Source organism: Myotis nattereri, assembly GCF_964212035.1.
Source record: "Myotis nattereri genome assembly, chromosome: 5".
NCBI classification, from domain to species: domain Eukaryota; kingdom Metazoa; phylum Chordata; class Mammalia; order Chiroptera; family Vespertilionidae; genus Myotis; species Myotis nattereri.
Window position 1 is genome coordinate 38,260,088 of NC_138080.1, and position 72,089 is coordinate 38,332,176.

At 37.9% G+C, this 72,089-nt stretch overlaps 1 protein-coding gene and 1 pseudogene across 2 annotated transcripts; both read left to right on the forward strand.

The window, feature by feature from the left end:
* The first annotated feature begins 1,740 nt into the window (after positions 1 to 1,740).
* On the forward strand, positions 1,741 to 32,285 carry HPGD (15-hydroxyprostaglandin dehydrogenase). The gene is made up of 7 exons (XM_081092834.1): positions 1,741 to 1,876; positions 2,205 to 2,328; positions 5,707 to 5,813; positions 13,569 to 13,665; positions 26,345 to 26,421; positions 29,303 to 29,466; positions 30,489 to 32,285. Exons 1-7 carry the CDS (start codon positions 1,784 to 1,786, stop codon positions 30,625 to 30,627), a joined length of 801 nt encoding a protein of 266 aa, XP_080948960.1. The 5' UTR covers positions 1,741 to 1,783; the 3' UTR covers positions 30,628 to 32,285.
* Positions 22,588 to 23,872, forward strand: LOC308519231 (keratin, type I cytoskeletal 18-like; annotated as a pseudogene). The gene has a single exon. The product of its transcript is annotated as a keratin, type I cytoskeletal 18-like (transcript).
* Positions 32,286 to 72,089: the final 39,804 nt, after the last annotated feature.

Genomic DNA, 72,089 nt, shown 5'->3' on the forward strand with positions numbered 1-72,089 from the left:
CTTTCATTAGTTCTTTCCTGACAAAGAAACTGTTCCTTTTCTTGTTCTGTGTTCTGTGCATGTGCTAGAGGTGTTGAGCTTTGTTTATTTCCTCTTATTTTTGTCTGCTGCTGTTCTCTTTCAATCTGATACCTCAACCTACTCTTCACATTACAATATATCATGATAGAATATAAATATCTCTCTCCTTGTCTTAATTTCTCAATATTTTTCAAGACCCATTTTCTTCTTTTTTTAAAAAAGAAATGTATTTTTATTGATTTCAAAAAGAAAGGAAAAGGAGGAGAGAGTTAGAAACATCAACAACAAGAGAGAATCGTCGATCAGATGCCTCCCTCAACAGGGTCACATGCCCTGACTGGGAAATTGAACCCATGATCTCTTGGTTCCTAAGCTCAACCACTGAGCCACACGGGGCTGGGCAAGACCCATTTTCAAAGCAACTTTGAGGACCTGCTTCAGTGGCTTGCTGACAGCATACATCTCTCTTATACAGCATCCCCAGGCAGCCTTCCCTACTGAGCCAATCCCCTTCCTCCGGTGGTCTGTAAGCAGCAAAAAAAGTACACAAAGGTCACCTCCCCAGCTGCTGAGATTTCCTTGTTCATGAAAATAAATGCCAACGGGTATTAAGCTTATGGAAAATAAAATTGAAGCCTGGGGGTGAAAACATGAAAAAAAAAAGGGGGGGGGAGACAAAGGAAAAAGTGACCGGATCATCAGTATAGCCCTGGCTGAGTGCATCTCAGCACACAGCTCCCACTCAAGTTCCTGGAGGACAGGGAACCTCTGTCCCGCACTGAACTCCGAGCTCTGAAGCAAGTATGAGTCAACGGGTAAGCATTCCATTGAACCCACAATTCACCAGGCTGACAGAGACCTGGAAGTCCCGTGCAAGTGAACTATGCACATTCTTGCAGGGCGCTCTCAGGATGACATGCAGCCTATCCTGATCTGTAACAAAAGTGCCAACAGGGTTCTTAAAGAACCAGCCGTGAAAAGGATAGATTCAAGTTTGTCAAAAACACAACGAAAGTGAAAAACAGTGGTGTTACTTAACTCGGCTCCCCCCATTCCCACTCCGAAGGCCATGAGCCCAGAATTCAGACAAAAAAGTAGACTGGGACAAAAGGGCAACATCCTTAAACTTTTGCTTTGTTTGCCCTTTTCTTTCTTTTTTCAGGGGAGGGGAGTAGAAGGGGAGGGGAGGCGGTAAGGGAGTGGACAACCCGGTCGCAGGAGGGGGGAACGAAGCTCCCAAGCCTCTTCTCCCCCGTCCTTTTAGGAAGGTGGTCTTTAGCGCCCTGAAAGGAACGATTTTTTAATTTTTATTTTATTTTTTCAATGACAGTTGACATCCAATATTATGTTGTATTCATTTCAGGCGTACAGCATAGCGGTTGACAATCATCTGCTTTACAAAGTGTCTCCCCCTCTCCCCCCATAGCTCCAGTCCCCACCTGGCACCATACATCGTTATCACAATGGGAGCGATGGAGGGCAATCCTTTTCAGAAATAACCTTTCTGCTTTCCCTGTCCGCTCGCGGCCAGCAGCGCAGCCAGAGGTGGAGGAAGGCTGTGACCTGGGTTCAGCAGAGAGTCAGGAAGGCAAAGATCGCGCGCAGCGCTCCAGGGCAAGGTGACACAGCCCTGGGTGCCCTGGCGTTGGCTTGACAGTTTCCTCCCCGCCCACTCGCAGGAGGGCGCCGGGCCTGGGTGCAGGCGCGCGCCCGGGAACATAAAAGCTGCGGAGGCGCGGAGACGCCTAGCAGCGGCCGCACCATGCACGTGAACGGCAAAGTGGCGCTGGTGACCGGCGCGGCGCAGGGCATCGGCAGGGCCATAGCCGAGGCGCTGCTGCACAAGGGCGCCAAGGTAAGAGCGGCGCCTGGCCGCGGAGACCTTCTCTGCGAGCCCGGAGACTCACCTCCCACCCCTCCACCATCCCGCCTGCCCAGCCCAGGGGGTCCCAGGGGTGGGGGGTCGGGACGTTGCGCCCCCACGTGCCCACCGCGCCACTTCCCAAAGCTGCCGAGGCTGACGCCCTGGAGTAGACCCCCAAAGCGGCTGGGAGAAAACCCTTCCTTGGGTCGCTGAGTGTCAGGTCCCCACGGGGAGCGTCCTGCTGTTTATTTACTGATCGTCTGCTGCGTGTCTAGTCCTCGAGCTGCGCGGGACCTGGGCTCCTCTTGTTTCCCCGCAGGTAGCGCTGGTGGATTGGAGTTATGAAGCAGGTATCGAGTGTAAAGCTGCTCTGGATGAGCAGTTTGAACCCCAGAAAACTCTGTTCATCCATTGCGATGTGTCCGACCAGGAAAAACTGAGAGGTAAGCGAGGACATCTGCTCAGCGACGGGGGACGCTCCTTGAACAAGCAATAACCTGAAGGCAGCAGCCGGTGCCAGAGAGTCCGCTTGGGGCAGGCAGCTGGAGAGCAGCTACCGCTAAGCCCGAGGAGGGAGCTTGGAGTGTTGTGCTTCCTACTGACATCCCAATAGCCGCAAAAAACGAAGAGGGAGGGAGGGAGCCCAACCCTGAGAAATGCTTTTATTTTAGTCCTTTGGCAGCAGCGTATCATGCAATCAAAATTCCTTGGTGTCTTCAAAGACAGTGCTGCTAACAGTCATTATTAAATGATTGAAACTGCAGATGGAACCTGGAAAGTTAAACAGAGGCTAAGGGACTGGGGCAAGCAACAACTTCTCCCAGAAAGCTGGAAGACACAGAGCCCGATGACAATGAAATTGGCAGTGTTTCTCTTTTAAAAAAGGACTAGAGTGCAGGGTCGAGGGTCATGAGCACAGACATGCTAGATGCTGTTAAGCACGTGCTCTCTTTGGCTTTTCCCCTCTGAGATAGTAGTTTAAAAATAATATAGCTGCGCTACAGTGTGAGGATGGCAGAAGAAAAGTTTCTATCAGACTTTCCTCAAAGCTTTCCTGTTTCCGTCTACTCACTTAAAATAGAACAATCCACTTGTGAAATATCAGGGATGATATTGGTGTATAAACGGATTTGGTCATATAGAGGTCCAACAGATATGCATGAAAAAAAAGTTTTTCAGGAGAAAAAAATAAAAAAATAAATATTTGTATCTCACAAAGTTTTATTGAAAGACTGGGTAAATTGTTGGGCACATCTTTTATCAAGGGAGAAAAAAAACTTTCATAAAAGTCACTCTGGCCCTAGCCGGTTTGGCTCAGTGGATAGAGTGTCAGCCTGTGGACTGAAGGGTCCCGGGTTCGATTCTGGGTTCAACTCTGGTCAAAGGCACATGCCTGGTTGACTCTATTCCCAGTGGGGGGCATGCAGGATTCTCTCACATCATTGATGTTTCTATCTCTCTCTCCTTCTCCCTTCCTCTCTGAAATCAATAAAAATATATTTTTTAAAAGTCACTGCTACTCCTGCTCTTAACGAAACACTGAAGTATGACTTTCTTTGAAAATGTTGGGATATTCTGTAAGAGATTAGAAATAAAATAGCATGTTAGAAAGGAGTGTTCCCCTACAGTTAAGGGAAGTTGTTTTAAAGGAAGATATGTAATTAAAATCTGAAAATGCTAATAAAGATCTATAATATGGATGACAAGCATGAGCAGAAGAGAGCTATAAACACAGTGCTGATGGAACATATTTTGCCAGAGGATAAAGGTTTGTTGATTGCACATGACATTTTGGATCAAGAATAGAGGCATGTCAAATCTCAAAATCCATGCAGGATGGAATAATCCATGGTATAGATCATCTGGAAGCTATTTCTGTCTGAATTTGTGTAGTTTCACATGTGACATTTAACCTTCATTGTTTTTGCTTTTCTGTATTTGAAATTAGTACCTTGGCTGTAAACACATTCCTTAAGGATAAGTGATTGTGGAGGAGGAAACTCAGACACATAATGAGTGACCAGGAGGAGGCATGTGGTCATGAGAAAGCCACATGTTGTCTGGACATCAGCACGTATTTGCACTTCAGGAAAACACGGCAATGGCTCTTCCGATTTCAGGATGTAGTGCTGCCTATAACTTTTCAAATGGTTTAGACATGTGGCCGAGGGAGACTTCATTGAAATCATAAAAATACAGAGGTGAAAATGTTCTTGGAGAAGAACAAAGAACTCATTTAATATATGAAGAAATGCAAGCTGGTGGTGGTGGTGATGGGGGGAGTAGGTAAATTACAAAGAGTACCACAGCATATAAACATCACCAAGAGCGAGACTGTAAGTTGCTTGGGCCCAACATTTAGGGGTATGTCAGGAAGAAGATGGTATATTATACATTGGTAAGGGCAGAATATAAGAAATGCAGTGGAGACCAAAATGAGAAAAAAATTAAAGAAGTAATTAGATATACATATTTTTTGTTTGTTTTATGATAACTCTATAGACAGTTGATTTATTTTGAAAAAATTCAGTACATTATTAAAGAGTCTCAATACATGTTAGGATTTTAATTTATTAATTCTCTTCATATAAAATATTGGACACTTTATACATTAGCTCAAGTGATGGCTAATAGACATACATATTTAACAACCTAATTTCCTATAAGATGGATGTGGAGTTCTGAAGAGAACATTCTTAGGGTGGAATGCAAAAATAAATAAATAAGAAGAAAAGTTCTTAATTTTTTTCTACTAGAGGATCTTTCCTAGAATCAATTTGAGATCTTAAGAATTATTGTAAAAATTCCATGAAAAAGGAAACAGTTTTTATTTTGTTGTTTTCCATTCCAGTATGGTAAAGGGTACTGGAAAGGGCACATATTAGAAAATGTTGCCACTATTTTTGACACTTAAGTTGCATAAGGAATTATCTTTTGGGGAACTCAATATGCCTGGTGGTTGTTAACAATTCTATGATTTTACTTGGATGTACTTTTTTTCAAGGAACTCATGAGTTGGCCCCAAGACCTGAGAACATATATTGTCATTTGGAAGAGCAACCACAATTGTTATGTATAGTCTCAAGTAATAGAACTAGAACCAGTGGTACAAGGCCCCAGGAAGCAGTTTAAATCAATAGCACTATGTAAAAGTCAACTCTGAGAAATGTGTTTCTCACACACGAGTAGGAAAACCTAGTATGAACTGGCTAAGGAGGTTTTGTAAGAACTGGATATGTAATTGGACCACGGCTTCAGAATCTATGCAAACTATACCTTGCTTAAACACAGTGAAGGTTTTGTGTGTGTGTGTGTGTGTGTGTGTGTGTGTGTGTGCGCGCGCATTTTAAAAAATATACATTTTATTGATTTCAGAAAGGAAGGGAGAAGGAGAGAAAGATAGAGATAGAAACATCAATGATAAGAGAGAATAATTAGTTGGCTGCCCCTCCTGCACGTCCTACACAGAGTATTGAGTCCACAACCCGGGCATGTGCTCTGACTGGGAATTGAACCTGGGACCTCGTGGTTCATAGATTGATGCTCAATCACTGAACTACACTAGCTGGGCAAAATTAAGGTTCTTGATTCAGTAGGTCTGTGGTGGTCATAGATTCTGCCTTTCTAATAAGCTCCCAGGTGATGCTGACTGTTGCAGCTGGCTCACAAGCCACACTGAGGAGCAAGGCATTGAGTCACTAAGAGTGTAATGTTTGCTATCAGGGTGGATACATAAAAATGCATGCCATGGTGTAGGATATGGCTTACATGTATATATGGAAAGAAAGAACATATCTGTAATGTCTCTTTTTTGATTTTAGATGCTTTCAGAAAAGTTGTAGACTACTTTGGAAAACTGGACATTCTGGTCAATAATGCTGGAGTGAATAATGAGAAAAACTGGGAAAAAATGCTGCAAATTAACTTGGTAAGCCACCTTAGCCATGCTAATTGCCTAAAAGTGTTTAATAATGTGATTTTTCAAGAAAAATTGTTCTTATATTCACAGAAACAATACAATGACTACAGAAAGTTAGAAAAAAAGCATTTCCTTTTATAAGTAGGAAGATATTTGAGATTTTTAATTATGAAAATATGTCTTAAAATTATAAAAGAAAATATGAAAAGGAACATAATTTATTGCATAACTTAGGAGTTGGCAGACTATGGCCCAAGGACTACTCTTGCCTGCCACCTGTTTTGTATGACCTGCAAGCTAAAAATAGCTTTTACATTTTTAAGTGGTTGAAAAAAGTGAACAGAAATGTAAAAAATAAAGACAGCTATAGACATTCATTTACACACTAGAGGCCCAAGATTCGTGCACTGGGGGGTGTAGGGGGGTTTCTCAGCCCAGCCTGCACCCTCTCACAGTCCGGGACCCCTCAAGGGATGTCTGACTACCGGCTTAGGGGGATCAGGCCTAAGTCGGCAGTCAGACATCCCTCTTGCAGTCCGGGGCTCTTGCAGTCCAGGACCCCTCGCTCCTTACTGCCTGACTGCAGTGGAGGCAGGAGAGGCTCCCGCCACTGCCGCTGTGCTCACCAGCCTTGACCCCAGCTTCTGGCTGAGCAGTGCTCCACCTGTGGGAGCATACTGACCACCAGGGGGCAGCTCCTACATTGAGCATCTGCCCCCTGGTGGTCAGTGTGCATCATAGCAACAGGTTGTTCCTCCATTCGGTCAATTTGCATATTATTATACAGGAGGATTCTCTCTGGCTACTTTCATGCTACAGTAGCAGAACTGAGTAGTTGTGACAAAGGCCTATGATATGTGATGTCTAAAAAATTTACTATCCTGCCCTTTATAGAAAAAAAAATTGCCAGCCATGACTTAACTTATTTATTTAAAAATAAATCTTAATTTAATTCCAGGAATATAACAGAAAACAAGGCCAGTGATTTTTGGACTTTGTAGTTACTAAGAATTTTATCCTGAACGCTGGTGTGTGTATGCATATGTGTGTTTATTTGTGCACGTAGTATATTGTGTAAGTTTTACAAAGTTTGATGATTCTTTCGCTTTTGCTTAAATTATAAGAATGTAAAATTAAGAAGTAAAATTTCTGTTGCATCCATTGTATCACACATTTGGTGGTTATCCCATTTATATACACACCTGACATAAGATATTGGGGTTTAGTAAAACCCAAACCTTAGGTAAGGAAAATATCCCAGCCGAGCTGTGCATGAGGCCACCCTGGCCTTGCTAAGGTCACTCTCACTTGCCAAGTGGGTATGGGTAAAGTGCAGGGAGCGGCCCCTACTTCATGATATCCAACTCGGAGATTATAAACTCCTTCAAAAAAGGAACTGTGTTATGTTCTTTATATTCCTCTCTCAGTCATCAGCCCAATATCTTGAAAATAGTGCTTGGTCAATAAATGCTTGACTTGAATCAACATTTCCATAAGTAATTACTTAATTGTATTAATAATTTGATGGGTGTGATGAGAATTGTACTAATTCACAAAAGAGCTGAATCTATAAGCATCGCTTTGATAAGGGTACAAAGTTGCTCCCCAATTTTAATAGATGCCTAAACTCCTTTAAGTGAAAACAAAAGCTTCCATTTAAAAGTACAAACACCTGCCTTGAAGTCCTTTTTAAAATTTGTCTCAAGTGTTCCTGGATATCATTATATTCAAAATAATTTTAAGACCTATGTGTCAAATTTCCTCCAAAGTCTTTCTGGGGTGTGTGTGTGTGTGTGTGTGTGTGTGTGTGTGTGTGTGTTTAGAGAAACCTAACAACTGCTTTTCCTGAATTAAGACAATTCTATGATTTTTCTTCTACTATAAACTAGTAATGTAAGTGAAATAAAATGAAATATTTTCTAATTGTGAAACATGCTTATATCTCTCAGCTAAATAATACTTTATCATGGCTTATCAATGTTTAATACACCATTGAGTTTGCTTAGTTATACCTAATTTGATTTTGTATTTATGTCTCTACTTCAACATGATTGTAGCTTATAATTTTATTTTCTTACAATATTTCTATTTTGTTTGAGTGGCAATTATTCCTTTGCTGACGTTTATCTCTTCAATCTGTCAGTTTTTGAACAGAATCAAATCATATCTCAAAGGACAGATGTTAATCTGCCTGCCTTTTTCAGTAATTCTGTTAGTTTGGGCTTCATATTATAAACCTGTAATATTTGGAGAATAAATTGCTAGTGATTATAATTTATTGATCTTTCATTTGATTTTTAAGTTGCATATCCCTTTGCAACCTATGATGTTTCGGTCCATTCCATATTTCCATATATGAAATCAGTCATTTACCTCGATATACTATTTTCTATTACATTACTTTAAAAATATAAGTAACATTTTATGTTAAATTTGGCTCTTGCTGACAGTATAATATGAGATCTTACTTTTTAAATCCCATCTGAGAACATCTGCTTTTTATATTTGTGAATTTAAGCCACTTACATTTATTTCTACTTTTTGTAAAATGTATTTTTATTGATTTCAGAGAAGAAGGGAGAGGGAGAGAGAGATAGAAACATCAATGATGAGAGAGAATCATTGATTGGCTGCCTCCTGCACACCCCACAATGGGGATCGAGCTTGCAACCCAGGCATGTGCCCTTGGCCAGAATCGAACCCGGGACCTTTCAGTCCACAGGCCGATGCTCTACCCACTGAGCCAAACTAGCTAGGGCTATTTTTACTTTTTTATTAAGATTTATTCTTCCATTTTACTTCATATTTTATATTTACTCACTTTCCTTTTTGTTTTTGTTCTTTTTCTATTTCCTTCTTAAATTCCATTGGATAGCTCTAATTTTCTCCTGCTGGTAAGAAAACTGTGTGTTTTATACTTAATCTTTAGTGGTTACCCTGACTTATTATGAAGTATATTTCATTATATTTTTTTGGTTGAAAAAAATATAATACAACCAATTGAGAGCTTCATAAATTTTTAAGAATATATTCTTATGAACTTATGCTACTCTCTAGAACCACATAGTGACAAGAATTTTTTGTGGGTTTTTTTTTGTTTTGTTTTGTTTTTTTGCTTTGAGCTAACCTAGTGAAAAGCACAAATCATGCTGCAGCAGTTTTCTCCCTTTAGCAAAACTGTTTGATATTTCTAACAGTTTCATCAGTAATACATAGCTACATATGTATAGATGAAGGTCACTAGGGTATAAAGTTTCTATAGTCAATATACTCATAATAGGCACCTACTGTGTCTTACCTCTGAGAAAACAAATGTCAGAAAAGTGTGCAATGATGTAAGAAACATGGAAATAGTAAAGAGATTGTCACAAAGGATTCGAATTCTGTTTCATCCAGCTGAGAGAGCATGTTTGCTTGAATATAGCCTAGGTGAATAAACATCTGCTCCAAGCTTGGAAGTTTCCGAAACTATCTGAAAATAGGAAATTCTGGAAGACCAAGGGCATGTTATTTGACTCCTTTAGTTACAATTCACTCTCCTGGATTCTTCTGCATTGGAATTTAGCTGGCCTTTGTTTTTCTTTGGACTCTCTGACATAAGTAACTCCTTAGCTTAACACCAGGGGCTGAAGACATTTGTTTAACCTTACATAGAACAAAATATAACCTTTGTTACCCATATGTAACTACAAACATGTTACTGCCCCGCCTACTTGAGACACCCATTGCAAGAGTAGATTAGAGTCTGACCAATCCTGGTCCTTCCAACTTGATTATCTCTGTTAGTATAATGCAAATATTTGCATGTGGTTTATATAATGATATTTCAGACATTTCTCTGAATGTCATTTGCCTCACACAATTCTGTGTGTTCTTCTGTACATTTTTCTATATTCTATCCTTATAAGAAAGTAACCACTTAGTTAAAGAACCTTACTACATACCTCCCTCTTCTGAAATCTCACACAACATATTTATATGATGTAAACTTTTTATTATTTTATTTTACTTTAAAAAAATCTTTATTGTTGAAAGTATTACATAGGTCCCCTTTTTCCCCTCATCAACTCCCTCCAAACCCCCCTCCCAGCTCCTCACCACCCCATTGTCTGTGTCTATGGGTTATGCATATATTCATACAAGGTCTTTGGTTGATTGCCTCCTACCCACCCACCCTCCCCCACCTTCCCTCCGAGATTCCACTCTGTCCCAAGCTTCCATGTCTCAGATCCATTTCATTCATCAGTTTATCTTGTTGATTAGATTCCATATAAAAGTGAGATCATGTGATACTTGCCTTTCTCTGACTGACTTATTTCACTTAGCATGATGCTCTCCAGGTCCCTCCATGTTGTCTCAAAGGGTAAGAGATTCTTCTTTTATACTGCTGCATAGTATTCCATGGTATAGTTGTACCACAGCTTTTTTATCCCCTCATCTGATGGGCATTTGGTCTGTTTCCAGATCTTAGCTATTGTAAATTGTGCTGCTATGAACACAGGGGTGCATACATTCTTTCTGATTGATGTTTTGGATTTCTTTGATGTACCAATTTTTAAATTTTATTAAAATTATTATTTTTAGAATGATTTTGATACATGTGTAATTTATGCTAATATGCTATAACGTCTTCAAGGTAGAAAATTATTGTTTTGTGTATGGAGTAGATATTCAATTAATATTTATTGGATAAACAAACTGTCCTCCTATGATACTTTACATCCATGGATATTTAATTTGATTTTTAATGCAATGTTTGGATGATTTCCTTATATCTCAGTAATCCCAAACAGTACTATCTGTCCTTTCACCTTGACTCCTTACCAAACTTAACCCTTCATTATCCTTTGATCTCACCACTCTTCCCACACAAGAGGTACCATAAACCTCTTCCCAGTCTTTTCTTTCCATTTGGTTATTCTGTACTTCCTCCTTAGTCTGAAGTCAACCGCAGCAGCCTTCTGTATAGCTGCTCAGAGCTTACTGGGAATGTTCAAAAAGAACTATTTGCATAATTATCAAAGGTTAGCTTGGCAATTCGGCAGAGATAGATTTAACTTGGAATATTGATAAGAATGTTCTATAATGTACTTATTGTACATTCTGAAGCTTTGGTAAATCTAAAAAATCAATCCCCACACAAGTGGGATTTGTAATCTAATTTGGACATGTAACGAGCATATATTGAATCCCTTGGTACGTTTAAATAAAAATGAAACAAAATAGATGGCTACTGCTGGTGATTTTCTTTTCAGAAATATAAGACTTGAACTTGGAAAGGGTATACATTTAGAATTAGTTGAAACTACATTTCAGTCCTGAATTTGGAATTTGTGAACTTTTATTTCTCTGATCTTGAATTTCCTGGTTTGTGAAAGAAGAAAGATAACCTCTAGCTTAAATAAGCCATGATTTGTATGACACATCCAGCACAGTGCCACTACAAAGTATTCAGTCGATAAATTGCCTTTCTTCTCCAAAGTATAAAAATCTACATTTTCTTCCTTTCTCACTGTCTCATGTCTATGTGAGTTGGGTTCCTCTCTCCTACTCTACCTCCAAATGAAGAGTTGAAGAAATGGATAGAAATATTGTTGTCAAATGTACTCCCCTTTTTTGGTTACCAAGATGTTGATTACCAATTAAATTAGTAACTACTTTCTATTATTACTACTCTATAATATTAAAGATCCAGTTGAACTATTATCATAGTTAAGTTGTAAGTATTTTCTGCAAGGGGGAAGACAATATTTACCACCTAAACAAGCAAAACTGGAACAATATTGACTATGAAAAAGGATTTCAGGGGTAAAAAAGAAAGATCATATATATTACTATATTTCTTGATAACTGGACTGGAGAAAAAACAAGAACCTGCAAGGCAAAGCATTAGACCTTGTCATGTAGATTTAGTCCAAGAGTGTTTCCATTTGAAAAGCTACTCAGTTCATATCCTGACAATGGATGGGGAAATTACCCTTTGGGCTCCTTCTCCACCAAGGACATGGGAAGCAATCTTGCTTAACAAAAAATTACAATAAAGCTTACACATTCCCAACTTTTCTAGCTGGTTGCATCTTGTAGATGTTGAAAACACAAATGTAGGATGTCAGCAGAGTGTAAATACCTGAGAAGAAGCATAGTGCCAATATGCATAAACAGAAATTCTGTTCGGACATGCTGAAGACTTGGGCAAAAGCGAGCAGCATCAGTTTTCCTTCTTATATAAACCATTCATGTTCTGTGTTTCCATTTTAAAGGGAATCATGTGGAGATTTTACTCATTATCCCTAAGCCTACTTAATATCAAACTGACACATGGCTTAAGTGAATAAAATCTTCAAGTTACTTTTTTGTTCTAAACTCCTGTTAGGTAGAGAGGCAACTCTGAACACTTTTCAAAGAACTCCCAAAGGACTTTTTTAAATTAAAAAAAGGTAAACAGTAATCTGTGCCCTCATTTCCAGACTCATTATTGCATCATTTTCTTTGCAGTATTATAAGGAATGAAAAAGGTTGGCATTAAGATGCCAAAAGAAAATTTCCACCTTTTAGAAATCTGAGTTGGAAGGGAGAGAAGTTCTTAAAAGGGAAAAAAAGGATTTCAAATATAAGTTTCACATCACAAGTTGCTTTGAGTAGTGGTAAACTCTTCAATATTAGAATAAAACAGAAAGGGTATCTACCGATGGCAAGGAGCAGTGAAGCAGAGTAAACCAGCAAAGCACACTTGTACGCTGTGATGAACACAATTAAGTGACAGACATTACTGAAGACCATGTGTCCCAAGTAACCAAATCTCCCATTCAAACTGGGTAACGGTTATGTGACCTCACACAACAGGGTTGTAGCATCAGGACTGTTGGATGTTGCATCTCAGGATCCAGTTTCTTATCTACTCTTCCAACTGTCATCCTTTATTCTAGTTTCATTATGAGGATGCTCGCCATCGCACCTATAGAAAGCAATGGAAAAGGAGTAATATAATCATTTCTTTCTGGTTTTCTTAAAAGTATCAACAATTTTTCTATGAGCATCTTCTTCTGCCACCCTTCCCCAACCCAGCCCCTTCACTCCGCTCCAGCCGGCTGCCCCTCAGGTCTTACTGGCCAGAAATGGGTCACATGCCATCTCCTAAACCAGTCTCTGGCAAGGAGAATGGGATTTCTATGGCTGAATTAGATTAATCAGTGTCTACACTAAAGCTGGGAGATCACCTTCCTCTGTATTACCTGGGGGAAAAGTAGATACAAATGCAAATTAGAGTTTTTGTTTTCTTAGATTCTTGTGATATATAATAGTGGAAATTAAGGGAACCTACTATCATATACTGCAAGATCCAAGGGAATTAAACAGAGCAGATGAATGCAGACTCCCGGGGCATGAGGACCATATGCTTCTAATAAGGGCAAATGAATTTTGTATCCAATCTTTAGAAAAGAAAAAGAATATATAGAATTCTTGATGATGCTGAACATTGAGTTAATGTTGACAAAACACCATAGGGTTACGATCTTTATAATAAACTCTCAGATTGGGCAACTAAGTAAAGTTTTGCAGAGATGTGATAAGCTCCACAACTTTACGCAAACCAAAGAGAACCCAAGTCAATGACTAGCTTTTTTTAAAAAAAAGCCATTTCAAAACCCTTTATCGATAGCAGTTGTTGAACTCTGCCTGAGATCGTAGTAAATATACTGGTGTATGATTATATGACAGAGTGTAATGTCTGTGTTGCTTTTCCCATTCATGCCCTTGGGTTAGGTTTCTGTCATCAGTGGAACCTATCTTGGTTTGGATTACATGAGTAAGCAAAATGGAGGTGAAGGCGGCATCATTGTCAATATGTCATCTTTGGCAGGTAAGGACACTTGTTTTGTTAATAATAATTTCTTATTGGTGATTTGGACCACAGAAGTAAATCTTCAAAGTATATTTAGTATCATCTCGTGTTTGAAATTGAAACTTTGTTTAATTTTTGTTTGTTTTCTTAATGGCTCTATGGAATTTTCTATTGCATATCAAACGTTTGAACTGTATGTTTACTTCTATTATTTTAAATTGTGACTTCTTAAGTTATCTTACTGAAGTACTCTTTAAACACACACACACACAGACACACACGTATATTTTCCCAGGGTTACTGTTTTTCAATGATTATTGTGAGATTCCTGATCAGTAAGTAATACATGTGAAAGCACCTTTGGCAAAGTGAAAAGTACAAAGAGAAGTTAAGGTACCTCTATGTGATTTTAATAAGAACATGGAGTTTTAATATATGGCAGAAGTAGTGGGTGGGATATGCCGTCGGGGGGTCAAACTTTACCTCTCCTTTCTTAGGGTCTCTAGCTAGGCATGAGAATTAAGCTGACATGAAGTAGATTCACTGGAGAAAAACATGCAGATTTGTACGGGAACATGGGAACCTCCCATGGAAGAATGAAGACCCAAAGAAGTGGCTAGTCCTAAGTGTTTACAAACGAGGTTCAACAAAGGGAATCAATGGTGGCAACGTAACTGAAGTATAAGGAAGGCTACAGGAAGATAAGAGTTATTTTCTTTTAACAAGGTGTGCTTGTACAGATTTCTCTTGGCCTTGATTCCTGGTCTCTGGTGATAAAAATCTTTCTTTCTTCCTTATTTAGACAGGGCATTTTTACATTGGATTTTTAACTCCTGCTTTCTGGAAGAAAGGGGAGGTCCAAGTGCCTTTCTTGCACCTGTTGTTTTTCAAGTCTCTTAACCTCAACATAATCCTTATGCCAAAGTGGCAGGCTTGGGGGTGGCCTAGTCTGCCACCCTTCAGTGCTAATCTGCTATAATAAATGGACTTAATAAATTACTATTGCACATAGTGGCCTCAATATAGAATACTCGGCCCAGGGTGAGGTTCTTGCGGCAGGGAACCTCTGCAGTCTGCAGTCACTTGGAAAGCAAGGCTGGAAGAAGCTCTGTCTTCACTATGGAGCCTTCGCGGTTACGGTGGCATTGGTGGACTCCGCTCCAATAGAAGGAGAACACCGGGGAGGCGCAGCTGCTCTTTTGGACCCCCTCCCCCCTGCCCTTTCCCCCCTCCCCACCCAGTGATGGCAGACTTCACTTTTGCTCACATTCCCGTCTGGATTTGCTCTCACGGCTCATCTAACGACAAGAGAGTCTGGGAAAGGCAGCCCAGCTGTGTGCCTGGGGAAGAGCAGATTCCAGTAGACAGTTAATAGCCTCTATCACCACGTGCAATCCAAACTGCTTTACTCGGGGCAGTGGGATTTACTGTCAGCTGGTATCATGTAACTCAAAAGTAGCTATCAACCGTCAGCAGGAACTTTTGGAGTTACTTAGCCAGATCCCTTAGTTTTAAAGTTCTAGAAAAGAAATGAATGGTTCTTAAATAGTTCAAAGGATATTATGACGTTTTAGAAGTATGACCAAGAGGGACAGCAAGTCTCAACTATTCATGTTCGCAAATAGTGAGACTTTCTTAAATTATCTGGTTGGTTTCCGTTCGTGTGGTCATTTCACGGGAGGTGCCCTCCGACCTTTTCCCCACCTCCCAGCTCCAATAATATCTGGGTATCCAGGTTTGGAGGTACCTATGACCACACCTGTGTCTGATTGTCACCATTTTCCTCATTCCTCTGGGAATAGACGCTCCTTAAACCACCCAAACCTGCCACCAGTGGAGACTTGGGAATCTCCATTAGAAGGTCTCTTAAGGACAAAATGGCATCCCTAAGTTATTATAGACCTAATTCTATAATTTCTTCAGGATAATCTGGCTGTTATTCCTAATATGACATCTACGAATTTCAATTCTAAGGCTAGATTAAGAGGTAAGAGCACGGGCAATATGTAAAATATTTGGCCTCAAGGAGGACCAAATTTCAGTTTCTGGGAGGCTGAAACCTTAAAGGTAAATTGTCAAGACTAAATCTACATGATTTAGAAATAAAGCCATAAGAAAGAAATACATGCATGATAGGAAAATTAACAAGAACTATTTAATTTTTATTTGAAATATAAATGTGAATAAACTTGGGTGGTGGTCAAGAGATAATTGCATGGACTCTCTCTCTCTACAGCTGGGAGGGCTAGCAAAGCTTAAACCTGGAGCACTATCCAGGAAGCCCCTTGCCCTGTGTCACTGGAGGCACTGATGTCTTCTTAGGAAGGCTGGAAGGCCTCGGGTTGGATCAATTTAGTACTCTCTGGACGACATTCTGTACCATAAGAGGAGGTTTCCTTCCCTAAAGACCATAGATAGAGAAATGCAATGTAATACTGCCTTTTATCCAATAAGAACATTCATTGAGTACTCCCTGTTTCCATGATACTAGTTCAAATACTGTGTATGCAATGATCTCATTTAATATTCACAACAATCCCGTGAAGTAGATTTCATAATCTCCATTTTGTGGATGAGGGCACCTCGGCAGGAGGCTTTAAGTTTCTTGCAATAGTGTTTAACATCTAGGAAGCAGCAGAGCTGGAATTCATGTGTAAGCAGCCTGATAAAAGAACTCATGTCTTATCTGAATTATCTAACTCTTCTATCTATGGTGTGTCTGTTAATCTCTCTTACCATGTCCATCTTAGCCCATGAAATAAAAAAGTATATATATTAAAAAAATAATTCTTACAACGTGATTAAGCCAGTGTAATTTGCTAGTATCTTCAGGTCTCTTGGGCACTGCTTTAATATATGTTAATGCATTTTTGATATATTGGTGAGATATATTTATTAACAATAAAAATGCCTTAGCTTTCTTGAGGTCTATGGATCTTTCTTGTGGAGCAAATATTTCAGATTAAAAATAAAAGTGAAAAATTATTAATATATAATGAGTTAATATAACTGACAATAAACCTCTATATTTTAAATTAAAGGGCAAAAGCATAAACCTACAATTCACAGAACAGATAGGACAAAACAGCTAATAAACAGGAATAAATGATCAGTCTCATGAGTAATCATGATGATGCAAATGAAAATAAAATTTAATGTGTTAGCTATCGGATCAAATACTCCTGACTGGCCAGAATGTGGTGAACGGGGATTGGCAAATACTGCTAGTGTATGTGAGCCACTGCTTTCCTCTTACAATTATGTTACTAAACCTTCAGTGGAATCTTAATTTTTTGCCCCATTTAACACACAGAGTAAAGTCCTGAAAACATTTGGGGAGCTTACCAAAGTCTCAAGTCAAAACATGCCATTGAGAAGAGCAATTTGGGGATTACAATTAGAGGTCCACTTGGCTTTCTTGGCTAAGAGCTTGGTTTATCATACTACCCACCCCTGGGTGTTAATTCTCTTCTTACCTATCTGAGAGCCAATATTTGAAACCATTATAAACAGTGTATCTTTGTCTCTTCTACTTGATTCAGTACCTTCACCAGTATGAAGGGAGGCACCCTCCTTTCTTGATGCTTGGCCTCCATACCGGTGCATTTATACTGTTTCCTGTTGCCAGTGGCCACCTGGACAGCCTCTGCTACCTCTCTGCCCACCCAGGGCTTTGTCACTAAGGTGCCCTCATCTCAGAGAGAATATAAAAACGTATTATCTTGTGTTCTGTCCACTCACCAAGAGCTTCTGTTCTTTCCATAATGAGATTAGTTTGACAAAAATGCAGAATGTTATAATAGTAGAAGATAAATGTGGACCTCTCTGGCTGCACACTTTCCTCAGAAATGTTATCAACCATTTTATACCCTTGCAGTCATACCATGTTGGTAGAGGTCAGCCAACCAAAAAAGTCTTTGAGAAGCTCTAGAGTCAAATTATTTTTCACCCAGCTTTATTGAGGTATAACTGACAAAACTGTAGAAAAAGTATTTCCAATGGTTGCTTCCTCTTGTTTTCCAAACTTTCCTTCCTCATAGACTTGTCCTGTCCTCATCCTTATGCCCTTCCTCCCTACCCCCACCCCTACCCCTCCACCCCCCACTCATTCTATTAAAGGCATAGCTGTGGGTTACATTCAACTCAACCAGTCTATCATTATGATCTCTTGCATAGATTCAGTGGAGTCCTTCACTGTCATAGTAAAAACCTTGACACACTGGTTTGGGCAGAGAAGTTAATGAGTAATGACCACTGACGCAAAGCAAACCTATCAAATGCAATTAATAAGTTTAACAAACATAGGAGTAGTTAAAGTGGAGGGTGATTCCTCAGCATGTTGAGGGGCGGGCGTGCTCCAGTCTGGAGGCCCAGAAGTTGTTCTGATCATTGTTAATCACATAGATATTTCGATACGAGTTTTTATTTGTAAACATAATATATAAACCTGTGCTCATTTTGCCACATTCATCCTTAACTATCAAAAGAGAAAAAGTTGGAAGAAACAACAGGAAAGAGTGAAGCTGGTTTAATGCAGATAATTAAATGTCTGTGTTCCCATAAAACATCCCATAAGAGTCAAATATGCTTCTTAAATACTTAGTTGCTAAAATTGGTATGAAGGACAAAGTAGTTGTTGCAGGAAAAAGAATCTGTTTATAATCCTGCTTCCATCTGCCCACATACTCAGCTACTGAGGTCTTGTTATTTGGGGGGCATCCTCTGTGCCTTGAAGTCACCTAGTGGCATTTTGTGGGAGATCCCATGAAATCCTATTTACTCTGAGCTGGAAACATTAGAACCTCAAGAAAACACTTGAAAATCATATTTTTTTTAGCATGTCTTAAATATCAATGCAGGGACATACTCACTTGCACTATAAGTTTTATCTAAAACTAGAGGCCCGATACATGAAATTCGTGCAAGAGTAGGCCTTCCTTCCTTCGGCTGTGGGCACTGGGTCCCCTCTGGCATCCAGGACGAGACTTCCCTCGAAGCCCTGGCTTCATCCAGAAGGTCAACCAAAAGGACATCCAGAAGGACACCCAGTCTAATTAAAATGTTATGTTTTCATGATTATAGATAATATCATTAGCTTGCAGTTTGTGTTAAGGTGGAAGTGCTAAAATTACTACTTTAAGTAACAAATTCAGGTTAATCAAACATATGTTGAGCATTTACAGAAAAAAAAAAGGAGGAGGAGGGAGCATAAAAGTAAGTCCCCTCCTTACTTACTTTTTCCACACCAAAAGTAATAATAATAAGTATCTTGAATCAATATGGCAGAATGAAATAGCATAGCATGGGCCATTTAAAGAGAAACAGGACATTGAGTTGCAAGGTGCTCGGACTCCCATGGCCTGAAATGTCACAACAGACCAGAATTTTCAGGCAAAAAAACATCGATCACCTCCTTCAACTCTAGGCTAAAAATTAAAAAATCATGTGGTTCCACCTCTGCAAATATGCTTGATACAAGGCAAGGGGCCTAACAGAGTTAGCAACTGCCAAGTTCCAGGCTTTATGATCAATTATTGGCTCTGTGATATCACATTTAACTTTTCAAGTCCCTTTAATAGAAGTCAATTTAAAAATCTTCAGTATCTATATAGTTGAACAACTACTATCAAACAAGCTTCATAACTTGGGAAATGTGGTAAGAATTAGCAGTAGTAATAAAAGTAACTTTATTTGCTATATTTTAGGGTATATCATGGATGAATAAGCCTATATTTCTGGATATTAATTGGTCAGATGCCAACTATTATAAATATGTGAGCTACCTTTCTTGCTTAGTCCTGGCACAGTTCTCCATGGTGTTCACTTTGTAGTCTTATGGCATAAAATTATTAAGAAGACAGACCAGAAGGAATAAATAAGAAAGGTTAAATAGTTATAAGTTGACCTTTTGAGGAATGGATAAATGATTTCGTTTCCTAGCCTGGGGAGTGAAAAGACTGCTAGGTAATATCTTCTAGGATTTAACCTGCATAGATATTACCTAAGGACTTTGTGTGCGGATTCTGACTCGCCAGGTCTGGGAGTGGGTCCTGAAATTGTGATTCTGGTCTTTGGACCACACTTTGCAGAACCAGCCTCCAGTTTGCAGAGGGATCTTCTTTGAGTCGCTAGGAAGCTCATCTCAGCATAGGCAATGACTGAATTTTTAGGAAGGTGGATTTTGGTGGAACATTAGGAGCAATTTTCTGAGAATTAACAATGTTAATTCTTGAAGTTACCTTTCTGGAAAGCTTTTAATTATAGAAGATGTAGTTTCATGAAAGTTTATGTCACTTTTTATGTCAAGTCACACTTCAGACCTTATTTGTTATGGTAAACATGAGATTGAGGGTGAAGGCAGCATCAGATAACATGTCCTGTCGTGTGGGAAAATCACATAATGGGGAAGTCCACCAGTTACTTTGGTCAGCTTTCTGCACGAACATTGATGAATAGATTCTCAGTAGTTCTCCTTTTTTCCCTCATATTAGAGAAGTGATAGTTAAAAACAGAAAGATGGGTAGACAGTTTTGTGCTTGTGGGAGGGTTTTTTGGATGGTAAAGAAATGTGAGGAATTCAGATTTCTGCTTCCTGGCACTGCTGCTGAGTTTGAGTTGTTGGGGAAAGATCAGTATCCTTAGATTCTCAACTTATTTTTCTAAGTTTAATTTCTTTAGCACTTCTATATAGTCCATTTTACAGCGCTTCTATTTATTCAAAAGAAAATGATGATATAGTACACTTGCCTTATCTGAGCAGATTTCAGTTTTTAAGATAATTTTTTGAGCTTTTATCTTCTATGAGATGTAGGGATTAAAGTTATGTCCTTTAAATATAGGTAGAAAGAATATTAAAGATGGAAAAGCAAATATGGAAATGTAAATTATGTTTTATTTTTCTAAATGACTTCCTTATTTCTCCTATAATTTCATATGTAATTTCCAGGCATTTAATTTTTTTGAATAATTATCTCATCAGTCTATGGCTATTTGGTGTTATTAACCTGAGTGGTTATAGAAAATATGTCTCTGTTTTATGGGTCGAATCTCTCCCTCTATTGATATTTTTTTTCCTAAATCTATAGTTATGATAGACAAACACCTGTTACTAATTAGACATGTTATAGTTTGAAAGCCTTTATACAAGTCTATAACTAAACTTGCACAATGGTGGGCCTAGAATAAGTATTGGAAAGTGTGTACTTTTTAAATGTAAGTTATTCATTTTTAAGCACAAATAAAAGATTTCTCATAACATTAAACAAAATGACATTTCTTTAGAGACTACTTTCTCATTGTCACAATCCTTTGCTTTGTTGTTTCTCTTAAGTCCTTTAATAGTAAGACAAATAAGTTCCCTGTGCATATGGGAATTAATTTGCAAGATTTTAAAAACCCAAATTAATTCCAGTAACTAATTGGTCCTGTGTCATTCTACTGGCAAACCTTCCCTAAAGTTGGATAGGGTTGATCTGGATGTTCAACCAATCAAGTGCTACCCTACCCCTGCACCTGGGGTCCTCCCATTAGTTTTACACATTTCAATAGGGTATATTTAAATATTACTTCATTATATTTTGTACTTGAGAGGTACTATACATAGATCTTATATAAATGCACTTCTTTAAATCCTCTTGAACTAGGTAGGATAAGCAACAGTCCACAGCTTGTCAAGATCCAGAAACTATTCCAAGCTAGGATTCTCTACCAGGTTTTAGTGGCATTTTAGTGCAAAAGATACATTTTCATAAGAAGGTACAAGGCGGATAAATAGGTAAATAAGTCAATAAAACAGGACTTTAAGATGTTTCATTTTAAGGGAAAATGTTGAACTTTAATTTATATTTTTATAAAAAAGAATAGCAAATAGTAATGTTTATTATTTGCCAGGCCCTCATTTCAGTATTTTATGTAAATTATCTCAAGCAAGACTCAACAGTAATTACTATTCCTACTCCATTTCACAGAAGAAAAACACAGTGGTACACAGCAGTTACCCCTCCAAAGCTAACATAGCTCATTATGGTGGATTCAGGATTTGAACTCAGACAGTCTGACACCCAAAGTCCAAAACCACTGTGCTATAATCCCTCTTGATAAACTTGATTAAGAGGACATTTTTAAATGACTAAATATTATAAGAAGTAACATTCTGGTAAAGTTTATTGGGGTGACATTGGTTAATAAAATTATATAGGTTTCAAAATCTACAGTTCTATAATGTATCATATGTATATTGAATTGTGTGTTCACCACCCAAAGTGAAGTCTCCTTCTGTTACTGTTTACCCCCCTTTACTCTCTTCTACCTCCCCCATCCCTCTTTTCCCTCTGGTAATCACCATACTATTGTCTGTGTCTGTGAGGTGGTTTTTTGGGTTTTTTTTCTTAATCCCTTCACATTTTCTGTCTCTTTTGCTTAGTCACTTTCCTCTACCATAGAGGACTGCTGTGTATAGTTGTGTAGATTGTAAACCACACACATTAGGGGGTACTATTTATGCAAACTACCACATGAATGGTGTCCCCAGAATCCATACCATGAACACTTGGCACACTCAGCACAGTGCTCCATGTTGACCCTTATTACCAGCATCAGAACACATTTTGTTTGAAGCACATAGAAACGTTATATTTTGGTGTGTGGGTTTAAGGTAAGTAATAGAAGTATGGTTAACCAATACTGAAACTAAACCACAATAGCAATAATTCTATACTTATAAAGAAAAAAAAATGTGTCTTAAGAACCAATAGAAAATGTTTGATTTCTAAAAATTTTTCACCTAACTAAAATTTTGGATACGGTTGATCTGGCTTGAAAAAGAGTTTGTCTTCCTCCATTTAATATACCTTTTCAAAGCAACAGACTGAGTAGATAGTAAATCTCTCAACTGAAAGTCAGTTGAGCTGCTTGAACCTCTCACCTTCCTCCATGAACAACATGAGCTTCCGCACCTGCTCCAGCCTCTCCACAAACTACTGGACCCTGAGCTCTGTGCAGTTAGTGGCAAGCCATCGGGCCCAGCTGGCCAGCAGCCTGTCCAGTTTCTATGCAGGTGCTGGGGTCTCAGGCTCCCAGATTTCTGTGTCCCACTCCACCAGCATGTGGGGCGGGTGGGGGCCTGAGGACTTGGCTTCAGGGATGTCCAGGGATCTGGAAGGTATAGGGGTCATCCAAAGTGAGAAGGAGACTATACAAAATGCCTGAATGATCGCCTGGCCTCCTACCTGGAGAGGGTGAGGAGTCTGAAGGCTGATAATCAGAGACTAGAAAGCAAAATCTGGGAACACCTGGAAAAGAAGGGACCCCAAGTCAGAGCCTGGGGGCATGATTTCAAGACCATTGAGGACCCAAGGGCTCAGATCTTGGCAAGTTCAGTGGACAAGGCTCACATCACTCTACATATTGACAATGCCCATCTTGCTGCTGATGACTTCAGACTCAAGTATGAGATGGAATTGGCCATGCACTGGTCTGTGGAGAGTGACATCAATGGGCTTCAAAGGCAGTGTGATTGACGACATCAATATCACTCAGCTGCAGCTGGAGACAGAGATGAAGCTCTCAAGGAGCACCTACTCTTCATGAAGAAGAACCACGAAGAGGAAGTAAATGGTCTACAAAACCAGATTGACAACCTAGGTTGACCATACAGTTGGATGCCCCCAAATCTCAGGACCTCAGCCAGATCATGGCAGATATCTGGGCCCAGTATGAAGAGCTGGCTCAGAAGAACCAAGAGGATCCAGACAAGTGCTGGTCCCAGCTGATTGAGGCAAGCACCACAGTGGTCACCTCACAGACCACTGACATAGGAGCTGCTGAGATGATAGTCAAGGAGCTGAGACATATGGTCCAGTCCTTGGAGGTCGACTTGGACTTGACAAGAAATCTGAAAACCAGCTTGGAGAACAGCCTGAGGGAGGTGGAGAAGGGCTATGCCATTCAGATGGACAGCTCACTGGGATCCTGCTGCAGCTGGAGGCAGACCTGGCCCAATCAGGGGCAGAGGCCCAGGAGTATGAGGCCCTGCTAAACAAGGTCAAGCTGGAGGCCGAGATCACCATTGACCAGCGCCTGCTGCAAGAAGAGGAGGACTTTGATCTTGGTGATGCCCTGGACAACAGCAACTCTATACAGGGCCATGCAAAAGACCAGCACCCACAGAACTGTGGGTGGCAAAGTGATGTCTGAGGTCAAGGACACCAAAGTTCTGCGGTGTTAAGGCAGCAGGTGTGGGGCACCCCTTGGGGGAGCAGGAGACCAAGAAAAAGTTTATATCATTGGGGGGGTGGGGAACAAAGTCATTTGGAAGGTAGGGGAAAAAGCTGCAGATCACTAACCCATCCTACCTATTGGACATATAAGAAGCAACAGCTAACATCTACATGTATTGTGGAGATAAAGGAAAGTTCTCTATTTAACTAAATTAATTGCAACTTGCCTAAATAAAATAATTGAAGAATAGAATTATTTTTATTATTTATAATATCCCCAAACTGGAAAGATCCCACATATCCATCAGCAGGTGAATGTATATACAATTGGTAAGTTTAACTTTACAGTGAAATACTATTCAGAAAAGAAAAATGAGCTATTGATACACACTACCACATGGATGAATCTCAAAATTATTATCTTGAGTGAAAGAAGTCAGACAAAAAAGAGTTTCACTACATGATTACATTTATGTAAACTTCCAGAAAAAGCAAACGAATCTATTGTGGCACAAAGCAGCAGATCGGTGGTGGCCTAGGGGAAGGGGAAAGGCGGGAGGAAGAGAGGACAAAGGGACATCAGGAAACTTAGAAAATGGAAATGTATGTCTATTACCTTGATTGTGGTTGTGGTTTCATGGGTGTCCACGTATGTCAAAACTTATATTGTTTGTCAATCATACCTTAATAAAAATATAAAGAGAAAAGGATGCACAATTTCTGCACATCTGAAATTAATTTATGCAGCTTTTGATCTGTATATTATCAAAAAGTGAAACAATGCAAGAGTAAATGTTTTTGCAGGATAGCAGTGAAAATGTCATCGAAATATTACAACAAGATTCATAAAACCAGGTGGCATTTTTAAAATGCAAATATCTTCTCGTTCTGGTTGCACGCTCCTCCGTTCTACCTTTAAAGGAAAGAATATGCCTTGTGCTTACTTGCTTCTTAAACAGAAACAACATAACAGTATTTGATATATTGTACGTTTGTGACTCTTTGAACTAGCTTGGGTTCAGAAGTTCAGTAGCTCCACTTACGTAACAGAAATTCATTCCAAATTCAACTTTGACATTTATGAACAGCATCCCTGTGCTCTTTGTGGCCGTGTCGACTAGCTTATCGCTGATGTAGGTTCACTCTGCATTTCCTGCAGTCCGTGGACACCGTCCCACAACCACACTGCCTCTGTCTGAGAAACACTTAAGGAGAGGGTAAAACAGCAACCATTTATTGCCTCCATCTCAAATCCTCATACACCTGTGTACACTGTGCAGGCATCGTGACTTCTTGTTGACTGATATTGCCGAACGTAACGTAATTTACACATTTACTTAACCTACAAGCAAAACAAAACAAGAAGGGAACTACCTGTTCCAGTACTTTGAGATCACTGGGCGGACGCACAGTGTGTGAATTATCATTCTCGGGATTTAAATTGCTCTTGGCAGGCACCCAGGGGGTGGTTAAGGTCTGCATTTATTGCTGAACTTTGGCACAACATGCTCAACTGATTGGTGGTGCTCTGGAACTAGTTAGCTGGGTGGAGATGAGCACGCCTCAGCAGAATAATTGAGCCTTATTAGCATGACTTTTGGTAGTAATATCATTAGAGTAATCAGAGATCACTGTTTCTTGACTCAGAAATCATGAATTTTAAAAATGTGAAAATGAGTTACTTCAAGAAATTAGATAAAAATTGAAATATACAGACCGCTGTAGTTAAAAGTCTTACTGTTGATTAGATGGAGAATTGACAATTATGAGAGATAGGCTTGATAGTAATAGTTACTATAGTAAAACGAGTTTTTCTTGCTGTTTTATTGGAGGGGAGGGGAGAATTGGACTAGGAGGTAGGGGAGAAAAGATGCTATACACTCTAGAGTACTGCTTTTTCTCCAGACCATGAATTTAATTATGTTTTTGATTAGTTCCTATTGCCTACATGTGGAAAGTTAAACAAATTCTAATATTGTTTGAATTCTGTACATGATTATGAAAGGAAATGAATTAAAACCATAGATTCTCCAAATTCCATTTAAGAAATTTAAGCCTCTTCAGCCATTTGGAAACCTTTAAAAATGTAGACTATGTACTTTTAAAAATCCAGGCTTAAAGACTGAAAATGAGATGGTAATTTACTGGGTTTAAAGACGATTCTCTATAAGTTTTAGATAACATTGACTTCTCTTGACAGAAAGTCGGGGAAACAGAAAAAGTTATATATCGCTTTTGATTGCATCCCTCAGCTATAACTTACCTATAGTGCATTCTGGGCAGTGCAGTAGATAGAGATCATGGAAGGAGTGACCATGATAAGACTAGTGAGTTCTACAAAGCTGTCTGGTGATTGTTTCAGTGTATTTTCTAGATTAATTTTAAAATGAACAGGCACAAATTATTCCTTTGCATAGCTATGATTGGGTTTCATCTGCTTATTGTTTAATAAAATTGTTTAAATTTGTTGTCTGTTTTAGGACTCATGCCAGTTGCACAGCAGCCTGTTTATTGCGCTTCAAAGCATGGCGTAGTTGGATTCACGCGCTCAGCAGCGGTGAGGATGTAACAACCACACTATCTCTTTGTCTCTCTGTACATGTGTGTAGCATGAGTTCTATACAGTCGAGGGGAATAAGTTCAGGATTCAGTGCATCTGAGTAAAGTAAGAATATTATAGTTCAGTCTTTTTTATAAAAAAATAGTTTTAGATCACATAAAGGACCAAATAAAGAATAGATCATTTTATCTTTTTTATTGATTTCAGAGAGGAAGGGAGAGGGAGAGAGAGATAGAAACATCAATGATGAGAGAGAATCATTGATTGGCCGCCTCCTGCACACCCCCTACTGGGGATTGAGCCACACCCTGGGCATGTGCCCCTGGCCAGAATCGAGCCTGGAACCTTTCAGTCTACAGGGCGGCGCTCCATCCACTGAGCCAAACCATTTGCAGCGGTTCTCAACCTGTGGGTCATGACCCCTTTGGTGGACAAACGACCCTTTCACAGGGGTCGCCTAAGACCATCCTGCATGTCAAATATTTACATTACGATCCATAACAGTAGCAACATTACAGTTATGAAGTAGCAACAAAAATAATTTTATGGTTGGGTCACAACATGAGGAACTGTATTTAAAGGGTGAGAAGGTTGAGAACCACTGAGTTAGGGTAAGAATAGATCATTTTAAAAGGAAGTAGATTCTGAACATAGATGTGTTATTGAAAAATATTCTAAGACTACATAATGGGAAGATAGTTTTTAATTTTAAAATTGACTCCAAATCTAAAAAGCATTAACTTCTGCTTTCCTTAAAGAGAATTTGCAGTATGCTTCAGCCATTACCTGTCACTGAGTAAGAGCATAGGGGCAGGCAGAAAGGGTGGGGCAGGAATTCACTGGGTAGAGTAGTGAAGGATGATGTCTCCATGGAGCCCTAGTGTGTAAAGTGTACACAGCTTTAAAAAAAAATTTTAGACCTAATTGATCACATGCATTGATAATGTAAAAGGGGCCCAGCCGGCATGGCTCAGTGGTTGAGCATTGACCTATGAACCAGGAGGTCACGGTTTGATTCCCAGTCAGGTCATATGCCTGGGTTGCGGGCTCAATCTCCAGTTTGGGGCATGCAGAAGTTAGCCAATCAGTGATTCTCTCTCATCATTGATGTTTCTATATCTTTCTCCCTCTCCCTTCCTCTCTGAAATAAATTTTTTAAAAAAGACAATGTAAAATGGGAATGCTTTCCTTTCATAATAACTGAAAAAAAAGGTAACTTGGATGAAGCTAGATGAGCAAGGGAAAGTAGGATGAGAAATGACTAAAGATGTAAGCAAGAGCCAGACCAAGAGGGTCTTATGGGTTGTAGTAATGAGCTTAGATTCTATTGAAAGTGAAGCCATCAATGTATTTTTTACACACAGGAGTGACAAGATCAGATTTCCATTTCAACAAGACCATTCTGACTGCTAGTTAGAAAATATGTTGAGAGGACTCATGTAGAAGAAATGAGGAAATTGGGAGGTCTCAGCAGTGGTTAGTCTAGTGAGAAATAGAGTCCAGACAGATGAAGAGAAAAATATTAACAACAGAAAAAAATACTAGGATAAAGAAAACAGATGTGTGACCAGTAAATGTTCAACCATAAAAGATAAGAAGCTCTCACAATCTTAACTTAAATTCACTGGAAATTTAATTTCCAAAGGCTTAATCTTTAACTCAACTTTTGAATGAATACATAAAGGTATTAAAAATCAAAATAAACCTCAAAGACCAGAAATCTCATATTTACAATTGCAAGACTGGGAACTTATACAGTCAACTCTTATTTCTGATAGTTATGGTCTATAAAATCACTTTTAATCACTGAATTAGCATTTTCTTGGAGCCTCTGGTCACAACATTTTGGTCAATTAATACATATGTTAATTTCTGTGTAAAGTTTTATGTGAATTTTTGTTTAAAGATACCTTATTTAATATGTATTGTATTGATGTTCAACTCATGGCCAACAGCACTTATACCTCACACTTGAGTGAAGCTTATTTAACACACATATTTTCTCGGTAAGGCCTGCTTGGGAACACTAGACATCGATTCAACACTATGGTTGGGTGAAGGGGCATTTTAAATAGCAAAATCACAAACAAAAAGCACAACAATAAGAAAAACATGGACTAAATGCACTGTGAAAAGGAGACCTGTTTATAGTTAGAAGAACTAAAACCAGAAAACAGAGTATTATTCTGTTGAACCTCAGTTGGAACATTGGCATTGGGCAATTCAAGTTTCTCCCTGCTCTGTGACTTGTCCACAAATGACCGTGAAAGCCCCAGGGAATTGGGGGGTTACAGATTAATTTTGCCAAGTAAGCAAATGGAATCCCCAAATAATCAACTACATTTTGTTTTACAGCTAATTCCAATACATCAGTGGGGTGAAAATTAAACCAAAGATAGTCTGAAAATACTTAAATTTGTCTTCTAGATTATGAAGAGTATCTTTAGAATCAATCAAAGTCTTAAAACTTTCCACTAACAGTCTTATTTAAGCAACTATTCTGTTATTCAGCCCTAATCTTTGAAAGAAAACTCGGGATATTAAGTTTAAGCCTCAGCTTCTTACCTTCAGATTCTGGCAGTGTTCACCAGATAAGAGCAGTTTAGATAATTAAGTATTTTCAAGAGTTTTCCAGTAATATTCATTTAAAAAATTTAATTAGATGAGGCTTTCTGGAATTAATTCAACACTTTAGATACATATTCTTTTACTTTCTGCTATGAACCAACTTTAGTATTGCCATTGTTATAAAGCCACAAGGATATCTGACTAGTATTTTTCTTATCAGAGCCTTTGAATAGCTTTAATTATCAGTCTGTCCTATGCTGTGCATTTGCAAGACTACTGAAACCTGAAACTTTCCTCTTCCAATTGGCAGATGGCTACTAATCTTATGAACAGTGGTGTGAGAATCAACGCCATTTGCCCAGGCTTTGTCAATACGCCCATCCTTGAAACCATTGAAAAAGAAGAAAACATGGGACAATATATAGAATATGCATACCACATCAAAGATATGATGAAATACTATGGGATTTTGGAGTGAGTAAAGCTATACCTATCTTTTTTATTTGATGGAGCAAAGCACTATCTACAAATAAGCAATAAAAAGGGGGAGGGGGAATAAAGTTTTAAAGTTGAGAAACGAATGCAAACTTCAAAGTTTGGCTTTGGCATACTCTGTGAAAGAAAATATCTTTTCTGGGTTTCTGAAGAGACTGTTTCTACATTGTGAATTTTGCATTAAGATATAGACAATGCATTATTAATACCTTCAGCCACAATCAGATATAGTGTAAAAAGGTGATGTTTAGTTATCTTTGGAAGCAGTGATTCCTTATCGGCCTAAATTCCAAACTGTATTTACTTATACCCCTTGTGAAATTTCATATGGCCCCCGAACTGCAATCATTTTTATACTAAACAATGGATCAACACGTGTTTGGTGAACAATGTCTGAATTAGAGCAGTCAGATTTCACAGTACAAAGTCGTAGCTATCCTGCTGATGGAATCAGACCATCTGGGATCAGATCCCGACTCCACTTCTGACCATGAACTTCTCCATCAAACTCAGTTTTCTCACATGTGAAATGGGGATAATATTAAAACAAACTTAGGGGACTTTTGAAAGTCCACAAATAAGTTGATCCATGTAAAGTACTTAAAACAGCAACAGATTCAGTAACAGACATGCAATTAATGTTAGCTAAAATTCTTTCTATTTTTACTCGAATAACATTTCTGTCTGATAAGTCTAACATGTACTGGTAGAATAAAGATGAGAAAATAATAATTTTGTCAATGTAAATAATAAATATAAATTCATAAATCCTTCCTGTCAAAATGATAGCAGGTTAGGATTGGAAATCTACTAGTTAATTTATCATCTAACTTAGTTACTATCTAATTGAATAAAAAATAAAAAAATGTTTATCAGCTTCCTGATAAACATTTTCCTATTACATGTTAAAAGTAGTAAATTATTCAAAAGTAACTAAAAACTGAAGTGAAAATTATGCCTTCATCTTTAGTTTAAAACACCAGTGTTTCCTTTCCTTTTAGCCCATCAACAATCGCCGATGGATTAATAACACTCATTGAAGATGATGCTTTAAATGGCGCTATTATGAAGATCACATATTCTAAGGGAGTTCATTTTCAAGACTATGATGCAACTCCACTTCCTGTAAAAACTCAGTGAACATCTTATATATCAGCCATAACTGAAGATAAGCACAAGTGACTTATATTCAGACCATATCTTCATTCGAATATAACTTTCAAAGTGAAATGTTATTGTATGACACTTCCCTTCATGCACTTGATGTTAATTTTTTTCTAAATGATTAGTTAAATATATAGAGAAAAAATTGGGTACTGTCAAAAATATGATGTGAACCAAAGCTAGATTTTGATCCTTATGGTCTAGGTAATGATTAAACAAAGGATATTCAAGGAATATTCTGCTTTTCAAAAAAATGTATGTAAATTTGTGGTTCATAAATATTGTTTTTCAGAACATCATTTTAAAGGGGATACTTGAATTGTTATTTAAATCGAACCATATGTAAAAAACATGCCTCATTTTGTTTCAATATTCGCATTTTAAAAGAGGGAGGCTACTGACCATGGCAACTATTTAGTAACAATAACTTGTATGTATATACCAGCTTTCAGCTGAACATGTCAGCTTTTAAAGTTGTGGCCTATTTGGCAGCAGTTAAGGAATAAATTACAGTGTGCGTACAATCCTAAATGAAAAATGTGATGCATGAAAAATGACAGAATGTAACTGGCTGAGTTGTTGATTCACAGTTCAGCTTCCCATCTGGGAAAAGCGGTTTTTCCCTCTTTGCTTACTTTAAAAACTTTCATTGAGTCCAAAAATCTCAGGAATGAAATTTGTAATAGCTACAGCAGAAAAGATAGTGCTCCTAAAATGTTATATTTAAGATACACTTATTAAGAAAACAAATACAGATGTAATTTTTTTTCAGATTACTTCTCATTTATTTTTACTAATTTCAAAAGTGCCTTCCTTTTAATGAAACTCCCCCCCCGCCCCCCCGCAACATCTCCAGAAGTTACTTAGTGTTGTATGTATAGCGATGCAGAAGAAGCCAATTTGTTGCAGCTTCCACTGTAAATGTTTTTGTATGCTCGGAGCCATAATCACAAGAGGTAAAAATAGCTGTGGTGTATTTCTGTTTTCCCTGTCAGGTCTTTTAAGATGGGATCATTAAGTGCACCTGCTTTGGGCAACCCTATTCACAAGCAATAATTAAAGCTAATAATAGTGAAAGCACAAGATTTCTAACTCAATCCTTTCCTCTTATAACTTATACAAAATACAAAATGTAAGTGTTGTATGAGTGAGTCACTGTGTCTGCTAACTCCAGAGCTCCCAGCTTGGAACAAAATTTATCCACCTGAGATTAATAAACATTTCCTGGAGATCCTGGAGTGTTGCCATATCTTGCTCTGTTTTAATTCTGCCATAGAGAACAAGTTGCCTTCACTTTTAAAAGGGAATTTGAATATGAGTAACTGTCGTCTAGATCTTCACATAATGTATTTCAAAAGCCACCAAGAAATGAACATCAGTGACTGTCTACTAGAGATAAATTGTATAATTAGCACAACCTTATTTGTACATTGCGGCAGTGACCAATCAGTGAATAACATGGGTACTATATGTGGTGTGTCACTTTTGTATGTATTTTTCCACTGTAATGTTTAAAGCTGTAGCTTAAGCTTTTCATTCATGGATAACTCTTTGTATTGGCAGCCTTCAGTAAACTTTGTACTTTGATTTTCAATTTTTTTCAAATTAATAAACTACGCAAATATTTACAACTGAGTAGAACTAAAAAATGTGATTTATATTTTAAAAAGTTATTTTACATTAAAATTTATCTTCTATAAATAGCTTTAAATAAATCAATAATGTTATATGACATCTCTACATGCTGGTTGAGAAAAAAAATAAATATTAAATTGGGGGGAGGTTTAGTTCCGTTAATTGTATCTTTCAGTGAAAATCCTAATGTGAATAATATGTATTTTTCAAATGTCTTTTCCCTATACATGAAGTAGGGCTCGCAGAGCAGCAAAACTAAAAATTTGTGGGCACTGAAAAAAGATTGAGATTCGCTATTGACATTGAAATGTCCAACAAACCTATTTTTTTCAATATAACAATAGTCTTAGACACTTATAATACCATTTAAGATACAAGTGATGATGTCAATGATTTCCATCTATGCTTTATTTATTCATAAATTTAGGACACAGAAGAGGTCTGGAAATGTACATTTTTAATAAAATCTAAAGTCATTCCCATACTAAATATCATTTGATGGGTAGCTTTTTTCTTACATTAGAATTTCAAAAGGCACATTTACTGGTGCCCTGGAAACAGTGATTGGATCTAAGGTCACAAGTGATATCATCGGTCCTCCATCTCTGTGCTCTTGTTGGCTTCCCTCCTAGGCAGCTTTCTTCATATGATGCTTCCAGGAGCTACAGCCAGATTCTCTCCAACCTCCAAACTGGCAAAACAAGAGCATGTTTTTGGCAACAGAGCTCATTGGCCTTTCTTAGCTTATGTGCAGATTACTGAGACATTCGTGTAGTCAGAGAGATACCAAATGACATGCCTTCCCCAGAGCTGGTAGAACTGGAGGGTGCTGGGGAACTCAAAGCATGGGCAGGAAATTGACTTGCATCCTATGGACTAAGAAAAGGACAGGGATAATTTTCAAGAGGAAAATTAGGCTGCCGTTACCAGAACAAAAACCAGAGATAACCCCTGTAGAGGAAGACAGAGTGAACAAAGGATTAGTTATGCCTTAATCCTTTAGATAAATTTCCACAGACTACCGTGGTGCCTATAATATGCCTAGATCCATGTTTTTCAAATTGTATGTATCATGTTGGATGGGATATGACAGAAGAAAATGAATAAAAAATGCAGCAGGCATCTCATGCATAGATCTTCATGCTCATTCTCAATGTAAAATATATTTCTTATTGTGGGCCCAAGTGAAAAACGTTCAAAAGCTATTTATTTTAACATTGACTGCAATCACTGCCTCCAGACAGCCTTCATTTCTGAATTTCTGACTGTTACCATTTTAATCCTATAGTTCCATTCAAACTTATTAGCACCACTTCTAATTCTCCTTACTAAAATTACATCATCAGCATATAGTTAAACTAAATTTTAATAGGGTTTTGTAAGTTTACCTTTGAACCATTAAACTATTCCCCATACCCAGTTTTCAAATAACACTGACACACATATATTCACTCATTCAACAAATAATTACTGAGCAATTTGGGGGCAAAATTTATATATACACAAGTTTTAGTATAGAGTGTCTTATGTAAATATTAGTGCAGACACATATTGATTAAGGACTGATCTGGAAAATGGCACTGAAGTCTGAAAGAATGTATTGGTTACAAAAGTATTAGAGCCTGTCCTGTGTGGCTCAGTGACTGAGCATTGACCCATGAAACAAGAGGTTCCTGGTTTGATTCCCCCTCAGGGCACATGCCAGGTTGCAGGCTCAATCCCCAGGAGGGGATGTGCAGGAGGCAGCCAATCTCTGTTTCTCTCTCATTGATGTCTCTATCTCTCTAGCCCTCTCCCTTCCTCTCTCTCTAAAATCAATTTAAAAACATTTTTTAAAAAGTATTACAAGAGAACTAAAGAGCCAAACGTGGAATGATGATACAACCCAGTGTCAACTGGAAAACAGAAATAATTAGGTATTCCATCACTGAAAATTATTTATTCAGGAAACGCAAAGGATTGCAATCCAGAACATGCAGACATGGTGAGCTACTTGCACACACTGCCCCCAGACAAAGATGCAGAAGGAAACTATAGAAAGGAAAAGAAAATCAAGAGGAGGGGTGGTTACAGCCACAGAGCTCTGTTGTAAACATTGAGTTCTTCCTATACGGTTCTCATGATGACATAGATAGACTGCTTTCATTTGAAATTGTACAGGATGGTCTATTAAGTGCAATCAGGCAATGAAAGGAAATGGCAATGTAAAAATTGGAAAGGAAAAAAACTATCATTATTCTCAGTGGATGAGACTATTAATATATAGAGTGTCCAAAAAAAGTATACACATTTTGAATGATTATAAAGTCAGCCCTGCTGGTAATGTCAAGCAATGGAATTGCAAACATCAACAATCATTTTGTTTGGTATTTGCGGGCCCTCAATTTGTCAACTGTAGCTGGTTTTGTACCACAAGCTTTATCGTTTATGTATCCCCATAAAATAGTCTAGTGGATAAATTGTCTTTGTTCAAAGCTTAGTCTGGCTTCACCCATTATTTAAATCAGTTAAATCTGAAACAGTGAAAATTGAGTTACCAGCTTTTAAACTGTGGATACATTTTGGGGTTGCTCCCCCCAGAATGTATACATACTTTGAATAATTATAAAGGCAGTGTTTGTACTTCAAGTGCATTTTCAAACTTCCAGTAGCATTTTAGGATGAATCTCCTTTGTTCAAAGGTTAGTCTGGCTGAAAAGAAAGAAACATCAGTTGAGCCTTCAGCTGTTAAAGTGTGTATATATGTTTTGGGGACACCCTGTACAAAAGTACAAGAGATTTAATATTAGAATTCATGACGACTTTAGCAAGTGTTATAGATTAAAAATATGACAACCGTTCTTTTTAGCTTTTCCAAACAAGAGGTGGAGTTTATTTCTCCCTATCTTGAATATGGGCTGGCCTTGTGACCTCCTTTGTCAAAACAATGCAGGAGAATCAATAGTGGGTGGTTTCTGAAGAAGCTTTTGTATGCATGTGTCTGCTTTTGTGCTTGAAATCCTGCCACCTCGTGAACAAGCATGAGGAGAGCCTGCTGATGGATGAGAGACCACATAGAGAAGAACCAAAACACTTTTTATTTGCCAGTTCCTAGCCAACCCAGCAGCCAACAGCAGGGACTGAGTGAGCCCCATAGGAGATTAGCCAAGGCTGACTCACAACAACAGAACTAAGGGCTCAGCTGAGCCCAGCCCAAATTGCCAGCCCACAGAGTTGTGAGATAAATAGTTGTCTTAACCCACTATTGTATGGGTTCTTTATAATGCAGCAATTGCTAGCTGATGCAGGAAGGCTCTTAAAACAAAGATATTACAGGAAAAAGGTGAAAATCCTAAAACAGAAAAAAAGACATTTAAAATAGAGCATGTTTAATAACAAAAATTATTAAGTAGCTTCTGGCTTTCATGGGAGGGAAGGGAAGGAAGGAGGGAGGGAGGGAGGGAGGGAGGGAGGGAGGGAGGGAGGGAGGGAGAGGGAGAGAAGAAGGAAAGAAGAGATAAAAAACAAACCTAAGAAAGCTTGGTCAATGCAAAAAATCTCATTGATGGCATAGGAAAGCCACCCAGGCAATCAGAATTTGAGAGACCAAGACATTGGTGAAAAGAGAAGCTCACCAAAACAATTGCAGTGTTTTTGGTACTTTTCCACTGAGGCCAATTTTTAAATTCACAGAGATGAGAAACTAGCATAGCATGACTACTAAATTGCAGAACAGTAGAATAAAACGGTATTAAAATGTTATAAGGCTGGGGGTGGGGATTGGAGTTTAGGACTACTAAAACATCAGAATTTGAGAGGAAAGATTATCTAGAGAAAAGAACTACAGAAAAGAAAGATCTGGACCAGGTTCACTACAGGCCATTCAACACTCCATAAGCAGCTAGGTTTGAGAAGCAGACAAGCTAAGTATAAGATGGCTGCTAAGAGACTGGAAAAAATTAGCATAGCTCTCATCAGATTACATGTGGGGGAGAAAAAATAATGACGTGTCCTTTATGATTGTGAGGCAACAGAAAATCTCCCAGGCTTTCATTTGTGACCCCCAAAAAGCTGTACTTTACAAGTAAGGGCAAACCAGAAATAGAGACCAGGCTTTACAGAGACTGAACCCCAGGCTCGAATGAACTTAATTCCTTATTAGATTTAACTGATGTACCACTATTTTACTTGACTGCCATAAGCCAATGAAACCTTCTCTGGAGAAAAATTATCATCCAAAGTTTCTCTAACTTTTGTACAGAATTCCTAGCATTAAATTAAAAATATCTAAACTGAAACAAAAAAAGAAAAGGGAGATGGACAATAGAGAAAAACAGCATGAGAGAAATATGAAACTCAAAGCAGTCTAACATAGGTACAAGTAGAGTTTTAAGAAGAAAAGAAAAATCAAGGCAGAAGGAAAATTTGAAAGTAATATTCAAGATTTTTCCAAATGTAATTCAAGCTACTGATTTCAGAAACAATGCAAATGACAAGAAGAAAAGCACAGCTTGCCAAATGATAGTAAAAACTGCGGGAAACGAATGACCAGACCAAAACAAACAAACAACAAAGAGGGGAAAAGCCAGAGGGGAAAAAAAGGACAAATTATCTTTAAGGTAACAAAAGTAAAATTGGCAGAGAAACCAAGATGGCGGCATAGGTAAACACCGAAATTGCTGCCTCCTACAACAAGTTCAAAAATACAACAAAAAGACAAAATGGACATCATCCAGAACTACAGGAAGGCTGACTGAGTGTAAATTCTACAACTAGAAGGAAAGAGAAAAGCACTCTGAGACGCAGGAGCTGTGGAAGTAAAGTGCAAAGGTACGGAGGCTCGAGTGTGCACGGAAAGGGGCTGGTACCTGAGGACACGGCTGTCTTTCTGAATCAGGAGGGAGTCACAAGCTCCCAACTGCTCTGAACTACGGTTCCGGGAAGTCTCTGGGGACCCAGGACTCATACAGGGAGAAACTGGACTGTCTGGAAGCAGGCAGAACTCGGAACTTGAGGGCGGCTTTCCCTCAGAGGTGCTTGCAGCAATTAAATTACCGGGACACTGAGACGCACGGCCCCTTAAGGCAGGGCCGAGGATCAGCCATAGCTGCTTGCTCCTCCCTGTTGATTCCTTGAGACCCCGCCCCACCCAGGCTGCAGGCAGAGGCTTTTGCATATGAATGCCCTGGCCCTTTGCAACCTGAAAATTACCTAACAAATTACAGCTGGGCCAACAGACCCAGAACTTCCAAGAGAAGGCCCAAGGCCCCACAGCAGCTTGCATTGCTTCACAGCTGGGCCTCATCTGGGCACCTCCAAACTCCAAAAAAGGAAGGGGAATCTGCAGATCTTTATATAGCTCCTGCTGGGTAACCTCAGGCAGAGACTAAATTAGCACCTCCTTAGATCCAAGAGCCAGTGTACCCAGTGGTCAGAGTGGGACCATCCAGATTACAACTCCTCAGATCCATAAGGGACACACTCAGGGGGCAGACTCAGTGAGCACCAAAGCCCCACTGAAGCAAGTCTTGCCCCAGAAGGGTGTCTTCAGCACAGATGTTCTCCCACTGCAGACACAGCTGATTCTCACTGCCAATTGGCCTGGAGGTCAATTCCTCCCAGTGATACCTACAACAATCAAGGCATAACTACAACAAGACTGTGCACAAAGCCCACAAGGGGGTGCACCAAGAGTGTCCACCTCAGGCAACTGGGGAGGCTGAGCCACTGGGCCCTATAGGACACCTAGCACACAAAACCACTCTACCAACACAGGGAAGCATAAAAAATGTGGAGACAAAGAAACAGATCACAAATGACAGAAATGGAGGAAAGCAAATGACTGGATATAGAGTTCAAGACCACGTTTATAAGGTTTTTCAAGAATTTTATGGAAACCGCCGATAAATTTAGTGAGACCCTGGAGGATATGAAAAAAGACCAACTAGAAATTAAGCATACACTGACTGAAATAAAGAATAATATACAGAGATCCAACAGTAGACAAGAGGATCCCAAGAATCAAGTCAAAGATTTTAAATACGAAGAAACAAATCCCCAACCGAAGAAGCAAAAAGAAAAAAGAATCCAAAAATACGAAGATAGTGTAAGGAGCCTCTGGGACAACTTCAAGTGTACCAACATCAGAATTATAGGGGTGCCAGAAGAAGAGGGAGGGCAAGATATTGAAAATCTATTTGAAGAAATAATGACAGAAAACTTCCCCTACCTGGAGAAAGAAATAGACTTACAAGTCCAGGAAGCGCAGAGAACCCCAAACAAAAGGAATCCAAAGAGGACCACACCAAGACACATCATCATTAAAATGCCAAGAGCAAAAGACAAAGAGAGAATCCTAAAAGCAGCAAGAGAAAAAAAAGTCAGTTACCTACAAGGGAGTACCCATACGACTGTCAGCTGATTTCTCAACAGAAACCGTGCAGGCCAGAAGAGAGTGGCAAGAAATATTCAAAGTGATGAATAGCAAGAACCTACAACCAAGATTACTTTATCCAGCAAAGCTATCATTCAGAATTGAAGGTCAGATAAAGAGCTTCACAGATAAGAAAAAGCTAAAGGAGTTCATCACCACCAAACCAGCATTATATGAAATGCTGAAAGGTATTCTTTAAGAAGAGGAAGAAGAAAAAGGAACTCTTACCATTTGCCACAGCATGGATGGAACTGGAGAGCATTATGCTAAGTGAAATAAGCCAGTCAGAGAAGGATAAATACCATATGATCTCACTCATTTGTGGAATATAATGAACAACATAAACTGATGAACAAGGACTGATCCAGAGCCGGAGAGGCATTGATTGGACTGTCGGGCCTTGGAGGGAAGGTAGGGGAGGGTGGGGGTAAGGAGGAAAGATCAACCAAAGGACTTATATGCAAGCATATAGGCCTAACCAATGGACACGGACAATGGGGGGGGGGGTAAGGGCATGAACGGGGGGGGTGGGGGGAGGGGGGAGGGGGTAACGTGAGGATAAGGACACATATATAATATCTTAATCAATAAAAAAATATTAAAAAAAGTAAAATTGGCAAGTGTCCTCATAACAGAAACTACATAAGTCAGAAGACAATGAAATAATATTTCAAAGTTCCAAAACAAACAAACAATAAACCTAGAGTTCTATACATGCAGAAGAAACACTTTCAAAATTAAAGGTACAATAAAGAAGATGTTTAAAAAAACAAACAGAGAATTTGTTACAACAGATCTACATTCAAAGAAATGTAAGCAAGGAGTTTTTCGGGCACCAAAAAGGATCCCCAGATGGAGGAAGAGAGAGGCAGGGAGGTATAAGGGATAATGAAAAGGAAAAAGGTGTGAGGAAATAAAAAAGATTTCTTGTATTAAGCAATGAAAATCATCACTTCTAGGATTAGAAATATATGAAAACACAAGTCAAGAGGAAGCAAGTAGGAAAGTGTTCTAAATTATTTATATTTTCTGGGACATGGTAAGAACCACTAAGTACTATTAGATATGAAGAAATCAATAGTGTTTAATGTAATATACAAAATAAATAATGTATAAACCAATCAGAGAAAGACAAATACCATATGACCTCATTTATATGTGAATCTAATGAACAAAATAAACTGATGAACAAAACAGAACCAGAGGATGGATGCATGGAATAGACTAAAAGATGTCAGAGGAGAGGTGGGTGAGGAGGACTGGATGAAAGAAGGTGAAGGGATTAGCCACAGAATGTATATGCATCGCCCAGGGACACACAATCAGTGTGGTGAGGGCCAGAGTAGGGGCAGACTGGGGCTGGGTGGAGGGGGGCAAAGAAGGAGGGAGTGGGAGACATCTGTAATAGTGTCAACAATAAAAATAAATTAAAGAAAGAAAGAAACACAATAATAGTTGATACATCTAAAGAATAGAAAAAAGAAAAAATCAGTATATATAATGAGAGACCCAATAGAAAACAAATGGGTGCATGAGTAATGAAATTGTAAATGCAATCATCTTTACCTCTCTCTACAACCTCCAATGGTTTCCCACTGCAGTTAGAATAAAATCCCACCTGTTTTCACTCCCCTTCTGTCTGACTTCTCTCTAGGCTCAGGAGCTTTGCTGACCCTGGAATGTGTCAAAACTCTCTCTCCCCTCCAGGCCCTCGTGCTCCGTCTTCTAATTAGATGGCTCTTTTCCCACATATTATTGGCTCTAATATAACCTTCTCAGTGCGACCTCTTATTGCCACTACTCTAAATTAACCTATCTAGCAATTCTACCCTAGGCTATCACATCGCCCTTGTTTTTATTTTTATCTTTATAAGACTGATTCTCTGTAAATTTATCTCTGCTATTTTTTTTTTAACTTCATATGGTTTTTCTACTCTACCACAATATAAGCTCTATAGAAACAAGGACTTTATCTGTTTCAATTCATAGAACATGGTGTGCATGAAGTAAAATGAATGAGTGAATGAATGAATGAATGAATGAAATGTCTATTAAAAGGCTAAGGAATCCTAAGCTGCCTTAAAATATATAAGTTCCCTGTCTGACTGGTGTGGCTTAGAGGTTGAGTGTTGACCTATGAACCAGGAGGTCACAATTCGATTCCCAGTCAGGGCACATGCCAGGGTTGAAGGCTTGATCCCCAGTGTGGGGCATGCAGAAGGCAGCCAATTAATGATTCTCTCTCATCATTGATGTTTATATTTCTCTCTCCCTTCCTCTTTGAAATCAATAATATATACACGATATATATATCATATATATTCATATATAATATATATATATATATATATATATATATATATATATATTCCCCCAAACTAGATGTTAATGTTTCCACTCTTCTTTGTATTGATCAGATGACTTCTGTGATATTATGTTTGAGTTTAAGTATCACATTTTAAGAGGGCTTAAAAATCTGGAGTTTATGTTTTATCTTAAGTGCAGTGAGAGAAGTATACAAAACTTCAAATTTTGGAGTTGTTATAAAGAAGACAGAAGAGACATAGTTTTCTCCAGGGAATAGAATTATTAGTAATTGGAGATACAAGGAATGTGGTATGAGGCACCATCAGAATTAGGATACTCTAAATGAGATTACATTTGCCCTGGAAGCAGAAAATTCATTGATCATTGAAATGGTTGAGGCTGGCAGCCACCTATTAGGGATATTGTACACAGCATATCTGTGTAAGTGGAAAGTTGGACCAAAAGGGCTTTAAATTACTTTTAGCCCTGACTGGTTCGGCTCAGTGGATAGAACGTTGGCCTGCGGACTGAAGGGTCCCAGGTTCAATTCTCGTCAAGGGTATGTACCTTGGTTGCAGGCACATCCCCAGTAGGGGGTGTGCAGAAGGCAGCTGATCAATGTTTCTAACTTTCTATCCCTCTCTCCTCCTCTCTGTAAAAAAATCAATAAAATCTATTTTTTAAAAAAATTACTTTTAATTTTGTTTCTGTTCTATAGTACTACATAATGGTCCTTGCAGTTAAGTTTATATCAAGTTAATAGCATTCATAGTAATACTGTGCTTCCCATAATCAGAAAAGGTCAGTATGGTTTTCATTCACTATTTTGCTTTTTTCTAACCTTTGTTAATGTCCAGTTTCTCCTACTTATTTAATATGAGGGATAATTTGGTAGAAGGCTTTTCAGAACTGTGTGGACCTACTTTGCTGCTTCTGCACTTGCTACCCCATCTTGTGCAGACACCTAGGTGTGAACTTCCAGCCTCTGGCAAGGACCTCTTTAAATGAGTCACAGAGGCCACCCAATTTGGGATCAGTCCAGTGCTTATTTTATTTAGATTTTGTGTCTAAGAGCTTACAAAATGTTAGCTGATGAATGGCTGGGCCATTCTTCCTGTCCATGGGAATGGGTGTGGGGAGATTTCCTTGGTAAGGAGGATGTTTGGGGTATCAGTTTCCTTAAGTAAATTTTATCATCCTTATCTGATGGCCTTTAAAGTATTATCATAAAATTCATCTTTTTTTTGTCTTCTCTTCCTATATCTTATTTACAAAGGATTTTGTAATGTACAGGAGTGATACCAGCAACACCTATGGTTTTATGGAGGCAAACATGCTGCTATTTATGAAATCGGGTCAGAAAATTACATCTTTCTTGCCTAAAATCTTTTATTCCTCCTTGCCCTTTTTCTTTGATCCATCCCAAAGTCAAGTTCTCACAACATCTTACATGTGATAATGTATTGTGATTTTTATCATAACTGCTCTCCAGCTCCCAGGGTCTGTCCTAGTCAATTAACCCTAAATACTATGTTGGTGGGATCTAACACATGCCTCTCAGTGGGTCAGTCCCCAACTCCAAACCTTCTGCCTCCTATTTCCAAAGGCACAAAGTCCAGCCCTCCAGACAATCGTTCCAGGCCTTACACAATTAAACCACAATTCACCAGTCCCGCCTTATCTGAGCTAATCTTTATCAAATTACAGGGTCCCCAAATTCCAGCTCTAGATTTTTCTTACTTTATTCCTCTTTCATCTTTATCTGTAAATCTTCTTGGGAGAGAGTAGGAAAAAGTGCAAGGGGGATGGGTAGGATAGAAATCCTGCACATGGGAGAAAATTAATGTTAGGGATGGGGTGGGGGGGGGGGTGATGGGAGTTTTAGGGTAATGATAGTAGGAAGGGACTTGGATGAATTTCAGGGAAATATGTTTTTCATATTTAGCCTAGTATAAAAGCATAAGGAATAGATTTTTTAAATTTAATTGTATGCATGCAGATGTTTGCAATCACTGTTGATTTAGACTCAATGGAACAATGAATACATTTTCCATATGATAATCAAAGTGCCTAAGACAGAACAGCAGGCCTTTCCAGGTTGCCAATAGCTCATTGGTGCATAGCAAGTGCTTACTTATTGCTTGCTGGTTGATTTGAACTGTTTTGGTGTGTGTGTGTGTGTTGGGGGGGTGGGGGGGGGGGCAGGGGACGATATCAGCCATAATCCCAGACAGTTCTTTTTACTTGTGTTCTAAAACATCACACATCAGGCCCTAAGGTTGCTGGGTTTCTGGGTTGCTCTGTGTCTCTCAATATCATTTTATGCCCAGTACAACAGAGCAGTGATTGATCTCTGCTTTCCATTATCTTTTTTCATCTTATTACAAGTTGTGGTGAGTGACTAATGAGGAATGCTGAACTCCAAACAGTTCTGTTTCTTGTCATTGCTGTAAAATATTCAAAACTTTAAAAACTAAGCAGAATAACTCTATTTGGAGAGCTCTTCGCACACATAGACACACACAAAAACACAACTTGATGAGTAGAAAGCCAGGCAATCTCCAATAAAACTTTCTTTTTTAAAAGGCTACTCATATTTTGAGGTTTCTAAGGCAAATGTTAGTGTCTCTTTTCATTACCTCCTCTTGGCTACTTGAGCATTTTATAGTAGAGAGAAAAGGCTGAATCATCCCCATAGTCATTTTCAATCATGAGCTTCACTGAATCCATTCCTATTGGGGTTCTTCCCCTTTAACATGGAAACAGACAGTAAGAAATGGAGAAACTAGCCCCTCTTTAAACTCCCCCTGACTTAAATATAGTCAATCAACTCTGTTGTATTTCAGCTTATGTGTGACAAATCCAATTTTAATGATGTATTAACCTGCATGTTAAAAACGAAAGTAATGAAAAACGTTTTTATTCTTCCCTGCCCCACTTTCTAAGGAGACAAACTTGTTTTACTTTAATTTAGTGCGCTTATAATCTAAAACAGCCATTTCCCCCAATAGAAGGAAATTTTGTGAGAAAACTTAATTTTCTTGAAGCTCTTATGCAGGATATTTAATGAGCGAAGTTTTAAATTTAATTTAAATTTAAATTGCACTTAATATTCTAAGTTCTAAGCATACCAATAGTTCTGCCTTCAATTTCCCATACATTTTACTGAATAGCCATCTTGTGCCAAGCACAGTACTAGACAACAAGGAATTAATGATGAAATAGTCACAGGCCTGCCTTCAAGAAGCTCACAATCATGTTTGGGAAACAGATATGTACAGGGAAAAAACATCATCATTCCATGTTATAAAGATTGTAAAAGATTTATGGGCAGGGTTGATGGGAAGATTATAATGGAAACTCTACTTGAGGGGTTAAGGAAGGAAAAGCCTTCATAAAAAAGAAGACACTTGAGCCTAGTCTTGAAAGATGTTTAAGAATTTTGGGGGGAAGGTGTTCTAGGAAGAGGATGTATAATTAGCTCAATAAACGATAATTATCAGTTCCCTAGGAGTTCACTGTAGAACTGAGGGTTGAAGTTGTCTGAAGCTTTATAAGAGGTTTGCACTTTTTGTTGGCCAATAGGGAAACTTCCATGGATGTTGATAAGAAGTAATATGAACAGGTTGGTGTTTGAGAATATAATCTTGGGGTGGATTCCGAATGGAGGAGGTAAGGGCTGGCCTGAAAGTCTGGATAACTCAGTGGAGAAATATTCCAAAATTCCATAGGAGAGATGGTAGAGGCCTCAATAAATGCAGTAATAATGGAGATGAAGAGGTAAAAATGGATAGGACACAATTAGGAATCAGAATCAGCAGTGTCACATGGACAATGAGCAGTGAAAGGGAGGGACCATTCACAGGTTTTCTAGATGCCATGTACAAAGTTTTATAGCAGCATCAATAACATTTATTGAGGACTTACTCTGTTCTAGAAAGCAAGCCAAGCACTTACTTTCAAATCTTGTAACAATCTTATAAGACAGACACCATTATTACCCTAATACTACAAAATAAATGAAGTGTAAACTACTTTGGGGAGATTCTTGAAATGTAACTGCAATTCCAGCAACCTTGCACTAGAATTATTATTTTCAAAAATTTTCAAAGCTCATTATTTATTTTCTCCTTATCCACATGAGGCAGGGGTCAAATATAAAATCCACTTTGTTTTAGTAAATGGGGAAGTTGACCTCCCTGGGGGGAAAAATGATGGCAGCTCAGGAATGAAACTCAGTCTCCTCAGGCCTATGCTAGAGAGCTTCTCTGGCTCTTCTAGAATGGCTATGACTAGAGAAGGTATTGTGTCCAGTTTTCATTTCAAAAATTACATTTCTGCAGAAGAGATTCTAGGAAAAACATAGGTGATTTCAGGCTCTTGGTTTCAAGTGCAAGAAATTATGACACCAAGGTGACTTACAGAACTCAAGGGACATGCAGCTAATGGCAGAAACAAGTGGACCCAGGATCTCCAAAAGTGTCCTCACTGCAGTTTCTTCTCCTCTATTTGACTATTTTCTCCAGGGACTCCGGTTTCCTCCCACATCCCAACGACATGCATGTGAGGGGAATTGGTGTATCTATATCGCCCTAGTCTGAGTGAGTACAGTGGGTCTGAGTGGCCCTTAGATCAAAGGGTGTGCTGTCCAGGGAGAGTGCTTGTCTTATCCCCTAAGCTGCTGGGAGAGGCTCTGGTCACCTGTAAAGATGAAATGAGGTTGAACTTATTTAAAAAAAAAAAAAAGATGAAATGAGGGGGTTGGAAAATAATAATCTTACTTGTTTTGATTGATCTTTCTTTAAATCTATGTATAACTCACATTACTGTTTTAATATTGAAATGGGGGGGTCTTTATTTCGAAGACTGGTGATGATTTTGTGAGCAGAAATATGCCATAGGAACTTCTTTGATTCATATAATTAGCCTGGTAAAATTGGTTTCGTTTTACACCATTTTTCTTAACAGCCATTTCCAGGAATCTATCTACAATGTTAAGTGAAGATTTGTTATACTCGAGTATTGATTTGATGCTGTATTTCATTTTAAATCTTTTCAGGAAGGCAATTTTGTTATTCAAAGAAAAATTGGTCTTGACATCTCAGTGTGTTAAAATTACTATTGATCTTTGATTTGGGGCCAGGATGAAAGATCTGGGACTGTAGACATACAGATTGATACTGCTCCTGCCTCTGACAACAGGATTCAAGACAATTCCTTTTTCTAATATTTTCATCTGATTTGAATAAATGGAATTCTGCCACCAGAGATTTTACCTGACATTTTTCACCACTTACTTGGATTTTGTATTTTTTAAAGTTTTCTTTTAGATTTAGGTAACATCTATTGGATCTTGCATCTCTTTCATGTCTTCATTTGATTAAAATATCACACTAGTTTCTGCATTCTGGCTTGTCCTGCCTACAGAATAAAATACACAGCCACTAATGGCTTCCACACTTTTACCTTTGTACCCATATTCCTGGCATACTGTCAGATACTTACTTTCATTCTAAAACTCTTACAAGGATTCTAGTTGATCCAGTTCGGTTATGGTGTCCTTCTGTGAACAGGACAGTGACAGGAGAGAGGAATTAGAGAGCAGGCTTGCTGAGCAGACAATTCTGAAATATGTCTAATACATAGCGATTAAAACTCATGGGATTCAATATTTACATTGCTGTGAGTTGATGAACAGAAAAGATCTTAATTATCAGCCCAAACAATGGAATGTTTCCTAGTAGTAGTCTGCCCAACTCCTTACTCAGCTGGTCCTCTCCTTCAGGGCCCCTGTTATATACTTCTCCACAGCAATGTCTCACCATGCCGGCTCTTTCAGGGCAGCAAACAGAGCTCCACGTCGTTCTCCTTTCACCACATGTAGGTGAAAAAGACATGCAGCCAAGGCCGGAAGGGCAAGAGCCAAGCATTTCACATTCCAAGCTTGACACAGTGATTTAACCTGCATATTAGTAGCATGTTTTTCTACGCACGCTGTATTAAGCATTCTAAAAAGTAACTTGTCCAGACAAGGTCTAAAAGCAAATCAGGAATGATCCCACAGATAAAAATTCTAGGCACCAAAGAAAGGTAAGGAGATATTTTTGGATGTAGAGATTCTGGTAGCAATCAAGTTTGGTGTCAGAACAAGACTGTCACAGGCCCATATGTCAATACCAAGCAGAAAAGTAAATATTTGCTACTTTCTGTCAATGGGATTGTCCTTAAATATTTGAACATGATGATCTGAAAGTGAAGAAATTTGAAAACAGATTTTTCTTTCTTTTCCCTTCATTTATTTAAAAGAAAACCACTGTGTTGTTGTTGATTTTTATGTTTTTTTAAAACATTTTATTGATTTTTTACAGAGAGGAAGGGAGAAGGATAGAGCCTTAGAAACATCGATGAGAGAGAAACATTGATCAACTGCCTCCTGCACATCCCTTACAGGGGATGTGCCCGCAACCAAGGTACATGCCCTTGACCGGAATCGAACCTGGGACCCTTCAGTCTGCAGGCCGACGCTCTATCCACTGAGCCAAACTGGTTAGAACATGTTTTTATTTTGTTACGTTTTTTGTTTTTTGTAGTGAAGTAAGAGCAATCATAAGGACACCAAATTAAAATTTCTTACTACTAATTGTTAGAAAACATAGCAGCCACAGAACCAAGAAGAGAGATGAGGGTCAAGAAAATTGATTCCTAGCTAACTCTTTAAGTGCTGAATTGGTTCTTTCCTCAGAATTCTATTTTCATAAACTAGATATCATACATGCCCTGTCTTCAGTTGTAAACCTTACACCAGAACATGTGGAACTCACAACTTTGGCTAGTACCATCTTGGTCACTTTCCTCATAAGTTAATTGTATATGGTCTCTTTGAACTTCTCCACATGTCTGGGGGCTAAAAGTGCCATTGAATTATATATACTTAGAATCTCTCACATGGTTAGATATGTATATCCATTCTAAGAAATGAGTAAAGATCTGGTTACCATAGACTAGAAAGGAACTTTCTTTGCCAAACTAAATACGAGTCACATACAATTTTCCTGTTTGGCAAACAAACCTCTGTATCTATGTTTTCCTATACTTTTTTCAAAAACTGAAAGAATAGACTCCATATAGAGGAACTTTGTGAATAATAGTTGGTTATGTACTCAGAATTTATTTCACTTTTACTAACTGCGCTTAGATTTTTCCTTTGGAAACACCCCTCACCCCCTGTGCTGTAGCCATGAATTTTGAATGGATTGACTCCCTCCAGGTTCCAAGCTATATTATTTTTTTCCTATTTAAAACAAAAGAATTGGTCCATTAGGGGCTTTCACACAAGTCCAAATCTATCAACATTTGGTTTCTTCCTGGCCACAGTGATTGGTCCAATCAGAATAAATCTTAAGACTTTTGTTAAATGGTTATACAAAATGGCAATCTCTCTCCCCTTGGGTATGAATCATGTGACATGTTGTTCTTGTGCCTACTGGCAGCCATTTTTATGACTATGATCAAGTCCACCTGGGGAGGAAGCCAGACTATTAGAGGAAGGTACAGCCAAGAGAATCATAGAAAACTGGGAGATCATCTTAATCAAAGCATGCCAGGACTTTTCAGATGTGTGAGCCAATAAATCTGATTTAGTATTTATGCTACTTTGAGTTGGGGTTTAGTTATTTGCAACCAAAATATCCCAACTAATATATGAAGCATCTGCAAAGGTGGACTTATCCAGGAAATGAACACAAGAATATAGTGAAGGTTAAATGGAGCACTACTGTTTATTTCCATTTACTGTAGCATTTTATGAACTCAAGAATTTCAGATGGAAAAAATCCAGAGTTAATTAGGGCCAAACACTCTTTTAATATTGTATAATATGTAGTAGTCAATTCAAGTGCTTTTTAAAAATGAATTTTGATGCCAACTTTGAAAGTCCAGTTGCTTCACCTAAAATTTTCTCTGTACTAATAAGCTGCTCTTTTGCATAAAATGCCCAACATTAGTCATGCTTACAAGATAAGACTTTGAAAGATCTTACTATTTAAAAGTATAATCTTAGATGGGCAAGGTAAGAGCAATCATTTATTATTAAACAACTCAGCAGGCATTAGTTTATCAGACTAGCTCCAGCAGAGAAATAACCCTCAGGAAGTTGAACACAAATTGTATTAGGTGGAGAAAGAAAGAGTTTTGGACCATGGTAACCTACAGAAGAAAGTAGGTCTGAGTAGAGGCCAGATCATAATGACGGTTAGGGGTGAAGAAAGAATAGAAAAGTTATAAAAATTATTAAAAAAAAAAACCTCACTTATTTTTATTTACTCCAGAGCCAGTCTATGTAGAAATGTTAAAAAATTATATCCTAATATTTGGGCAACTTATTAATATGAGTAGGAACCCAAACACCAAAAATTGGCAAAGTGGTAGGAACATTTTGTAGAACTAGAAGAGGGTTCAAGCCAGCAACCTGCTACAAACAAATAAAATAGGTGCCACATTTTAAGCCTTACAATTTGCCTTCTTAGTCCCTTTCCATACCCACCTCACCTTCCCCAATCCTGCCAGTCAATGATTTCTTGGTAATCTGTCCTTACAAGATATTTTCATGATTTCTCTGCTATACTTTACATCCAAACTGAAAATGACCTAGCTTTGAGAAAATTTTCTACTTGTCTCACTGGGAGAAAGCAATGATTAACCACTAGACTTGCATCCAGATAGAACTGAAGCTGGTTCTGTTCTTATTTAATAAACTTTGCATTTCTAAAAGAAATGGGGTTGTTTCTTTCCCCTTCCATTCTGCTATGTGCTACATCTTTAACTGCCTTTACTCTAACACATCAAATAAAAGGTTATTTGATTTAAAAGCGGTTTCCAAATATTTATGGAGGTTCTTAAGAGAAAAATCTTTATAAAATCACTTTGGAAAATACTTTTTTCTTCAAAAAATCCCTAAAAAATTGCTTTGATTTCTTCTAACAGAGTGAGGGGGGCGGGGAGGGTATTATTATATTATTAAGGTAAAACTACCACTTGACTACTTGATATTGAGTTAATATTTTATAAAAATTTATAATATTAAGAAAACTCTTTGATGTGTAAAATTGCAATCTTTAGAAAAACTAATGCCATGTACTATGGTTTTGAAGAACAAAATCTTGCTCTATATATCTGGTTATGGTTTGCTTTCAGGGGACAAAACATCATTTAAGCCTCATTCAGATCCCTCATGGTACAGTGGGGGTTCACAACAAGCCACCCCAAGATGTGCCTCAGTGGGATGTGGATTATTTTAAGCTAAAGGCAACTGAAACCCTGTGGGTGCAAAAGAAACTTCTGGCCCCTCCCCCAATATCTAGAATTTGAATGAGGAGCCTTGCCCATAATAAAAGATTACATGTATGGGAGGGCAAACTACTAATTACTGAACACGTGTTCTCCCTGCAATGACCTTCTGAAGCCAAGGTGCATCAGCTCACCCCTAGCTCAGAATGGTTCATATATGTACCTCACTTTCTCTTTCTGTCTCAGAACTCTCATGTATGAGGGGTTCCCTGACCCCCTCTTGCATGCGGTGCTCCTGTGTGCACAAAGTTAACTTGATTGTGTGTGTGTGACTATGTCTCTTGATTTGATTATTCAGCCAGACAAAAGAACCAGAGGAGGCAAAGTGGAATTTCTCCCCTTCGCTACAGTACCACTTTACCATTAGGTGAATGCCAAAACTTCCAGGTTTTGTTGATATTCTAACCTTTTACTTTTATTTGGTTTAATCAGGAAATATTTAAAATTACAGTTTATTTTAGGTTTCTAAATTTCACACCAGCTCATTTGCCAGCAGCTTTCCTTCTCTCTATATGGGGTTTTGGCAGAAGTAGACTAAGACGGGTAGAATATCAAAGCTTCTCAAACCACAGGATCTACAATGTCTTAATTTTCCTCATTACTCCCCATCCCACACACCCAATCCCACCCTAGAAATTAGTAATACAATCCAGAAAGGAACCTGCAGTTACTAAATCAAATAGAGTGTAGCAGAGAATCCTAGACTTAGAAGAAAGGTCAATTTAAAATTGTTTATAAATTGATAATCAAACATTTATAAGTATGATGCCAAAAACTTAAAATTCAGAAAGTCCACTTTCTCACTATCATTCTCACTATGGCCCTCATGACGAATTGATAATTATACTTCATTCTTACAGCCAAAGAATCTGAATTCAATTTCCAGAAAATATGTAAAGTAATTATAAAAAAAAATTCTTGAAAAACATGGCATGAGGCAAATTCAGGAATTTATTTTTTAATTTCCTCTGAAAACCTCTACCTCAAAGATAGAATCTTTAAGTGTCTAAATGATAGCTTGAGAATATGACTATATTTTCTAAAAGTCTTTTTAAATTAAATTTATTGGGGTAATATTGGTTAATAACATTATATAAGTTTCAGGTGTGCATCTTCATAATACATCATCTGTATATTCCATTATGTGCTTACCACCCAGAGTCTAGTTAAAATCTTAAAACATTAAATTCTCAATATGATTTCTAACCTTAAGTGTACTGGCATGTTTCAAGAGGAAAAACAACCAAAACAAAACTGCAGAAGCCACCAGATTCTATGTGAACAAAATACTGAATATATTTATATCTTTATAAAACCAACATTTTCAACAAAAGTATCTACCATAAGTTATTATTCTTACCTTCCTAGGTAAGAATAATTATTATTCTAAGAATAATAACCCACCACCATTTCTCTTATATTTTACATTTGCGATCTAAAACTTGCAGTTGAGTTACATATCCTATCTAATAAAAAGCATAGTATGCAAATTGTCCCCTTGACTGGGAGTTCTTCTGGGAGTTTGACCAGGGGGCGGAGCTAGCCGGGGGAAGGGAGGGAGTACCCAGCCAGCCACAACCAGCCACTAGGGACCCTACCAGTGAACAAATTTCAGGCACTGGGCCTCTAGTATTATATATAAGATTATTTTAGATTTATAAGTTGTCTACTAATGTTTCATTTCCCTACTTTGAACCCATGGGCCTACCTCCTCTATTTCTCTTCTGCCTCTCCCACACATTTTCAAGGAAATGGGCCAAAACATACATTCAATATTTGGAAAATTAAGCTCCAGCTGAAATATTTTAAGACTGCCCTAGCCAGTGTTGCTCAGTGGTTTGAGTGTCACCTGTGCACCAAAGGGTCACAGGTTTGATTCCTGGTCAAGGGCAGGTACCTGGGCTGCAGACTCCACCCCTGACCCCAGTCAGGGCCAGTTCTCTTTGCATCGATGTTTCTCTCTCTCTCTCTTTCTCTCTTCCCTCCCTTCCACTCTCTCTTAAAAAAAATCAAAGGAAACAATATCCTTGGGTGAGGATTAACAAAAGAAAAACCCAAAAAATATTTTAGGACTATAGCAATGAATTTTATTTTTGTATTCTAATAATAATGATGATAATATCTTGAATTTAAATCTTTCCTTCAAAGCATTTGAGCATATTGCTTTTGTTTTTATTGTTAATAGATTACCTAACATTCCTGTGTCATAGTTAAAGGCACCTGCCTCACTGGCAGAGCTAAGACTATAACCTGAACCTCCCACTAACTAATGTTTAATGTTTATTCCACTAGATTATATATTGGCCAATTCATAAGGCACCCACTTCAATGACAGAGTCCAAAGGCCTCAAAATAAAGAAGGAGGTCACACCAATTAAGGTTACTTTCCCTCTGAGAGTGATCTCTGTTCCTTTGTGGTAGAGCTCACTTTTATTTTTAAAATCAGCTCCTTGCTTTTTCTTGCATGATTACTACCTAAGGAAAGGACCTGCCTGAGCTGTAGCCTTTGAGTCTAACTATATACACATACTTTTGTTAAAATATAGTCAAGAGGTTTTAAAAATGCTAACCTTTACATTGGAACGGCACGTCTTAATTTCTAGGGGTTATGAAGTTTTATGGAAGAATAAATCCAATTTATTCCAAATAGTATGTGTCTAGATGTTGATGAACGCATGCCTTTGGTGAGCCTCCTTGGCCTTGACTTGCTTATTCATATTGTTTCTTTTTCCTTCTAGTTTAAACTTTAAATATGGCCTTTTTGTTGTATTTTATAGCAAAGACTCTAGAGCACGAGCTGTTTGCAACTATATTGGATTTGAGGTGACCTCAGGGGCTAGAGCTCCATATAATTCAGACTGTGGTAAATCAAATAAACATTTCAGCCTTTGTTTAAAAGAAGTCACTTTTATTACATGCCTTTTTTTCTTTTTTTCTGGGCAGAGTGCCTTTACCTGCCCTGTTTTCTTCTGTTTTATCTGTCTTCTTTATTTACATAATAGTTTCCTTCAACTTTACAACTTACAATTGATTTGACATGAAGCTGTTTCTTTCTGGATCAAAAAAAGAGAAAATATGTCATGTAGTATTATCCTTCTTTTAATCAAGCCATCTGGACATCTGGAAGCAGAGTCCAAACCTGTCAACTTCTTAGGATATAAAGCAAATGGGCGTTATTCTATGGAAGAAACTAAAGCAGAGGTGCTCTTTTCTCATCTCTCCACCTCATGGAAAGAAGTTTAATTTATGGGGATTTCTGTGGAGAGCGGTCTGTGCCAGAGAGGAACTGCCTAGCAATCCCCACCCCCCCAAAAGCGGAGCTTCATCAAACACTCCCAGATCCTGGAAAGTTTGTTCAAACTTTATTTAATTTTTGACAGAGGCTTTAGATATATAGGAAGAGGAGGAGAAGCTTCCAAGCCAAAATGTTCTCCATGGATGGCAATCGCCGAGAAAACAATGGTGCGTTGCTGCCTCAGCCACTCAGCCAAGTGTGTGTTGTAAGACTTCATCAACAAGGAGTGTTTACAGCATAAGGTGACTGTGAGATGAGCCAGGTGGCATGGTAAGTGCAATCATACCTAGCTAAGGTGTTTCACTTCCTAATTCACCCTCTCAGAATAACAGGGTTACACCCTGGTTAATGCTTCTGAACAATTAAGAGCGACAGATGACACTGTGAAGGTAATAGGATTTAACCTGGTTCCGTGTTTTCAGTCAGCTGCTTTTACTGAAACAATGCATTCCTGGGTAACAAGAGACTTAAAGGGACATAATATGCATTAAGGGTTTGGACCACTGAATCCACGGCTCAACTATCAAAGTTTCAAAGAATCAGTAATAGGAGCTGAAACAAGTAAGTGGCTTTCCTTCTCTGTTCTAACATAGAATTATTCTCTACTGAATAATCACATACAACATCCAAAACACAGATTTTTTATATAAAGCTAATATCTCCACCTCACCAACAATATTTTCATAAACAATAAAACAGAAGAGTTTTACATTGCACAAAGCAATCTGTCTATAAAGCATTCATAACCACAATGTAAATGCATAAACAATGTCATTACACCCTAGTCATCAGGACAATTCTAGGATTCTCAGAGTTGAGTCAGAGAATTTTTATTCTAGTCACTTGTACAGAATCAAAATACACACCAAAACACTCCTTGAAGATACTATCTTACCTTTATTCATCTGTGGACTGATGTTCTCTTTTCCACTCCTGAACAGCTTCTTCTCCCTCCAACCCCAGCCCAACCATTTCTAGGATCTAAGGTGTGTTTGGGAGTCTCTGTGGACCCATTCTACAGATTTGCCTGTTGTATATCACTTTTCACTTGTAAGGGGCCTCCAGGCTACTTACTGTTCATGCTATAAAAACAAGACTCGGGTTTAGGAGAGTCTGTAAACATGCTCAACTTTCTCTCGCCAATGTTTACAAAACCCCCTCAGTGCTATACCTTTCCCTGATAGCTGGGCCCAGGCGCTGAAGGACAAGTTAAGTCTTGTCAATCTCTGAGATTTTAGACTCCCCCAGGCTAGATTTCTAGAACTTGGAAGCAACTTTGAAAGAGCAATTTCAATCCTTTGCTCTAAGGAAGTACAAACAGAGCTTCCCATTATAACTATTCCAAGGTGCATCTTTAAAGAACCAAAGCCAACTGATTTCCATCCAACTCAAAGGAAACAGTGCTGCTTTTCAAAAATCCATTACAGTGCCTTTACAACTCAACTCTTTTCATTAGCAAAGAAAAGCTAGTTAATGCTCTGGATTGTATCTGGAACCTCCATAGACAGACTTTTAAATCACAGGTTGGCTGTTTTAATTTCAGTGAAGACATCCCACATATGCTATAAACCAAGATTTATCCTTCTCATTGGATCTTTGTATCTGAAAATAAACTTTATTTTAAGCCACACCTTTCTGTGAGATTTGACAAAAGAAGGCAGCCAGATTTGGGAGGTTATGAATTCTGTGATGAAACTTGATTCATGGCTTCTAATAAAGACATTTTAATGTTCTTGCCAAGTTCAGCATCAAGGCTTGCCAGAACATAGAATCTCTAGTAAGCCTATCCCTTAATTTTGTGTGAGAGAACAGGCCCAACAGTAACAGGACTGGATATGAGCTCATCTCATATCCCTAGTAAAGACCAGCTGTACTAGCAAGAAGCAACATATCAATAATACCTGGTAGTATTCAGAGCCATCAGCAAGAAGAGAGGGTTTCTGATCAATTGAGTACCTGTCTTCATAGGAAAACCCCTCGTTTGAATTACTCATTTAAATGTGTTTGTTTTCCCCATTATACAGAGACAACTTTTGATTATTCAACAATTGGAGTGAGACAAGACAAATCAAAGTGACAGGCAATTAAAAAATTCAACTGTGGTTGGCCTTCAATATTGTTTTTGTACTTGTCATGGAATATGGGTATGCTTGACATTCTGGGAATTGGCATTTCAAAGTAATAAATTTTAGACCATAGAGATCTGACTCAGAAAAGCTGGAAAGTCATTTTAGCTCTTCCTCTGCTCAATATCTGGTCATCTCCATTCCCAGGGATGGACATGTCCACATCTCCAGTTACCACTGACTTTACTAAGTGAACCGGCATGTTTCTCATTTCTTAACCAGGAAATGAGAGCATGGTTTTCTAAGGAATGAGGATATGAAAACTTGAGCAATAGAGATTTCGCTGTTTCCTACGAAAATTAGTGAATTACAGTTAACTTGCTTCTTAGGAAATTCTAACCTGTCATAAATTTCAGAGATATTTAGCCCAATGCACTTGATAATTGCATACATTTTGCAAAATGAGATTGTTTCTGGAACTTTTATTTACCTCATCTCACACCCACCTCACCACCCACACCTCCCTAAATACATATCCCTGAGACTGACTGAGAAATGAGACAAACCTCAGGTAGTGGCACAGAACAGAAATCCAGGAATACCAAAGGAGATTTGTCCTCTAGCAATGAGCCATCGAGAGATAACATAAGAACATTCTTCATCTGGAAGAGAAAACCCTCCCCAATGCTGGATTAGAAATACTACAAAATAAAGAATATTTAAAAATTTATTTAACCTATACATTCTTCTATTTTCAAAAGGGTAAAATAGATAATCTTGGGTGGCTGTTGCTGGCATCCAGAGATCAGCTACTAACCTGGAAACAAGGGATCTCAAGCAGCGTGACTGCGTGAACTCAGACGAGCACTGCTTCTTCTCACGGAAAGCAGAGAGAGAACTACATAACCAAACACCTGGAGAAGAGAGATCATGGTGAAACAAAGAACCAACCCACATATGAAAGAAAAACAGGCATCATCAGAAAAGGAAGTAAACGAAATGGAGGCAATGGAGGCAAGCAACCTGTCAGAGAAAGAATTCAGAGAAATGGCCATAAGGTGGATGAAAAGAATGGAAGACAAATTCAACAATATATGTAGGAACCAAGAGGAAATGAAGAAGAACCAAGAGGAAATGAAGAGAAACCAAGAAGAAATGAAAAATGACATCACTGATATAAAGAACTCAATAGAAAGCATCAACAGTAGACTAGAAGAAGCAGAGTATCGCATCAGCGAGCTAGAAGACAAAGTAGGAAAAAATACCCAAACAGAAGAGCTTCTAGAAAAAAAAAATTAAAAAGCAGGAGGAGAGCCTAAGAGAACTCTGGGACAACGCTAAATGAAACAACATCCGAATAATAGGGGTGCCAGAAGGAGAGGAAACTGAGCAAGGAATAGAAAAGCTGTTTGAAAAAATAGTAACAGAAAATTTCCCTGATATAGGGAAGAAAAAACTCACACAAATCCAAGAAGCTCACAGAGTCCCAAACAAAATGAATCCAAAAAGACCAACGCCAAGGCACATAATAATTAAATTGGCAAACACCAACAACAAAGCAAGAATCTTAAAAGCAGCCAGAGAGAGACAGAAAGTTACCTACAAAGGATCCCCCATCAGACTAGCGACCGATTTCTCAACAGAAACACATCAGGCAAGAAGGGAATGGAATGAAATATACAAAATCATGCAAAGGAAGGGTCTGAATCCAAGAATACTGTACCCAGCGAGGCTATCAATCAAAATTGAGGGTCAAATCAGGAGCTTCACAGACAAAAATGGTCTACGGGAGTTTATTACAACCAAGCCAGCAATGCAAGAAATGCTAAAGGGTCTGCTGTAAATAGAAAAAATAGGAAACAAAGAAGGTAAAGAACAAAAATGGCGACTAACAAGTTTCTATCAATAATAACTTTAAATGTAAATGGATTAAATTCCCCAGTCAAAAGGCAAAGGGTAAATGAGTGGATAAGAAAACATGACCCATATATCTGCTGTCTACAGGAAACCCACCTCAGAAAAAAAGACGCACACAGACTGATGGTGAAGGGATGGAGAAAGGTTTTTCAGGCAAATGGAAGTGAAAAAAAAGCCGGGGTAGCAATACTTATATCTGACAAATTAGATCTCAAAGTGAAGGACATAAAAAGAGATAAAGAAGGCCACTTCGTAATACTAAAGGGAGCAGTCCAACAAGAAGAAATAACTCTGGTAAATATATATGCACCCAATATAGGAGCACCCAAATATGTAAGAAATCTTCTGGAGGAGATCAAAGGAGAGATTGACAGCAATACAATCATAGTAGGGGACCTTAACACCCCATTATCACCACTGGACAAATCCTCTAAACAGAAAGTCAGCAAAGAAACATCAATCCTAAATGACTCACTAGATCAGATGGAATTAATTGACATCTTCAGAACATTTCACCCCAAAGCCACAGAATACACATTCTCCTCAAGTGCACATTTGTCATCTTCAAAGATAGACCATATATTGGGTTACAGACAAAGTCTCTTCAAATTCAAGAAAATTGAAATCATATCAAAAGGGTAAAATAAGCATTTATATATTTGGCTGGTGGGATATACTAAGTGCTCACTTGTAGAGAGATACTCCCATTTCTGTGGCTTTTTAATTTTTTAAAATATATTTTTATTTATTTCAGAGAGGAAGGGAGAGGGAGAGATGGAAACATTAATGATGAAAGAGAATCAGTGATTGGCTGCCTCCTGCACACCCTCCACTGGGGATGGAGCCCACAACCCGGGCATGTGCCCTGACTGAGAATCAAACTATGACCTCCTGGTTCATAGAACTGTAACGTCCTGGTTGCTTGTTCAGTGCTCAGCCACTGAGACATACAGACTGGGCTCTGTGGCCTTTTAAAAAAGAAAGTTTTAGCACATGATTTTGATGTTTTACAGTCATTTCCCTATTGCCAAATCCTTTGAATTACTGTTTGTAATTACACAGAGTGTACAGATGCCTTAAAGCTGGGAAAATTGTTCACCAGAAAATGTTTCATTTTAATCAGAGTTGTCTCAGGAGAACAGATATCTCTAAACAATGCTAATTCAGGGACTTGGCTAACATATTGGATATGGAAAGTACTGCTTTATTGCCAAGTTTGGGAGGTGTTTGCACAATATCTAGATCAAATCATATGCATGGCCAATCAAAGTGACAAATATCAGTAATATAAGTTAAAGTTGTAATGGTATCTAATGATAGGACATTTAAATTAAAAATCAGGCATTCATCCCTTTTCTAAAATGAATGTGGAAAAATTAGCATTTCTTGTTTTATCAATCTATGCAGAGCAACTAATATAAAATATTGTTAAATTGGTAAACTGTATTAATTTTGTTTGATGCTTTTGACTAAAATCTTCATTATCAGACTTATATACGTTAGTCAAGTACTCATGAGATTATCAGTAAAATGCAGCTTACCTCAACCTGGCACTTTTACTCAATGTAAAAACATTTTGTTCTGGAAAAAAAAAACACAACAACACAGAAATGGGGAAATGCTATTGCATATTCATAAGCCAACATTAGATAAGAAGTAAACAAAAAGAAATCCAAATGCTCTTTGACATAGTTGGCATAAATAATGCCTAAAGCATGAGTCATAAGTACAAAGTCAAGATAGATGAGAGAGTTTGTGGAGAAAAGAGCAATATTTCTTCTATAATGCATCTAGAACTTACTGTGATAGACATTAGAGAAATACGTTACAAATAAAAAGAAAAAAGCGGGTATTATTTTTCAAAGGCTTTGAACTTAAGTCAAGGGTGATGCACAAACTACAGAATATATATTATCTTTTTTTTTAGAAGATACCAATTTAGATTATTCTTTCTTAGACTCTTCAGCTTCATTACTTTGGAATAGCTGCACTGAGACTATAAATTTACACAGTAATAAAGCAATCAGAGCCACAGATAAGTTTGAATGACTTGCTCAGGACTTTGTAAATTTTTATAAGGCTTTCAGCAGGTTCACAATCCTCATTCAGCTTTGTATATACAAAAAAAAAAAGGTTGTGGACAGAGTCTGAGATTAGTAGCAGGAAAAGGATTCCAATGTGCCATTTCTGGCTTGAAGATGGAGGGGCCATGTGTCAAGAAATGTGAACAGGCTATAAAGGCACAGAGCAGACCTTAACTCTCAGCCAGCAAGGAATCAACAACTTCAGTTCTATAACCACAACAAACTGAATTCTGCCAACAACAAAAATGAACTTGGAAGGTGGATTTTTCTCCTCCAGAACCTCCAGATGACAATTCAGCCCAGTCCTCACTTTGATTTTAGCCTTGTGATACCCTAAGAAGAGAATCTGGCCATGCCATACTAGACTGTTGACTTATAGAACTGTGCTGGCCATGGTCTTTCTACTTGTATCACCCAGGGGAGTCAACTGGTCATTTAAGCATCACATCAGTTCACAAACCTGGGCAACAGAGAGTCCTTGTCATGTCAACATCGAGAAGAAGCAATGAAAGACTGGGGCCTGCCTGGGAGGCTATGACATTTTTTTTTTTTTATCTACTTGGATAATGAAATACTGACACATTTGCATTAAGTTTGAAAACTGATTTGGTGCTTCAGGTATTAAATTGAACTCGTTGCATGACTGGTGTGGCCCAGTATTTGAGTGTCGACCTATGAACCAGGAGGTCACTGTTTCATTCCCTATCAGGGCACATGCCCAGGTTGTAGGCTGAGTTCTCAGTAGTGGGTGTGCAGGAGGCAGCCGATCAATGATTCTCTCTCAGCATTGATGTTTCTATCTCTCTCACCATCTTTCTTCCTCTCTGAAATGAAGAAAAATATATGTATTTAAAATATAAGTTTTTAAATAAATATGTTTTTAAGTATATTTTTTAAAATATTGAAGTTTATGAGGAAAATTTAAATGAAGAGTTGCATAACAGAGCTAAGAAGAAAAAAAAAAAGCGCAGTAGAAATAAAAGATAGGGAATAGACTCCAAATGAGCATGACTGAAAAGGCCTGAGGATGAACCATGTGTTTATCATCTTTAGAAATTAGTGATGCTTCTTCCTTTCAAAGTCAGCAGTGCTATTATTGTACTATTATTAAAAGTTTAATATTTAAAATAGTTTGTGGCATACGCAAACTGCAATTCTTCACTCACTAACAACCCGACTCTGGATTTGATTCAAATATTTTCAAAGTTAGAGAAATGAAATTTGAAATATTAGGCTAAACCATATGAAATTGCGTATAAACCATTTATGATCTATAAAAATGGCAGTTTCATATGGTTCAACTTAATAGATTGTTAGGAGAATATTAAAAACATGACATGGATATAGCCACATAATTACCTTGGTGAAGAGAACAGAATAGTGACTGAGCAACCAGTGGGTCTCTTCATTGGGGACAGTAAAGGAAAAATTGGGCTTTGCCTTTAAGAGAAATTACTTTGAAAGTTCACTTTTGTAATAAGGAATATCTCTCTGAGAGTGTGGGATGCTATTGACTGTAATTAGCTACCTCTCTTGAAGGTTTGAGGCATGATTTAATATTTTTGTGTAGAAAAAAATATTTTAAAGTAAAGAACATTTATTTGTAATAAAAAAAAATTAAGATTATGTGATTGGGCACACATTAAGTCACAAGAGACAAACCTGAACACTTACCCCACAGGTACTGCATCTCAGAGAACCCCCTCTAAGCTTCTCTTATGTCCTTTCGTACCTTGGTGCCATTTTTATTGTCCCAGCCCAGCCTTCATGGTAAGTCATTTCACTGATGTCCAAAAATCTCCTTGGAGTCCTCTGTTGCCCTTAAATTTTGTCATACCAGCAATGATAATTCTCTATCTTGGATTAATCCCATGGTTTCCATCATTCTCACACCCACTGCCATGGATTGTACCCATTCAAAGTGCACATTAAGTAAATTCAACCAGGCTTGACTTAGTTAGCAATCTTTTTCTTCACTATTTCCCTTGAGGATAGTTTAAATAATTTCCAGTCCTCAAATTCCTAATCCTTCCCCCACATTGAAAAGATTTAAGCCATTAACAGTAAACTGTAATTTCTTTGTTTTCTAAAAGTTTATCTTATTTCCTCATAACCTCTCCTTCAATTTTGTCACAAAGAAATATTCTGCTTCCATTTTGAAAACTAACCCCTTTACCTATCCTAAGAATCTTGTTTTCATCTGTCCCCTCTCTGCTTGAATCTTAAATGAATTCTTCCCTGATGACTTGATTGCAAGCAACCTCACTTGATAGACTCTCAATCCTTTGTGAGTTCTTTGCCTGGCCTCATGGAGTTTCACTGTATCAATGCACAAGTTATGATTCAACAATAAAGTGGAGGGAGTCGGTATATACAGATTTCTGTAGCTCTTTTTCTGCTTCCTCGCCGCTATTTTGCTACATAAATTGAAGCCACTCATCCTACATTAAATCTGAATCTATCTCCTCAGTGGGATCTTTGACATCACTTCCTCTGCTTGGATTCCTCTTCATGTGAAGCAATACAGAAAGGGTCTACGGGCAGAAAACAAGGTGATTGCTGGGCTCACCTTATTTGTACCCTTTCTCTCAAAGATCATTGTCCTGTGCTGCCTGTTTCCAATGTGTAAACTCAGTTGTTTAATATATTTTGCCAATGGAAGGGCAAGATCATGGTCAATTACTTGATGGGGGCAGAATTAGAATTTCTTTGACGTGGGTTTGCTTTTGTGCTCATGTGCTCATTCTATCACCTATGTCCTCCTTGGTACCACATGCATCTCCCCTATTATCAGAATCTAGCTACAATTGTTCTCTGGACCTCCTGCCTTGACAGTTTGTCTTAAAAAAATTTTTTTTGAATAGGACTCAGTAGTCTTTACTAACAGTCATGCATTCAATGAAATATCATAGATTTTGAAAGAATAATGGTAATTCAAGTACTTATTTTTTTTACCAGTCTTCTACTCTTGCATGACAGCGGTAGAATGGAATGTTAAGGTGCCACTTTGTAAATGGCAAATTCTCCAGGAATTGTAATACATTCTTTAATTCTTCATTTTCAAAGAGATGGCCGAGTAGCTTTCCTTCCACAAGAGGGGACAGACAGCATCAGACCATTGGACATGGAAGAAAATATCACAGAAAAAGAAGAAATCATCTCACTCTAAAGCTAGTTCCGCAGGACTTCTGTCTGTGGAACAAACCTGCTTTCTGTCTTTCCCCAGTCACTTAGAGGTTAACTGGGCTTCTCATCTTCCAGTAAGCCATGTAGGGCCAGAGGGTCTTCTTCCCCTTTGGGAAAGAAGTGTGGCTCATGCAGAAATTTGAAAAGGTAGAATATGATTTGGAGTAGGCATAAATTACTTTTATAAACAGTTTTTTAAAAACGTAAAATTATAGAAAATAGTAAATTATTATTTCTAGTTACAGAATAGAGATAAGCATTTACTACCACACTACTGCCCATAGGAAACTATTTCCTCTGAATAGGCAAGCCCAGTGACCTCAGATCACACTTTCATAAATGCTGACATAAAGAAAAAAAATTCTAACTCAGTCTCCTAACAGTTCCCATATTTATTTTTTGCCACAGCAGTATTTAGTGTAACTGTTTTCCTCAACTTCTACTGATTCTCACAAGCCTCAACTCAGACATTGTCCTTTCATGAAACCTTCTCTGATCTATGCCCAATCAAGAGATCCTAGCTGCCTCCATTGAAGCTAGAATATTAGAATACTATTGTCCTCGCTATAATCCAGTGATTAATTCAACTAATATGCATTCTGCCCCTATATGTATCAGGCATCGGACTAGATGTTGGGAATAACATTGAATTTAGAGTTATGGTCCATTCCCTGATGAAGAAGATAAAATCGAACAGTAAATCAAATAGCTACCACCTTGACAAGTGCTCAAAAGAAAATTATAATTTTCTATATGTCTATTTAATCATTGTTAAAGATTCTTTTCTCTCATCTTCCTTTTCTTATTATCAAGTGCCTTACAGAACACATGTGTTAAACAAATTTACTGAGATAGAGAATACACAAGGAGAGGGAAAGACTTGCTTGTAGGTTGTTTGTATACTGATAAATATTCAAGGACCATGAAATATAGTATACTTGTATATATATTGCAGATTTGTGTGTGTGTGTGTGTGTGTGCATATGTGTGTGTTTCTTACTGCTCAATATAAATTAACTCACAGGAGAAAAGAACATGGAAAGAAAACAAAAAGGTAGGGCATTTGGAAAAGTAACAGCAGCAGAGATAAAATGGAGTTAAGACTACATTGTGATTGTGGAAATGAAAAGGGAGAAATCTAGAACACATCAGCATGAAGCATGAGTTGCAAATGGTGATGGTGGTATAAGGTAAGAAGAGTAGTAAAAGAGTCATAGCTACTTCTGACAATCTAGAATATCATGACCTTAGAGCAATGGCCTCATCTTTACACTGATCCAATAACTGGCAACGTTCTTGCCTAGAAAGAGATGTTTTAGGGCATTTGCATTGGAATGTGCGCATAAGACAGTCTGGGGCTAAAAAGAAAAAAGTAACTTGAGAATCATTCAACCTGTCTCTGACCTCCAGCTAGACCAACATTCATTTCATTAAATCCTCCAAACAACAAATTATTACATTTTTCCATGATAAGAATTCCCTAGCTTACTAAAAACAGATAACAATCCAAGTGTCCTGTTGGCAAACACCCACTGAGAATAATATAAGCATTTAAACACTTTGAGGAAACTCCCTTAATTGCTGCCAAATCTTCTTTTTTCCCAAAAAAGTCAACCCCTGAAATATTTCCATAATTTGAATATGATGCACATAATTGCCTTTGCAACCAAAAAAAAACATGAGCTTTATATACTGGGATCACAACCAAATATGTCTTCTTAGGAGCATTTAAGTTTAAACATTAACATATTGTGAGAAGTTAGAGCACTCACATGTCTGCAGAACAAATGATTCAACAATTTCTCATGCATCCTCACAAAGAAAATGTAGACATATAACCTGAAATAAGAATAAACAAAGAGGCTTAAAAGTACTAGAATTCAAGACATAGATATGACAATATCAAGGACTGCCCTCTCGTGTCTATTCACATTCCTCTGAAGACTGGCTTTGTGGCTATTTGTTTTGAAATCCTATAACCATTAGTACTTGCCAATTACACTGGGAAAGTACTTGTCTTATTTCTCATCACATTTAATTCCGAAATACTTAGAACCATGGGTATTCTAGTCAACTAGTGGCATTGAAATTATATATTCTGATTTTGATGCCAGTAATTTTTGATCCCAGACTTCTTTGAAAATCTGATATTATCTCTGGACTCTCTGATAAGAAACCTGCATGTTCCAAGTGTCACACAGAAGTTTCAATCTGTCAGCTTCCTGAAACCCGTTTATGAATGATGTCGCCGTTTCGGTGGGGAGGGCAGGACCCCCGGCCCCGGGTCAACAGTCTCTTATTTGTCCCAAGCAACTTGTCTGCAAGGGGGAAATGAAACCCAGAGAAGCTACTTGATCTGACCAAAGGTCACACAACAAATGAGGAGTAGAGCCACCAGAGAAACTGAACTCTCTACCTAACTTATGGACCCATGTGTTTCTACTGCCTCCTGGGAATTCAAATAACTACAAACTATCAGGATTTTGAATATCGGCTCTCCTCTCCTAAGACTGTATCATAATAAACAAGAGATAGTAAGGTCAGATGTTAGAGAGATTTGGCATTATATCTGGGTGATTGACTATTGAAGCTATTGCATGACTGGACATAAAGACTTTTTCTGCATCAATCTATCTGCAATCTATCAATCTCTCTAATTGAAATAAACCAATTCTGTCTAGTAACTTCCAACCACTATTGCAAGAATAAGTGAGGTCATTATCTATAGCACATAATATCAAAAGCATGTAACTACAGGAAAAAAATTCCTTCAGAAACAGAACAATAACCTGTGTTTTCTCAGAGCATTTAAACTTAGGAAGAACTGTGAAATCACACTTTTAGTACAAATATGTAACAGAAATTTGCCCTGATTCACTGGAAAAATTGGTGAGACACTACATTGTTATTACTGAAAATATCCAGCTGTGTCCCCTATGCCCTCCTATGAAAGCCATCTCAGCTGCCATATGACACTACTTTTCTCCTCCTCCTTTGGCTCCCACCTCTATGGAAAAACTTTTGAAACCTGCCAACTGCCCTATTATTGCTGTTGGTAGTGGGTCTGCTTCCTACTCACACCATCTCCCCACCAAAGTGCCATGTTGATGAAGCTAATTGCAGGAGTGTTATTTGCATGATTTTTACTGATAACCAACAAAGTTGCCCAGCATCATGTTACTCTATTCTAGGTATACCCCACTGAAAAGCAGACCACACTCTGTTATACTTGTCACAAAGCAAGGCTACTTAGCATTTCTTATGTCCCACCGAAATTTTTCTATTTCTAATGGCTGCTACATACTTGGTACCAAATAAATAAATGCTGATGGAAATGCATTGTGAAGAACACCAAATTTGGAATATTATCATTATTTCAATGTGTTAGTATAATTCCTTGACTATGTTGCCAGTAAACATATTGAGTCTTGGTCATGCTGATAAAATAAATACAAGAATAACACAATTTCCAAAGTAGATCTATCTATTTAAATGTCAGCTTGCAAAATATTCTTTCATCTCTTAAATTTTAATTTCTGATCAAGTTAATTGAGAAAGTTTATTGAATACATATCATTATTTATGGAAAACTTGACTTTATACTATGAATATAGTAATAGATATTTTTACTCTATACTGTGGATCTTTTAGACCAAAATACATTAAACTGGAATATACAGTGGGTATTTAAAATATGAATATCAGTGTATGAGCTTGAGAAATATCAGGTTACCAGAGAGAAAGGGGGTAAGAAGAGGAGGAAAAGATTTAAGGGGGTCAAATATATGGTAATAGAAGATTAGACTTTGGGCAGTGAACACATAATGCAATATACAGATAACATGCTATACATTGTACACCTGAAACTTATATAATATTATTAACCAATGTTTACTCCATAAATTCAATTTTAAAAAGACAAGGGGACCGTCATTAGTCAAAAAAAATAAAAACATTTAAGGACAATATTTACATATTGGGTTTCTTTTTTGTTCCTTACAAGTTTCATAATTGAGGTAAATACATTCAACCTAGAGAAAGACCCAGAACGTATTACTATTCCAATTATTTCTCCAGAGTCTTACTAAAAGCTTTACTCATTCATGTAACAAATGTAATCAGTACTGTGTGTTAGACACTGCTTTATATAGGGGATACAGTGCTGGATAAGTAAAATACACACTTCTGGGCAATTTACAGTCACATGGGAAATACAGACAAATAAAGAGACAGTTACCTGGTGACAAATCCTAGGACTGGTGCCTTACTTTTCCAGGAGAGAGTGCCAACTAAGATAGAAAGATGATAGACATTAGGCCAAGGAAGAGATCTTGAAAGTAGAACGAGTTGTATGTACAAAGACCCAGAGTGAATGTTTGGAGAAGTAAAATCCATTCAGCCTGGCTTAAATGCAGAACGTGTAAAGGGATACTAACTGGAAATGGTGAAGCTAGAGAGGTAATTACTCAGGGGACCAATTAAGAGGGGCTCTTAAGGTTCTTGTTAAAGAAGTTTAATTTTAATCCAGAAAAAAAATGGGGAAATATTGACAGATTGATAGTACAGTGGTAGCATCAGGTTTACATTTTGAACTATTCTGACTCCAGCCTGAAAAATGTCGTCACAGGAAGTTCAGAGAATGAAGCTAAGGACAAGGGCATAGGTATCACATAACTATCCAAAAATAACATTTTTCTCACCACTCCCTGAGGTATTGCTTTAGGTACATCATAAGCACGTTCCTGGTCTACTTGAAGTTGCTGCTTACTGGGACAGTGCTTTTGTGGGCTACATGTCAAAGGTGAAATGAGTCATAATCATACATCAAGACCCAACATGTCTAGGGAAACAGCCATCAGCTATCTGGTGGAAAATTTGTTTCACAAACGGCTTAGTTACACGATGTAGAGGGCAATAGATATGTCTGAAGACCTGCTGTGATCTAAAGCACAGGTTTTCAAGGCTGACCTTTAAAAACATTTGGAAGAGCTTGAAAAATGATGGATGCCCAGGCCTGACTCCACACATATTAAGTCAAAGTCTCTGTGGATGAAAACCCAGGTATTAGTATTTTTAAAACTCTGAGTTTATTCTCATGTGCAGCCTAAGTCATGAGTTTAAGTTCAATAGGAATTGGGAGACTGACCCAGGGTGCTCCCATTATAAGGGTCAAGACATATGAACTCTAAGTTACCCTAATAAAAGCTTGAGCTCTGAAAGCATGTGCTTAAAAGCCTTGGAGTCCCTTCTTGCACATGCAGCAGACACAGCAAATGATCAGATATGTGTGCGGGCAGGAACACATGTTAAAGAAGACTTTTGTCTAGCAAAATAATTTTAAAATTTTGTTACTAAAACTTCATGAACAGAGAGTAAAAAAATTATCAAAATTGTTGTTTTACAGGTCTAAACTCATCCTTAGAAAGATCTATATGGATATTTGAGAAGGAAGCTTAAGAAACAATCCTGTATAAAGGGGTCTAATGGTGTTTAAAAGAGAAAGACAGAGATAGAGAGATGAGAGAAAGAGAGAGAGAATGAGAGAGAAATAGAAGAGAAACAAGTTGATGAACAGAGAACAAACATTCCAAACCAGGTTTCCCTGGTGAGAGGTCACCAGTTGACTCTAAAATATTTAGGCTTAACACGGAAGCATGTCACTTTTGCGTCCTATCCTTTAATAATTCTCCTGTAATGATCGACTGACTATTCTAATTTCTGGGAAATTAAACACACTATTTTCACCTAATAAATATTGAACAAATACAGGCATCCCAGTAACTATCTCTTCAGACAATACTGAAGTTTTCATGATATATAATTCCCAGGTTAACAGTGATATCTACTATTTATTCAATACCTATTATGTGCTGGGCTTTATTGGCGGGTTGCTATGCATCCCAATGATTTGTGTATTATTATTAGTTCCATTTTCTAAATAATGAAACCAAAGCCCAAGTTCCTTTCCTAAGATCATAAAGCTGTTCATTTCTCAAGATCCAAAATTTGAATTCTTAACCACTCAGCTGAACTGCCTCCAACATGAGACTTTCTCAAAAGTAGCAATACAAGGTTTAAAATTTTTTTTTTCCTAATAATAAGGATAAGAGGTATCAAAAAAGTATCTTCACTGTGTCAGTGATAATATTCTGAGACTATAACCTATGTCAAGTCTATTGATGAGTGTGTCTTTGCCTAAAACATGATGTTGAAATATCACTTCTTATACTATACATATAGTATAAGTACGTTTGGGTGTAAACATAGTCACATTAAAAAAGATAGGAGTTGTTCACAAGGTGGTAAATTTTCTAGAGATATTATGACCAAAAAAAAAAATCATGATCAAACAGTGATTGTATTGACAATCCTATGAGAACCACAGAGAAGAATGTAAAATCTGTATTGCCTGTGGTCTTCTAGGATGAAGTACCTTCTGGGGTAAGGCTTTGGGGATCATATTGCCCAGTTCAGAGAATGAATGAAGTACATGAAGACTACAAAGACGGCGGTGTGACAAGGGTCCACCTATTGTCACGAGACACTTTACTAAAGGGATTCTGAAAGAGGGATGCGTGAATCCTACCTCTCTCAAATCCAAGTCAACCACCCTTTCCTTTTCTAAGCCAGGCAGATTCAGGGGCTGGCAGGGCACAAATATGGCCTCTGCTCTTCCAAGAATTTTCTGGAGAAAGTGAGCAGAAGACCTAACTCCTCTTGTACCAGAGAAGAACGTTGAGAACTGAAGTTGAGAGTCCTGGGGCATGGGGTTCTTGGGGCTCCTGGAGAGAGGCAAGCCTCAAAGCTCCATGGGCGTGTACAGAGAAAATGGATATTCACCAAAATCTCATTGTTACCTCAGGGTGAAGAGCTCTCATTTTCTTTTAACTTTCTTACATGTAGTTATAGTGGTAATTCTATTTTTACAAGAAGCTGTATTATTCTCATCACCTTATCCATTATAAAATAGAATTAAAACATAAAAAATTAATTAATAAAAGTTAAAATAAATAAATTCTTGGCTCAACTCAAACACTTTAGAAACCCAGTGACTTTCTAGAACTGTTCAAAATGACTCCTTACCTCATGCAGTTGCAGAGCCAAAGTAGCCAAGGAATCAAACTAGTTCTGGGTAACTCAACCTTTTGCTTTTAAATCAAGTTTATTAAGCTCCCCAAATAATATATACCTGTTTCTTAAAATGTTGTCTATTTTAGATTAATTTGTTTCAAATAATAGTGCTGAAATATTTACAGCAATAACACATCATAAACTGACACTTTTGAGTCATTGTATAAATTTGATTATTAAAGTTTTGTATTTGCTAAAATACTCCTTATTGATCCATCTGATACTAATGCCTCCTGTTCTTTAGTTTATTGACCTAAAAATATAGCAATAACTACCATAAATTGAGCATCTACCTATATCAAGCATGGTGCTCCACAAAGTATTTATATCATCTCATTTTTTTACCTTAAAAAGTCCTACAGTTTGATTAAATCTTATCCCTTTATTAATGAGAAACTGAACCTCCCGGGGCATTAAAAAAACTTGCCTATTTGTATACACTTTCCTGTCACTGCTCAGCCACTTAAGAGTAGAAAAATGTAAGATTCACTACTATTGTATTGACAACCCTATGAGAATCACAGAGAGAATGTAAACTAAAGTAGCTCTTTGACCTTTAAAAAAAAAGGAACTAACTTAAACAAGGAACAGGATTGGCTTTCTATATCTTTGAGAAAAATCAGTTGTTTGTTGGCTTAACAAACTGTGTTTTTACCCTGACCGGTTTGGCTCAGTGGATAGAGCATCGACCTGTGGACTGAAAGGTCCCCAGTTCAATTCCAGTCAAGGGCATGTACCTTGGTTGCGGGCACATCCCCAGTAGTGGGTGTGCGGGAGGCAGCTGATTGATGTTTCTCTCTCATTGATGTTTTTAACTCTATCCCTCTCTCTTCCTCTCTGTAAAAAAACAATAAAATATATTTTTTTAAAAAAATTGTGTTTTCACTGGAGAATGTATTTGATTAACATTGAGAGTGGGTGACTGGCTAGCAGCTACTGGTTGTCTGTGTTAAGAAGTAATACTTTGCCTGTCTTTTGACTTTCTGTTTCTAGATGTTATATAATTGCAGTTAGACGTCAACTTGCGATTATATAAGCTTTCCTGTCACTGCTCACCCAGTTATGAGGATAAAATGTAAGATTCTGTACTCTTGGTATGACAATCCTATTAGAGTCACAGAGAGAAGAATGTAAAATAAAGTAGCTCTTTGACCTTAATAAAAAAAAAAAAGAAAAAGAAAAAGAACTTGTCTAACTTCACACAGTTTGTAGCTGGCAAAATAAAATTCAAACCTTGGTCCTACCTGAGTGGAAAGCCAGTAGATTTTCTACTAACCTGTGTAGTCCATGGAGTTTTTAGGACAGTTAATAACTCCAATACTTTTATTTTGTCACATCCCTCAAGAGAAATTGCTCAAAATCATTAGTTAAACTTATTTTCCTGGACTAAGTTCTTGAGGAGTGGAGATAGTCTGCTTAACATTCAGCTCTATTATCTTATCATGTTGGAATATATCCTGGCTTCAGGACACCCTTCTGTTGAAAAATATTTTTAAATATACTTTTGATATCCTAGAGGAATCTACAAGGTAGAAAATCCAGAAATAGGTAAAATTAATTAACTTTGAACAATGCACAGAATGGATTGGAGCAGAGGAATAAAACCCCAACTACTGCTTATCTTGATTTTGAAGTCTAGGTTTTATTCTATTTTAATGAACAATCTCATAGCATATTTCAAAGATCCAGGAATCAAATATTTGCAAATATCCTTTGTTTTTTGAAATTCTTTCAAGTTCATATTGAACGGACAAGAAGATAGCTGGTAGCTACCCATTATCTTCAGACACAGTAGCTCTATTTATGTGGCCACTGCCAACCTATGAGTCATTGAGTCAGACTGTGACATGCCCACAACATTTCATATTATTTAACCCATTACTCCAGGAAACAGCTAAGGAAAAATGCACCCTCTGCAAACCAATGATGTTAGCACCAGTGCCAAATTTCATATAACAAAATAAAGGTGCATTTCTTAAGCAGTCTGGATAGCAAATGCAATAGTTCTATGCAAGTCAGGATCATATATTTTTGAAAGAGATAACAGTTTTGTAAAAATT

Coding starts and splice junctions, on each gene's coding strand:
- HPGD (XM_081092834.1), top strand. CDS start 1,784: ATGCACGTGAACGGCAAAGTGGCGCTGGTGACCGGCGCGGCGCAGGGC. Junction 2,329..5,706: donor CGACCAGGAAAAACTGAGAG/GTAAGCGAGGAC, acceptor TTTTGATTTTAG/ATGCTTTCAGAAAAGTTGTA. Junction 13,666..26,344: donor CAATATGTCATCTTTGGCAG/GTAAGGACACTT, acceptor TGTCTGTTTTAG/GACTCATGCCAGTTGCACAG.